We start from the raw sequence: 68,344 nt of genomic DNA, 5'->3' as shown, positions 1-68,344 counted from the left end.
AGAGAACTCGGCCATTGGCGAGAAGGCGAGGCAAGGGCTGAGAAAACAGAAAACGACACATAGGAATGAGCTGCTATGAGACGACAGAAGTTTAAATCAGAATTCATAGAAACAGAGATTGTGTGAAATGCAAATTCATCATCGTCTTTCTCCAACTACCTCAGCTCTGCTCTCAATTTGATTCAGACTACAATGCAATAACTAAGTAATTTCAGAAAGGTTGAGGGCAGTCAGTGAGGAGACGGTGATTAAAAACTAATCGTATCTAAAAGCAATTAAGCTCTAAAGCTCAAAGTGATAGAAAGGAGTTGGAATTTATTACACAAGCACTCATGACTCAAATTCAGACACGTCATGACACACACACACACACACGCGCACATGCACACACAGACAAACACACCCTTCCATGCAAGCGAGACGAGTCTCCAGCCATTCTTGTCTGTTTGTATCACTCGCCTCCAGAATGGTGGTGCTACAGATGGAGCTGGTGGATGGAGGGAGATACAGCAGAACGTGCATACTTTAAGCCAGCAGTGACGCCCATAAAGACATTTATACATGCCCTATACATCTCGATTAGCATGAAAACAGAGTAATAACACTGCAGTTTATTTGTGGTCCATGTATAACTGGATATCGTTGGACTGCTCTGGGTAAAATCCCTCTTCAGTGTCTCATGGAGGTCAGGACCAGTGGCTGTAAACTGGCACTGAGGATGGTGATTCCCATAATCAGCCAGGATGGCTCTAGGGGGTTGCAATGTTGGTCTTTCGGTCGGTCGGTCAGTTGGTCCACCACTTTCTCTGAAATATCTAAACATCTGTTGGATGGGTTTGGTAGAGGTTGCCAGAGGTTGAATTGACATTTAAAACTTTTAGTGTAATATCCTGACAATTATTAGTTGGGCTGGTACAAATATTCACGGTTCCTAGAGGATGCTTGGCAATCCCCTGACTTTAACTCTATAGGACGAATTGTCATTTTGGAAGATCGACACAAACTTCATGGTGCATTCATGGTACCCAGAGGACAAACCCTAATGATTTCAGTAATCCTCTGACCCTAGCCTCAACATGAAATATATAAACTACTAAAAGGTTTGTGTACACACTTCAAAACTGTGTTTTATGGCCAAACATCTAAAAAACTAATTAACAAATAAGCTGACTTTGGGATCACGCACCCATCACGCAGCTCACAGTGTGTCATGGTCATACATGACAATGGTTTAATTACTGTGTTTTGTCACTCTCGTGGTAATTTGAATGATGGATTTGTATATGTGGGAGGCTAGGGATGGTGCTATTAGTCATCTCGTAAAAACATTCTCTGCATAGCTCCGCAGAGACCTTTATACTAACCTGCGGGGGCTTGAATCCACTACCTATGCTGAGGAAACATCCCACACCACACCACCATAAGTATACTGAGTTTCTTTACTGCTATGAACCAGCGTTGGACTTTTAACAAACACATTATACAAATGTATCGACTCTCACCGTCCTCTCCTGTCCTTCCATGCTGGGCATTGCTCCACAGGCTCCAGGGACTCTGTGGGCCCTCGTAGCTGTGACGAAGCCTGACAGTGTATGAGGTGTCAGGTCTGAAGAGGCAAACCATGAGGCTTTTGTTTCTCGCTGTCACATTTTCAACCTGAACATTAAACTGTAAAGGAAGGAGAAATAGAACAAAGTCATTAACGTGTGAAGAAACTACATGAAGCAGAGATGGAAGCCTGCTGTTTTACAGTAACACCTCTCCTTCATGTAGGGGAATGTGTTAAGGCATATTTGGGAGTGGCTGACCTGCCCTTCTGCTGTAAACTCAATTTGGGATTTTAGCTTTTCGACTTCACTGTCAGCCACAGGGAACAGAGCCAAGGTGGAGATCCAGGTAACATTCAGACACTGAGGTCTCCCTCTGACTGGCTTCACGCTGTCCAAAGTCACTGGATACAACATCACTGCGAAACACGGGGAGAGAAGAGTGAGACACAAGTAAGAGAGGAACAATGAGGCTGAAAGTAGGAGAAGCAGAACAACCTCACCTTCAATCCGACCAGACTGACACCGGCGCTCTGATGATATGTCCTGGCTGTCCGTGTGGGCTATGACGGTGATGCAGTACGTAATCCTCGCGGTTGATTTGGTAATCGCCGTGCAGCTGTTCTCAGATGTGGTGCAGGTGAACAGGGTGCTCTTTGCGTTACGTCTGTGCATACACAAATTCACATAAACATAGAAGCACACGCGCAATAAACAACAATGTTTATCTGAGTACAGTTGCCGCTGGCAAAATTGATTTGAATGTTTCAGATGGATGTGTGGTCACACACACACACATCACCGATACGGATCATACATGGTGTGCAGAAAGTTCCTCTATTTGAGGTAGACAATATTACCCAACAAACAGAAGTGAAGGCTGTTTAACTCTTATCGCTGCCGTTTATCATACCAGCCATCAACGTCTCACACGAATGTGAAATTCAAAGCTCATTACGAACAAAACCATTTTCACTCAACGGCACAAACGGTTCACTATTGCTGAACAGAGACTCGGTTAATTCAGTTTGAATCTGCCAAAGACACCTATAAGTACACTGCTGAACAAATCCAAAACAAAGGTTAGGTTAGTGAGCAGCACACTGGAATGAAAAGTTGCTCTGCGATAATACTCTGCATTATTCTTCAGATAAAATCTTTTTCATCACGCTACATTTTGAAAGAAGGCATCCTAATGCAAAGAAAGTTTTCTAGGGTGAAGTAAGAATGAACATATTAGATTTTAAAAGGGTACACTACAGACAATATCAGATGGTTTATTTCCTGCTTACCACAAATTCTGTTGATTTTTTTACACAGACGTGTAAAATGAAAGGTATTTATAATTTAATAATAATGTTTATCCTCTTACTGTATCCTTTAGAACATTTAGAACGTGTTACACATAATATAATATAATACAATATAATATAATATATAATAATATAATATAATATAATATAATATAATAAATTGTGAGTGCCTGTTTGCCTCCATGTGCCTTGCAATAAACAGAATGGATAATATAATAGATCTGTAGTGTACCCTGCCTCTTACCCAATGCAAGTTAGGGTAGGAATAGATGGATGGATAAAAAATATAATATAATATAATAGTGTAGATAGTATACAGACAGGTGAAAATAAGGTCAGACTTTTTCTTTATGTACAAAGTATTGTCTTGAAGGTAAAGCCTTTTATATTTTACTTCTCTGTGCTATACAGGTGAGCTCTGTTATTATCCAAAAACTATTAGAAACTCATGAATGAGCCACACAGTTTTACGGGAACTGGAATTTAGTTTGTGTCCATTAACACCAACCATTAAGACTCAAAAGAACACCAAATGTGTGTTCATCTGTCCCCGAGGTGCATGTCTTTACTGCAGCGATCCAGGTTCAATTCAGTCTGCAGTGTCTTCACACAATTTACTGTCTCTCTCAAACGTGACGATCTAATAAAAAACTAAAAGCACTAAAAAGACAATAAAAAGAAAATAGTCCCCATGGTTCCTGGTTGAGTATCGGTTACTTAAACAACAGTGCGACAATGTCAGAGCCTGAAAATTCAACTTTGTGACTCACTATGCAAATCTCTGTACAGGACACTAAGGTTCACTGAATGACATGATGCCTTCACGTCACCAGATCCCAGTTGGAGATTTTTCAAGTATTTGACAGCATCTCCAACACAATGATTAAAACACCTCTATCTTTTTTTAAGATATGAAGATTGGTGTTCATACTTTACCTCAGCTTATGTTATTGTTCCTTTAATGTGTCACTCATCTTAAATCATAAAAAACAACACTAAGCAAATAAAAACTGACATTTTTAATATATTGTGAAAGAAAACACTTGAATCAGACAAACAATATAAAGAAGAAATATAATATATATATAATATATATATATATAGATATAGATGATATACACATAAAGTCCTTTCACATACTCCTATGTGTTTAAACATGACTTCTAACATATTAAAGTAATGTTTGGTCTTACATAAAAGGCATCCGCTCAACTTTGAGAGTGTAGTTCTTTGCCGGGATGTCTCCAGCCTTCCAGTGGCAGGTGACGTTGGCTCGTTCCAGAAACACACAGTAAATTAGACGTGGGGGTCGTGGAGAAGCCTTGGTAGTTGTAATGGAGAAGGCCTGACACAGCACTGTAGACGGGAAAGAGCCTAGAGTTAGTAGCATGCAGGGGGCAGGTACTGCAAGTCCACCACAAGGAAGATTGGAGTGTTTGGTTTGTTGGTTAAAGGTGGACGAGGAACATCACGTCAACACGCTTTTAACTGGTGGCTAAAAGAATTTAGAGGAGAAAGAAAATGGGAACATGAGACAGATTAGCAGTGAGGAAACAAGAATGAGTCGACTGCTGCCGCATGTCAGCACTTTAAATCCTTCTTGACGAACTTATTAAAACAGACCTCAGGAGATTTCTGAATCCAAACTAATGACTTACAATGCCCGCCATTTATCTTGTCAAATATTTATGAACTGCTTCAATTGCTATTTGACCTGAGATTTAAATAGTAGCTGAGGCAAGACAGTACAAGATGTTTGCCTTGAACTGACTTTCACAATTTGTTGTGCTGGCTCAGTTTGTTGCTGCAGGGTATGCGTGGGATAATCAGCATGATCTCTTACATAGCAGCAGTGACTTCTCTTTTTTTTTTTGCTCTTCGCTCTCTTAAAAGTCCAATGTGTAAGATGTAGTGGCTTCTAGGGTGCATTTACTGATTGCAACCCCTCCACCTTCAAATCTACAGTGGCTGCAAATCACATGAAAACATAAATAGGTCCTATCTAGATCCAGTGTTTAGTTTTTCCATTCAGAGTTACACTTATTTTTAGGTGATTATACACGAATGAAAACATAGCTATGCATAATTTATTTTATTTATTTTAGGATGTTACCCAGAGCCAGACAGCAGGTCCACACCACTACCAGGATCCGCTCCATGAACACCAACCGGTTTGTCCTGCGGTCTCTGCAAGTTACTCCTCACTCACAATCCATCACACTACCTGCGAGTAGTCAATTTAAGGATCCTGCAAATGAAACAGGACATGATGACAAAGGATGACTCAGTGTGGTGGTTTCATTTCCTTGGAATAACTTCCCGTGTAGTAAAACGGCTTTCACTTCAACATTTTAAACTTTTTTTTTCTACACATCATTGCGTCATCATATTTTTTTCAAAAACCCTGTTGTGTTGTGTAAGCAACATTGTGTAACTTTTCTACCCTGAAACAACAAGATTTAAAACTCAAATTAAAATCATGTTGCTACAACACTGACTTGTAATCAAGGGAATGGTGTCAGTGGGGTCAGTGTTCACACTATGTAACTTTGACCTCCGAGTACATAACGCACCACAAACTTTTTTTACTGATTCTGGTGAAACTGGATCATATTTCCGTCTGAACCTTACAGAGTTTTCTGATGGACAGTAAAGTAAACCTCTGTGAACCGTAGCTGCTGTTAGCTCAGTTTGTTAGCTGGGCTTCTAGGACTGTAGGATCAGAGCACCAGGAGAGTGTGACCACCATGAAGGGGAAGTTTTTTTTCAGGCCCGGGGCACAGGGAATGCTGACGGAGAGCGGAGCCGGTGGCGTCCCGGAAATGGAGCAATGTAACTGGGCTCAGCAGCCTCTATGGACATAATGACAGGGCTGCTCTGCTAAGTTCAAAACCCAGACTCAGACTCAGATTTGGCAGCAGGTTCTCCACAAACACGCGGTGAAAGATAGGAGAAGTCCTACAGAGCCGCTGTGGTCAATCAGTCCAAACCTTTTTAGCTCGAAAACCCAAAAAAGAAATTAGGTGGCGTCTTCCCGAGACCCAAACTTATGAGGCTTTAACACATTTTGCCACCTTCTGCTGGCAACACCTGGTCTGCTTTGCCTTTCGGGTAAATACTTGTGCAGGTTGCTCTTCTTCAACTTCCAGAATTCATATAGTTATCATAAGATTTTAATGTGACAACAGGGCCCTGCGATGAGCTGGCTAAATGTCCAGGGTGTACCCCGCCTCTCGCCCCAAAGTCAGCTGGGATTGGCTCCAGCCCCACCGATTACCGATTACAGATAATGGATGGATGGATCTGATGCAAACTGGTCCACGACCCATTAAGGGTCCCGACCCTGAGTTTGGGAAACACTAGTCTATCAGGAATGTAGATTTCTTTTTTCTTTTTCTTTTTTTAATAATTATACATCAATAAATCAATGTGTCAATGAGTCTTGCACACACAAAATGTCCCGTTCCAAGCTCCTTGTACACAAGGTGATCTCTTAAAATGTCCAAAACACAAAGTTATTCAATTTGCAAGGATATAAAACAGAGAAAAGCCACATGAGAAGAAGCTTTAGAAGCTCCGAGCAGCAAATCTCTGGTGTATGTGCTTGAATCATTGTTGCATATGAGTTTTCTGTCAATCAACTAACCGATTAATCATTCCAATTATGTAAAGGTGTGAGATCAAATGTAAAGATGACGCATTTTGGACAAAAAAAAAAGCATAAATAAGATAAAATGTTATTAATTCCCTACACAGCCTGAAATAATAAAAAAAAAAAACTCAACATAGTGTTTGGCATTTATGGTTGAATGGGTTAAAGAGAAAACATCACAGATACTATTAGAAATAATAAAGTAACATTAAAGCACCTGTGGCTGACTGAGGTATTAATCAGGTAAATGAAACTGCTGGAGCGCGCGGTGTCCTGTACCTGTTTCAACAAGTTTCCTCCGCAGCAGTCCCAGCTGAAGCCGCCCGGTAAAGTTCAGAAACATGAGCGCGAAATGAAACACATGATCGAAGAAGGTCTGAGTCAAAACCCAGTCCACTTACCGGACTGACTGACTGACTGACTGAGTGAGCGAGCTCGGTCCGCCCACAGCTGACGGGGAGCAGCCGCCTCTCTCTCTGTTCCGCCCCGCTGCGTGTCAGTGGCTTCCGTGCGCTCATACCTGTGGTCGGGGTCCCCTGGAGGGCCATGGGAAGCTTTACGCGCAGATCTTTACGCGCAGATATGATGAATTGATCCCTCCTTCAATTTCACCAAACAATAAATATATAATAAAAAAAATCCATAAATTACACTTCTTCTTAAATGGATGCTGGATTATTCTGGATTTTATGTTACTAAACTGTTGATTTGTGATTTAGCACCCCAGTTCCAGAGTGCTTATACCACTGTCATAAATATATGGACAGCTGTACATGTGCAAAAACTATTAAGTTAAAGACTTTGCCAGCAGCCGAACATCAAGAAAACAAGACAGCCAGCTATTCTTACCAACAGCTCAGCCTTTTATTCCATGAAGCTCTCACCAAGGACTAAAAGCCAGTCCGTCGAGTCCGGTTACATTGTCATCCAGCTCCAGTTCTATCACGACACTTGGCTCCAGTCCTGAAAAAAAAACAAAAACAAAACTCCTCTTCTTTTCTTTTCGACACGCCCGTGGCATACAAACATTAACACTCCCAACACAAGTGCTCTGAGCTCACAGCTCCCGGCTAACAAACTGAACTAACAGCAGCTACAGTTTAACTTCACTGTCCATCAGGAATGTCTGTAAATCAGAGAGAGTTGAGGTGCAGCAAAGCCAGAGGACATCAGAGGGAAAGTCAGAAAACATATTTTTTCTGTCAAATATGATCCAGTTTCAACAAAATCTCTTCTCACTTGTGATCATACCTGGAGCACAAAGGTATGTAGGTCAACATGGCAGAGACACCATTCGCCTGATCGCATAACAACAACAACAACGTTGCTTTAACAGTCAAACTTTGATTTGACCTTCTGAAATGTGTTATTCATATTTCAGCATTTCACAGCTGTCTCACAGGCTGTGAGCTGCTGTAACAATAGCTACAACAAAAAAAAACTATTAAGAAGGATGTGTGCTGCAGGATGTCTCAAAGCAATTTCAGCTGCAGCTAAAAGTATCGCCCTGACTTATCTACGATGTTCCTGCAATTACGCAAGTCGTCTTGTTCATAATGTACTAATAACACACATGAGCACAAACACAGCCAATAAAAATGCATTACACACAAAATCAATACTACTACTTTAACTTTATTCTGAAAAAAGTTGTTTGAAAAGAACACTGAAGAACGGAAGAGCTGCTCTTGTGAATCCACGATGCCGAGTAAACAAGGATTGTGCCGTGCTGATATACCCATGAGTATTTACATGTAACAAAGCAAAGAACAGGCTTTTTATTAACATTTTTCCAGGGAAATTACTTCATCACAATGAGGAAAAGAAGAACAATCAACACTTCTCGAGGGACCGGACCACAGCCCTCCTTAGCTTGAGCTACATTTGCGCGGCAAAGGCAGGCAGAGCTTTTGTATCCGAGGCGAGGCGCTGGCAGAGCGGGCCGCCCTGCTAACTATGTATGGGTCGTACCCCTCAAACAGAGCCTTCCTCTCTTTAGGACTGGACAGCTCAAGAAGTCTCTGGCTGGGCACATGGTTTCTCGCCGCTCTGGAGACAAGCCAGGACACTAAGCGCTCTCCTTCGAACATGGGGTGGTCATGCTTAGGGGCTGTTAATACAAAAATAATCATGTCAAATAATGAGTGAAATCATGCATAATTCTATCCAAAAAAAGGTCACATAATCGCAAGACAGACTTACTAGCAAGTAGCTCTATGTGTGCCGATGCCTTGCAGGGTAAGTGAGTCATGGGTACAGGTTTAAATTTGTGGCCAGAGCCTTCCAGAACCTGTTTTCTCTTTGGTTGGGCAAGTTGGCAAAGTCGCGATGTGGCGACCGCCGTCTGCGTTGCTCGGTTCAACTACGTCCACATTTCAGGTGACCGATGAGATTATATTGAACGCACACACAGAGAAAAGAACAATATTAGACACAAGCTCTTCAAAATCAAACAAATAAATACATTTCGCCCATTTCTAGCCATGCTTTCTCTTTCTCTTGTTTATGAACCCCAGATGACAACACTTACACACTTTGATGTTTTTATGACTTTGTGCTAGAGCCACCATGAGGTTGTTTTACCTTAAATTATTATCTAACTCTTACAACTATTGGATAGATCAACATGACCTCTGAAATGCAAACATCCCCGGCGTTTCATTGATCACCATCATTAGGGGAAAGTTTAATAACATTCTCATCAGAAAATGAAAACAAACAAAACAAGCTGACTCATATTTAAGATGGAAAACATGGTAAACACTATACCTGCTAAATATCCACCAACTTGGCTGCAGTTTTGCTGAATTGTGGGTATAAAAAATGAAACAAAGGTTCTGTATGTGTGTCTTAAATTCCCTCTGTTCTCACTAACCTTATTCAACAACACAGATAACAACACCAACACCTTTTTCAGCATTATAAATGAGCTATTCATGCTCAATCACAGATCATATCTTGTTGTCAGAGTTCATCTTGTAAGGTACAACAAGTTTGCTGCCACTTATTTTACAGTTTTATTTTAGGTATTCAGACAGATAAATATCTGAACGTTTAAAAATGTATTTGCTGCTAACATAATATGTGCAAAACAAACCTAAAGACTTAAAAACAAAAACAGGTGTTATCTTGTTGTCTTATCGGGGAAATACAAAACCTGTGAAACCACAGAGGCCGAACAATAAAAAACAACTAAGACAGACTCAAAGACAGCCTTCAAGTCCTTTATGGTCAGCCTTCAAGACTTTCTAAGTACCAAACGCCTGGCCTTAGTATGACTGTGGAGTTGGCCGTTTGCCATGTCCCATGATCGATCACATACACAGCAGTTTTACAGGAAGTGTACGTTACTCACAGGGGCCAGCAAGGGGCGTTCTGGCTGCCAGCCAGCTGCAGGGGCCCGAGGTTGAGCCAGACTACAGACCCTATTGGAGGCAACGGCCCTGAGAGCCCGTTCACTCACTTCCCATACGGGAGAACGCCTGAAGAAAGAGCAAAATGCACAGGTAGAGGAGGTAAGAGGAAGCAGAGGAGAAGATGAGGAAACGAGGGCACGGAAAGAGATAAAGATGACAGTTGGGGCGTGATAGGTAGAGGTTTAAAAGGCCAACAACAGGAAGATGAAGAAAGAGGAAATAGGAAGGAAGGAACTTAGGCTGGCAGATAAGAGCAACACAAACAAGTGTACGGAAAAAGATCTTGACAGTGCCCCGTGGTGTTTTATTCTAAAGAACATGAGGGCAAACAGTTATCTTGTTATTCAGGGCACAACTATATTGAGAGATATTTAATATTTTGTTGTTGTGTCCTGTTATTTTTTAACTCACTGATGTAAAGATTTGTTTTCATACTTTCATGAGATGTGCAATTTTTTTCATATGTGATAAAATGTTTGGTCCAAAAAGCGCTTGTGACTTTTTTTTTTTCAAATAAAAAAAAAAAGCTCAAATATAAATGTAAGTAGTAATAATTTTATTGTCATCCACATGTTAATGGAGTTTTAATAAAAAAAGAGTGAATTTAATAAACAAACTCAGGACAAACTATGATAATTGTTGTTTGTTTTGACTCTGTTGTGAAGGAATAGTGTAATACTGCTGGTGCATGGGCGTCCACAGCATTGCGTCAGATTACTTCGAAATGTAGTCAGTTACAGAAATCACATGCAAATTATTGTATTAAGTAACAGAATCTACAGAAATCACATGCAAATTATTGTATTAAGTAACAGAATCTATTTAATTTGAATACTTTTGGATTATTTCAGAATCAAACACTGAAAATACACCTTATACTAAAAACGCCCTGTCTTCAATGAAAAGGCTGCAAGAAGTAAAGTGGAAAAGGGATACGGCCTGATAGGGCGTAATAATACTGAATTCATCAAAACAAAAGGTAAACATAAAGGAAGATTTGAGTTTTCAACAACAGTAATATAACAGAAATAAAATAAATAAAGGCATGGATCTTTCTACCACACAGGTAAAAAGAAACCACACATGCTTACAGTGGTTCCCAACCTTTTCTTTCTATTATTTAATAAACTGACGACATATTTTATTTCATATTATATTTAATGCATAACAATAGCAGATCATTTCCTGTAAATATCGCATCAGAAAGAAAAAACTCTCTTTCTGTGTCCTGGCTAGATTTATATTTCCTCAGATTCTTCTCCCTGAAACTTGGCTATTGTTCTATGGGGTCTTTCTATGTTTAATTTCAAGGACAAAGCTGCATCACAGAGTAAAGGTTCTGTGAATAAAGCTTGTGTTCAGGCTTTACTGCACCATTATCCTGTAAGTTTATATCGTGAACAATCTAAACAATTTAGTTTTTGTCAGATAAATCAATAAAATGCTGAGATATTTATTAGGTCAACTATTTTTCTTAAACCCTGAAAAATAAAGAAGGCCTCAGTGAGGATTTGGTGAAGGGGTCGGGGGCGCCGCAGGTTGGGAACCAGTGCATTAGACAGTAATGCATTAGTGATAGTAGAACTTATATTTACGTGATCTGAGAGTAGAACTTTTTACTTCTACATAGCTCCGTCCAGCGAGGGGTTAACTCTACAAAGAATAACATAGAAATGCAAATCATCACACAAAAAAAGCAGAGCAGCACAGGGCAGGTTTGTAAACAGAAGAAAAGAGAGTGGCAGAGTGGGAGATGTACCAGCTTTGGTGGTGGTGGTGGATCCGGTCCTCGGCGGTGGCAGCTCATCCAGCCAGTAAACAGAACGACTGCAGAATTCAAAAACACGAGGGCTCATCAGAGAAAAGAGGGAGACATGGAGAAAGAGGAAAAACAAGAGGGGTTCAAGCCAAACCTACCGGTCTGGATGTCTGAGTCTGCTGGGTTTGGGTTGAGCGAGTTTCTGAGTTCGGGTTGTCATGGAAACAGTTGAATCTGATGGAGGAAACGGAGCATGTCGCTGCTGAAATTATCCCATTATCCAACCAGTGTTACGGCACAGACAGAATGTTTTTCACACATCCAGGGACAAATTTACATGAACAGAAATGTACCACAACTCCTTACTTTGACATGATTTCAAAACAACGAATGGGTTCATTTATAATGAAAATCATCATTAGTTGCATTAGTTGATTTTATCTACTCCTTCCTGTGAACAGCAGAAACCTACCACACAATTACATTTTCAGTTGATAGCATTAATAAGCAGATATTTATCAGACAGATGTTTATCTGCAGCTTAGAACGGTACTTTTTTTAAAGCCTAAAGCTACATTAAAGTTACCTGTCCTGGAGCTCTACCTGCAGTCCCTCCTTCACTCCCGGTGACAAAAACACCTGCTGGTTGCTAGGGGATCAGGTGACACCGGCTGGGTACGGTATACCGCAGATCGTCTGTGTGAAGGACGAGCCAAGAGGGCCAACTCTGCCTTCCTGATGAGTCACAGCTACAAGGAGATGAATCACACATATTCTTGCTGACAGGTCTATGCCCACGTGTATAGAGATTGTGGCTCTAGGAACAGTATTTGGTACTAGTACAATATTGCAAAAATACTCCTTTTAACTTAAGTAAAAGCAGAAAAACAGTGAGTAAGTCAAATTCTAAAGTAACTGGTAACTACAGTATTTGAGTAAAAAGTACAAATAGAAGTAGAAAATAGCAAAGTGCCTTAAAACTGTACTTAGTTGCATTACTTGATTATCGCCACCGTCTCGAGAAATGTCAGGTGTAATGTTTATGGAAGCCCCGTGTGTACAGGACAATAAAATAGATGTATTTATTTATATTAAATTAAACTTACAGCTCTACAACTAAACAAACAAAGGCCTCATTAACCTTGAAGATATACACCAATATTATAACTTTTTATATTTATTATTCTTACTGTAAAGCACTCTGTAGCTTTATTTTGTCATCATCATTCTTCAGCTATTTGTAATATCTAACTTTTCTAGGCCATACATACTTGCTACACACCCACAATTATTTTTATGTTTATTTCCATACCTTTATTAACCTTTACTCACCTCACCTTTTTGTCAGTACAGCAAAACACAATTAAAAAATGACGTGTATTATGAAGTCTTATATGCTGTGAAATGTCTGTCGTTCATAAATCTGCACAATTAAACACAACTTAAAAACAGACGACACTTTATTTCCAACAAACATTTAAAATCTTATAAAACAGCAAATGACAGTAAATAATCTACCAAAGCTTCTTTAATAGTGAAGATCACAAAGCCACAAGCTTTTCATTATAATACTGTAATTATTATTATTATTATTGTTCTCTAAACTAGTATTGCAGGAGTCTGTTGCTGTGTGGAGTTAACATGTCTGACACAACTTGCTGTTGTTCACACACAAACATGAAAGTGAGGAGGACACTGCAGGGCACGCAGCTACAGCATCACAGAACATTCACAGGCCTCTGAAGCGTAGAGGTTAAATATGTAGTGTTTGGTTGTATTTTGAACTGCAACTTCTACAACTAGTTTCATCCACACGCGTCATATCTCATTTTATTTGTTTTTTTTTCTCTTTTTTTATTTAAAATTCACATGAAAAGTACTGCCTCGGTTGAAAAGTCAACGTCGATGATTGGCACAAACCAAAAGAAAACGCCGTTATTATCCTACTAGTGATCTGGCAGTACAGTCTATCACTGCAATACAGCAAGAGAGACAAATCTCCATGCAATGTTCTGTAGATCTTTTTTTATCTTTTACCTAAAAAGTACTCAGCTACAGATCTTTATATCAACGATTGCTGGTTCTCAGGAGTTCGTGGTATTAAAATACAGAGATTTCAGTGATAAAACCAGTTCACAGGCGTATATATATATATATATATATATGTATATATATTCATGAGGCACCGAGCTCTCTTCTTAAGCTGCCAGTGTAGTTACTGGGGTAAAAAAAAAAACATGGCACCAAACAGTCCAATCTCTTGTGAGCAGTGCAGGTAGAATGGAAGTGAAAAGGCATGTGGGAAACAATAAGGGCAGAAACAAGTAAATACCGAGTATATATTGTATTCAGTAGCACCGGGTGAAAAGAGTGTGTCAGTGTCAGAGGGTCTGCACTATGACAGGATACAGTAGGGACATGTGCTCGGCTCCTCTGATCGGCAGCTTGTGTGTGGTGTAGTAGTGGATGACCTCGGGGATGGTGGAGAAGGGAGGGCTGTTCTCTCCGAGCACGTAACGCCCGTCTGCAGACTGAGCGAACTTCATGTGCATGAAGCCTTTGCAACTCCTTACAGAAAGAGGGAGAAAGAAGAAGGAAAGATTGAAGCCACACGAGCCTGTCGTGACATTTACATGTCAAGACTGGAAGTGAACGTATCAGAAAAAACATTCACAACAAGTCACAAATGCCCCGGTGTCCTGAGTGTCCCATCTGGAATAAACATGTCACACACATACAATGTGAACAGATGTGAGGAAATTATGAAAGCTGGCACATCCTGCAGTCTTTATTAGTCTCACTATGAATGTGTTTGCACATATTTTGTGACGCTGTCAAGGAAACATGTCAAATATTTTTATATCAAAAACAAAAGACGTACTGTAACAGGATGAAGCAAGAGGAGAGTGACAAAGAGAGGGTGTGCCAGTTTCATGCCGTCTCACTGTGAGTCTTTGAAATCTTCTACTTTTGGCAAATCTACTTTTGCAGGGCATTCAGTTGGTTCAAGGGCCACAACGTCAAACATGAACCACAACATCTCTGTTCATCTTTGGCTCTCCCTCCCTTCCTTCCTGTTGCTATCTTTTTTTTCTCCGATGTACCAATTCTGCCAGCAGCAGAGTGTCCTCACTGCTGCAGAGTTTGTTTTCGTTTCAGCTAAATTTGGTAATAAAAAACGTTTATTAAATCGCTACTGGATATATTAAAGATTCAAGTAGTTATTTGGTTTTATTCCACATATTATTAATCCTACGTTTTTGCAGGATTAAGAATTTCTTGGGGCAGTCGGTAGCGTAGTGGGTTAAGCAGCCGCCCCGTGTGTGGAGGCTATAGTCCTCGCTGCAGCTAGCCCTGGTTCGAATCCCGCATCGGACGGCTAATTTACTGCGTGTCACTCCCCCTCTCTCTGCCCCCTGCTTCCTGTCTATCTTCAGCTGTCCTATCAATAAAAGCATAAAAGGCCCAAAAAAATAATCTTTAAAAAAGAATAATTTCTTAATAAGAATGTGTGTGTGTGTAGATGTTTGATAAGTGTGAACTGAATCCACAGATCTACAATGACATGAAACATTAGACAGATGCATTCACTGACACTCCCTTTTTTTTTTTAACTACTGACTCATTACTTGGTTTTGGGTGGCTACACAAGAGGACTTTCAGTTGGGTACAATCCAATCAGTTCACTGTGTTCCAGCGCTCGCTGCTTGAAGAGATCACAGATGTGAGGTTCACACAATTCCCAGCATACAGATGATCACTCACAAAACAGCTGCTTTCATGCTGATTATTCATAGGGGCTAGAAAACACACTTGCCAAAGGGAACCAAGGGTGAGGGGTAAAAAAAAAAGGGAATGAAAGGACTGAGTGGGAAGAGAGATAATGGAAAAATTGTGAAAAATTAAAAGTTGCCTCGAGGCTCAAATCTGAGAACATTCTCTCGCCGCCCACAGACCATAACAATACCCAAGAGAGGCAAAAACTGGATCAGATCATTTTGGAGACAGCGCAGTGCAGGGCGGCACACTGGGAGACAATTCCCCTTTAAGAGAGTGCAATGATGTTTCAAATTAAGACTGTAAGAGGAGGATTTTTGGATCCAGCACAGCTCACAGTAGAGTATAACGAGAAGTGGTTAAAAGGCTGATACAACTGGCAAGTACATAACTCCCTCAGTAAATAACTCGTACTGGAGAAAATGTGGGATGCTAATGAGTTTAATGTGAAATGCAGCCGGAGGTCGTTGTGTGAGCGGTAGTGTTTACCTCAGTGAGAGCGAGTAGTCGTTCCCGCAGGTCTGGCTGTTCCTCACCAGGTAGGAGCTCTCTTTGCACAGAGTCAGGAGGCTCTCTGCCTCGGAGCGGCTCAACGTTCCATGGTACCACCTGCAGGTGACCAGGAGGAAGCATGCCAACAAAACAGATTTTTTAGTCAAATACATGTGCTGTAACTCCTCCGTCTTCACCCTGTCTCCAACCATTTTGTGTATTCCAGCCACACATGTCAGCACTAAGAACTGCAGGTCAAAGTGATTAATCATTTACTATATTTTACTGTTTTAGGGCCATGCTTGGCAACCGACGAGGAGAGAAATGATTCTATTTTTAAGCAAAACAAGTCAGGTCAAGTCGACTTTGCAGGCTGAAGCTGCATGTAACCTCCAGATCTCTGAATCACCTCACTCATTCGTTCAGAGATACAAACAGAGCTGATGTGGTAACATCCTGTGCTATGAGTAGTCGTTGTAATAAAAACTGGAGCCAGGAGACAGACAATTAGACACAACTAGAGGAATCCCAAAAGAAATTAAACCTCATATTTTGTTTTGATCAACGTCAGACTGTAAAGTCATTTCTTCTCTATCTAATAACTAACTTTCCCCAGTTTAAAAAAATGGCAACGGTTCAAAACTATTTAAATTCTCTCTTTTTCTTTTGATTGGTTGATTTCTCTACAGTACGACTGAGTATTAAGAAACATCAAGAAAAAATACATAAATTACGAGAATAAAATCGTGAATATTTAATTAAATACAAGAATAAAGTTGTAATATTAAGTTCGGTAAAGTTGGAAAGATATTGGCAGATTCAAACTTCCGAGATCAATAACTCTCAAGTGAAACACGCGTATTTTCAACCGTAGTAAGACAAGACAAGAAATTAGTGTTTACATGCAGTCGGCTATGAGGGCAGTGCGCATGGACTGTCTACAAAGTGCAACACTGAAAAGAGATATTACAAAAATATTCAATAACTTGACTATAATACAGTGTAGTGTCACCAAACATTGATCCCCTACACATTACACTACAACACTTGGTTTGAAAGAAAGGCATTTTTCAGATTAAATGTTGTAGTGTACTGAAGTTATTGAAGCCTTGGATGTTCAGTGATTTTAACCCAGGACCATGTCACTGTCTTTGCACATGCACACTTACACTTGTCTCTCCAGTGGCATGGATGGATCCACTCTCTCCCCCAGGAGCGGAGGAGTGTCACCAACCAGACGGAGTGTAGTTGAGTCGGCTGTGGTAGATGTCGTGCCCGTCTTGGTGAGCCTGGTATGCTCTGTATGAGCTCGTGAACGCTCCCTTTCCGCCCCTTCGAACTGAACTGTGACCAGACAGAAAGAAGAAATAGGTTAGTTAAAAAACAAAACAATCAAGACAAGGAAGAAATGTACACACTGAGAGTTACGGTTTACCTGCAAGAGCTTTAGAAATGTTGTCCTTCTTCCACTCCCAGGGCTGGTCGTATTCATCGGCCGGCCTCTCGTCGTCCTGAGGCAGCCTGCTCTCTCTGCTGTCTATCAGGCCAAGACCTCCCTCGACCCTCTGGATCTGTTGTTGTGCTGGTGGAGCAGCTCTGTGGTGGTGACGAGACCTCTCCTCGTACGGGTTATCATATAACTGTCCGCCATCCCCACTCCCAGACCTGTTAGCCATCACGCTGTGCTGCAGTTCTACACAAAAAAACACAGAGTAAATGACTTTCTGCAGAGTTTAAAGTCACAAACAAACAAAGCAGATGCCTTGTGTCTTTTTGTGGATAGCCAGTCCATTCCACACCCTGAATTCCCATCAACGGAAACAGTGTTTTGCAAAATTTCTGGCTGCAGGCCAGATGCTACTGACTCGTATTGTTCTAGCCTCCGGTCAAGATGAATTGAACGTCAGTGTTTACTGGGATACTGCCATCTGCATACATAATGACAGTATGTGCAAGATGGCACTTAACTTATTGAAAATATGTAAAATAGTCTGTTCAAGTGTACAGTGAACACTGATGCACTGCAAGATTACGGTTTGTTATAGTTTGCTTTTACGTCACGGGGTAAAGCGACAGAACATGATGGTTGCTGTTAAGTGTACAGTGTGCTACTGCTTAGTCATGACTAACCTGAGATTATCCGCTGGGCTTCAAACGGCTCCATATAACTGCAGCAGTCTGTTGGTGTGGATTTGGGCTCCCAGTTTGGTCTTCCTCTTGGGTCTGGACGGACATCAAATGGATCAGAGTAGTCGGTGTCAGCGTCGGACGCTGCTGGGGCAGAGGGGACCACCTAGGCAGGCAGAAAGAAGCAAAGATCATATCACAAATGAGGAATTTAACTGTGGACGAGACAAAAGAAATAAGAAAATGAGATAAAGAGCTCCTACAGGTTCTTCTTGAACGGTCACAGGACTCAGGGGGACTTTACAGCGGCCAAACTCCTGAGAGTCCACTTTGATCAGTCTGTGTTTGGGAGACACCACTTTCACCTAGAAGAAAACACATGGAGGATACATTACATGAATCTACCGAGACAATAAAAACATCTTTTATATGACTGCATAGACATGCACGTCTTACTTCCACGCCATTAGGCAGCACTGAACCGAATGCAGGGAACGAGGGAAGGCTCACTGTGGCACTGCAGGGGCTGAAACCGCCATTCTGGTGCTCTTTATCTGAGTGCTGGTACGGGTCTTCGAAATCGAGCTCCTTCTGAGCTCTATAGGCCCTCAAAATCTCGCTCTCGCTGTAATCTGGCCTCGGGGGCTGTGGAGGGTCACGCCTGGTGCCAAAGTTTAGGTAGTCCTTCAGCCACTTTGCCATGGATCTGGGGACGAAATGGCAGACAGATTGCTTAGGATAATTTGGGAGGGTTATTAGTCAATAAACACATCAACAACATCACCCGGTCCGCCTAGTTCCACCTACGCAACATCAACCTCCTCCGTCCCTCCCTTACACCTCATACCACTGCCATCCTGGTTCATAGCCTTGTCACCTCCTGCCTGGACTACTGTAACTCCCTCCTCCTTGGCCTCACCCACAAATCTCTCCATAAGCTCCACCTGGTCCATGCATCATTACCAGAACCTCCTTCCATCGACCACATCACTCCTGTCCTTCAGCAGCGCCACTGGCTCCCGGTTAAAATCCCGCATAAACTACAAAATCCTTCTGCTCACATTCAAAGCCATCCATAACCTCGCACCACCGTATCTATCGGATCCTCTTCACGTTGCTGATCCCCCCTCGCTCCCTCAGATCTTCCTCCTCCATTCACCTGACTGTCCCCTCCACCCGTCTCATCACCATCACCAGCTCTGGATCTCTTTACCCCCCGTCATAAGGAACATGCACTTAAAACCCACCGTTTTTAATGTCGTATTCTTGTAATTTGATACTTTTATGGTTCTTTTTGTTTATTTCTGTCTGCTCTCTATTTATTGCACGGTGTCCTTGGGTGACAGAAAGGCGCCTATGAAATAAAATGTATTATTATTATTATGAGTTTACTATAAAACTGAGTACATTTCCACTTCTCACTGAGCTGTCACGTTACTAAATGTGATGGCAATTGATGTAGATAATGCAACTCAACTGTGCCAGTTCAGGTAAATAAAGTAATGAATGAAGTATTTTAATAGCAATTGAAGTATCTGATTCAATTGCATTGTGTTATTTTAACCCGTTTTTAATGTTGTATTCTTGTAATTTGATACTTTTATGGTTCTTTTTGTTTGTTTCTGTTATTTGCTGTCTGCTCTTATTTATTGTACGGTGTCCTTGGGTGACAGAAAGGCGTCTATGATATAAAATGTATTATTATTATTAATAAAAACATGATTTCATTTTGTTATTTACTTTTCCATTAAGGTTAAAAAGAAGGGGCTATAAAAGACATTTAGAAGTGAGTTATAATTAAAGTATGGCCTTTAAAAAATATAGTAATTAGATGTGTATCACTGGGAGAAATAGCTACAACTGTAACCTGGACTTGGGCCTGTAAAGTTACTTCATTACCATGAAGTTTATGTTTATATCAGCCTAAATTAACTTGGATGGAGTTGTTAAATCGCCCAGTTTCCACCGATATAAAAAAGTGTTGTTATAAATCAACAAGTCCGGTAAAAAACAAGATGTTCAGCTTCATGAGGTTCACATTAATAACACAAAACAGGTTTTTTTAAATCGCATAACACAGTTCAACGTTAGCCTGACAATAGCTAGTTAGCATTAGTAAATTAGAAATGGGGTTACAATCTGTCAGTTGTTCGCATAAGTAGCGTTAAACAAAGGGCAGTGTTTGTTTTAAACTAAGAGCACGAAGCTGAATATCTGCCCAACCTCGCTGTTGTGTTATTTATATCCTAAAGTAAAGGGTTAAAGTGACGTGAGGGTAAATATCACGGAGCTAAGTCAGCTAACGGCTCAGCCGTTACAAACTAACTGTCGCGCTCACCCTCTGGCTTCCCGTTCCAGTTATGTCTCCTTGGTAACCATCCAGCGTTTTTTTGTTGTTTTTGTTCGTTTTAACGTTTTTCAGGCCTTGGAAATAAATTAATAAAAAAGTAAATATTCGAGTTTATCCGAGAGGAATATCCAGTCCCAGCTTCCCCCTCCGAGCAGCCAGGTCAGTCAGCTAAACGTTAGCTGGACCGGAGCAGACTGACTCCGACACAACACAGACTGGCGGCGGGGCTGCCTTAAAGGAGAGGAGGGAGAATATTTAAGTCGGTCGACATTAAAGCTTCAGCTATGCAATAGATAGACAGACAGACAGACAGACAGATAGATAGATAGACAGACAGACAGATAGACAGACAGATAGACAGACAGACAGACAGACAGACAGACAGACAGACAGACACATACATACATAGATAGATAGATAGATAGATAGATAGATAGATAGATAGATAGATAGATAGATAGATAGACAGATAGAGATAGATAGACAGACAGACAGACAGACAGACAGACAGACAGACAGACAGATAGACAGACAGATAGATAGACAGACAGACACATACATACATAGACAGACAGACAGATAGATAGATAGATAGATAGATAGATAGATAGACAGACAGACAGACAGACAGACAGACAGTTAGATAGATAGATAGATAGATAGACAGACAGACAGACAGACAGACAGGTAGGTAGACAGGTAGGTAGGTAGACAGACAGACAGACAGATAGACAGACAGACAGACAGACAGACACATAGATAGATAGATAGATAGATAGATAGATAGATAGATAGATAGATAGATAGATAGATAGATAGATAGATAGACAGACAGATAGATCCTCCTGACAGAACTGGTGTAACTGAGCTCAGTTTGTAGGCCGCCTTGCTCGCCCATACATTTTCAATAGGATTGAGATCAGGGCTTTGTGATGGCTACTGCAAAACATGTCTCCAGAAATGTAGGTCTTTGTCCCTGTGTGCAAATTGCAAATTGTAATCTGGCTTTTTTATGTTTCTCTTGGACTAATGGCTTCTTCCTGGCAGACTGGCCTTTCAGCCCATGTCGGTACAGTACTCGTTTCACTGTGGATAATGTCACACTTTTAATAGCTTCAGCCAGCATCTTCACAAGGTCTTTTGCTTTTGTTCTTGGGTTGATATGCACATTTCGGACCAAAGCACATTCAACGTTTCAACTGTAGATGTTGGGTTTGGGCAAACAAATTGGCTTTATTAATACTACTACACTACTGTGTAGTGTAAACACATGGAAACACTTTGAATTTCTTAGTACTATTACATAAATCATATTACTTGCTTCACATTAAGTTTATTAGTTAATTTATATTCAAACTATGTAATTCAAATGGTTGGTTTTCTATGCAATTGAAATGCGTAAATCCTGCATTTTGGCCTCAAGATTTTTGTGTGAAGAGGGGAGGCATGGGAGAGTATTCATTTGAACTGCTAGGTGCCACTGAATCCTACACACTGGACCTTTAAGCGATAACATTTAGCATGTGAATATTGGTGCTTTCATACTATTTTTACACTAAATCAAGGGTGGATAAGGAATGTGGAGGGGAAAAAAACAGTGCATATGAATAAAAACAGGTATTTCTTTTTGTTTTAAAGGTCTTCGAAGACTAAAACAGTAGACCTAGTTCAGAATATCACTGAGATCCTATGAAAAAATATGGATAATGTAAATATTAATATTATGAGATTAAAATGAATGATTTGAACATCAACGGCGACATACCAACAAAGCAAACTCTGTTTGCTGATAAAGACGGATCAAAAAAGTAAGTAAGGCTTGAGTTGAGATTGTTTCCAAAGTCATGACTAACCATTAAGATCCTCATTAAAACCATCATGTGTTTACCACAGTCCCAGATATCTATATGAATATGAAATCACATATTTACTGAATCATATAAAATCAATATTTGCTTATGTTCTTGCTTCATAAATTCATATCTTTAGAGGACAGCTAGATATTTGGCAGCACAGACATGAGAACTAAATATTCTGATTCAACATTTAGATCATTGTAACATGTCAAAACATATAAAGGACAAGGATATAAAGTTAAACAGATTTTAATAAACATTAAAATATACAGCTGATATTTTCTCCGGGCAAATTTGCCTCACAAAAAATCAATTTCTGAGGTTAAATTGTCAGGAAGAACACGTCCATGAACCAGTGGATCAGCTAAGGAGGATTATTATTGTTTCACTGGGTTTCAACAGACAATATAATTCCTGCTAATGACTGTCCACCAACACATTGAGACCCACAAACTGCTTTACACGTGTTTTCTGTGCAGCATTATACACATAATTGTGTGTCAGTCACTCAAATGAAAATCTAGGCCAAGCATCTTCTTTTCATTCGCTGTCATTGCTGTCACTGTCTGAATACGCCCCCAGCAGGCTGAGAGATGATGAACCATTTTGCGTGGTGACAGGCTTCGAGGCAGTCTCAGAGTCGGCTGTAGATGCCTTTGGATCTGAAAAACAAAGACACACAATGACTGTCTTTCAAAAATCATAGAAAAACTTTAGATTTAAGGATGAGAACAAGTGGTAGAAAGATTGTTGCATGTCCAAGTGTGATGATAAACGAATTAACCATTATCTATGATTTCAGAGGAGTTGGGCTGTACACGTGTTTCATACAAGCTGTTAGAGATATTAAGATATTAAAGGTGTTACCTGTTTGTGATGTTGCAGTAGCAGCAGCAGCAGCAGCAGCAGTCACAGGACTGGGTTTGTTGATAGTTGCTGCTGGTTTCTTTCGTACGACCAGGGACCCCAGTGCCCCTCGACCACCCAGTGTCCCCACACTCCTCTCCCAGCTCTCCACCTTGGCCCTCTTCACTCCTCCAGATGAGGTTCCCTATGGAAAGGCACATCATGAGACTATTCACTATTTCTTGCTCACAGAATTTTTTGTATGTTAATTAGAGTCCAGGGAATCTGTATATTTCAACAGTTTAGGTCATAAGACTTCTTAAAACCTTTTATACTGCATTGAACTGCATCTGGACAATGTCTTGAGAATCATTTTCCAGACATTGTCCAGAGTTGGGATTGAGACATAGCGTTTGATGGCGGACAGCGAGGCAGGGCAGCAGCTGCTTCAACACTCTCTACTGAGACGATGGTACAACCTCTTTTACTGTTGTTCACTGTGACTAAGTCTTCGTCTGACAGCCCCGTGTCAGTGTCACTGTCACATGCTGAGTAACATAAAGGAGTGCTTCACCCCCAAAATGACTTGTTATCAATAAATCCATGTCAGAATCTATGTTTAAAAACTCAATTTCAGCAGAGTCCAAGTCTTATTTATCTAGTCGTATGCTCAATACTTCCTAAAACCTTGCTGATGGAATCATTGTGAAGGCACAGGTTTGAACCCAGAACAGGGAAAACTCTTTAATGCTTAATGTGAGTGGTTGTATGTACCTGCGCCTCTGTGGATCTGTCAGTGGTGAGTATGTCTGTGGGTTTGTCTGTGCTGGATTTATTTGGCTGCAAGCTCTCCTCTTCCTTCTCCGAGCCAGAGTCAGAGTCTCTGAGTCTTTTCACAAGGGCACGATCCAACATCTCTCTGAAAAACAAATGACGCATTCAGATTTTAGTGACTATAAGAACAATACACAACACATAAAACATTCAGACATGAGCAGAGATAAAAGGTTTTAACCCTTTGTCTTTATAAACCTTCCTCACTCACTTTGTCTCTCGCTCATCCTCTTCTTTCTCCCTTTCCTTCTCTTGCCTCTCCAGCTCTCTGTACCGGTCGATCATTCCCTCAAAGTCCACCTGAGCCTGCCTCTGGTTCAGCTCCTTCAGCTCCTGGAGGTTCTCCAGAACCTCCATCTCCATCTTGGAATCCTTTGTGCGGTTCTCCAAAACCTGGTAGAGGATCGAGAACTTATCAACTCTTCATTCTTGTTGCCAATTAAACCAAGATAACAGTACATGCCATTTACAACACCAACCTTCATGGGGTTGTTCAGCTCCTCTTCCTCCCTCTCCTGTGTAATTCTCTTCTCCTCCTCCTCAATCAGTTTCTCTGCCTGGAAGTTTCGTGTTGCGCCATGCTCCATTGCGTAGTCTGTGTTCTCTGGGTCAGTCTATGAGATATGAGATATGGAAGAGTGAGAAATTAGAGTACTTGTTTTGTCTCATAGCAGCAATTATCACTGAGATAATCAGAGCATTATATACACTCACCTTAAACGTAATCTCAGCAAGACACCGAGTACATTTGATGTAGAAACGAAAGATGGGCAGTCCCATGTACAGCTCATTCTGAACCGTCTCTTTGCGTGCATTGAACTTCTTCCCCTTGTAGATGTACTCGCCACACGTTTTACACCTGCAAACCACAAGAGACCACGATGATGACGCCACAGTCACAGAGCTCATTCAACAATGTGGAAGCACAACCAACTGAAAGAAATGCCTGAATAAACATTAAAAAATGACCAGTTGCAACCTCAGTTTAGTAAACAAGGTGCTTAGAACTAGATCCAGAGTTACAGCCAGACTAATGGCCGAGTTTTTCACAGATGTATCAGAGTGTCTGTGCGTGTTGGCCAATGTAGTAATAAGAAATGTCAAAGGCTTTCTGAGAAAGACAGATGCCTGCGTGGAAGCACAGGCCACCTCAACATAAGCTTATTTTCCTGAGTGATCAAGAATAAAAGATTTAACTCTTTAGGCCTGACCCGCTACTCCTCTCCTCTAAACTACCAATTCAAATGCGCCACCAATGGCACTTTGTCCTGAGATTAGAGCTGCAACGATAGGTTGATTAAATGTTAACTATTCTCAAATGTGAATCTAGTTACTTTTCTCCGTTATGACAATAAAATGAATATCTTTGGCAAAACATTTGAGGACATCACCTTAGGCCTTGGGAAACTACTCACTATTTTTCCACCATTCTCTAATCAAGAGAAGATTGACAGATGAGTTGACTTTGAAAATAAGTCAGTTGCAGCCATACCCGAGCTCCTAAATGTACATATGTGACAACGTCACTATGTTTTGTTGTTTGTGCATTGAAAACACCATCCTCTGCAACATCAGCTGTGTGGCAATGAAAGTGAAGCTAAGTGGAACTTTTTAGATTTAGGGCCTTGAAACATAACATGAAATACAATATTCATAACTAAGATTTCATGCATGTATAATCACCTGAAAATAACAATCTTTTAATTTGATTACTTAAAATGATCTGTGTTTCTACAGTAGCCTAGAACAGACAAACTAAATACTGTCTGTCTGTCAGCAGGTTCTCGTGGATCGTGGCTGCTGCTGTGATCCTGCATGACGTCCACTACACATATTACTACCGTCATTATTGTTACCATATCTCCATTACAGTTTATAGTTAGTTGATGATTTGCGGCCGCTGTGCATCTGTGTCTCTCTATCTCTATCACAGGTTCCACTGCTACTGTAATCATTTTATCATTCATTGTAATTCATTGTCATTTTATCATTCATTGTAATTCATTGTCATTTTATCATTCATTGTAATTCATTGTCATTTTATCAGTCATTGTAATTGTACAATATGTTTGTGTTGATTTGTCCTGTACACGTGACATCCATTGCACGTCTGTCCGTCCTGGGAGAGGGATCCCTCCTCTGTGGCTCTTCCTGAGGTTTCTTCCACCTTTTTTCCCTGTTAAAGGTTTTTTGTGGGCAAGTTTTTCCTCACTTGAACCGAGGGTCTAAGGACAGAGGGTGTCACTCCCTGTACAGATTGTAAAGCCCTCTGAGGCAAAATGTACTTTGTGACTTTGGGCTATACAAATAAAATCTGATTTGTCTCTAGACCAGTGGTTCTTAACCTGGGTTTGATCCAACCCTAGGGGTTCGGTGAGTCGGTCTCAGGGGTTTGGTAAGTCGGTCTCAGGGGTTCGGTGGAGCCTCCGCCCTGGAATTTTTTATACCATTTGTTACAACATATCTTTGTGAGCAATCGTTTTCGAGGATGCTGGACATAAAAAAACTAAGAAAAGGAACAGACTTTGCTGTGAAAATGACATGAGACTGGCACTTGCCAAGGTGAAGCCACGCATATCTGAACTGGTCTCTCAAAGGCAACAGCAGAAGTCACACTGAGGTAAGCTGTTGTGAGTTCATGCACTGTGTTGGTTTTGTTATTTGAACAAGGTGATGTTAATGCACGGTTCATTTTGTGCACCAGTAAAAAAAAAATCATATTTTAAATAAAGAAGGGTTCGGTGAATGAGCATATGAAACTGGTGGGGTTCGGTACCTCCAACAAGGTTAAGAACCACTGGTCTAGACAGAGCCTTTCAAGCGTTGTTCACCGTTTACACTAGGAAGGTGAGGGTGACGTGAGGAGGTTGCAATGCAGCTAAACTCTACACACTGGAACCTTTAAAGCATGACGAGGTACCTCATGTTGAACGGAGCCATCAGTCTGACCACGTACTGACGATCTTTGGGGAGTTTCAGTTTGGGGATTTTGGACGGATCAAAGTCCGGAGGGTAGTATTTCTGTGGGAGACAAAACACAGAAGTGAGTCACTGAAAGTAACAGCTACACGCGTAGAAGCAGCAGTACTAGAAGTACTAGTAGTACTTACTCATACAAACAGTATTATCATGTACTTTGAAGCTAACATTAGCCTGTTTGGTTTAACGGGGTTCAGGCGTTGCTATGGTTACCGCTAGCGTTCACATACTTACGTTCAACACTTTTCTTTCGGACATTGTTGCGCTTTTCTTCCTAGAAACTCGACGTGGAGAATTAAATGTTTTTTAATCAGATTATTAATCCCGACGCTAACTGCTGCTAAAGCTAACTGCTTTGAGCGTAAGCTGCTACTACTACTCTACACTTCCGGTTGTGTCGTTCATAGTTTGAACCTTCTTCAAAGTGTGGTGCTGCCACTCAGCGGCAGACGGTGGTACTGCACAATGGGCCTGTTTAAAAAAGGTTAGATTAGATTAGATTAGATATACTTTATTCATCCCACCACGGGGACATTTAACTTGTTACAGCAGCAGAGGAAAGTGTAGGTACACTACAGAATTTGAAAAAAGTAGAAAAGGCAAAAAAAAAACACAATAAACAGACAGAAATATCTATAACCTACAATAAACACGAAAAACAGTCAACCTTCAAAAACAGACAAGTACTGAGGATAAAAGTGGCATGATATATTAAAAGAGTATTGTAATGTAAAGTGACCATAGTGTAAGAAATATTGCAAAGAAAGGGACCATGATACAAATAATAATATTAATATAATATTAAACATAAACGATTACATTTGATGTGCTGCACCAGAGTTAGTTTACAGCTACTTTTCATCTGCAGTCCTTTCGGCAGACACAATCAAAACATATTACAGCACAATAACAAACAGTACAAAGCAAAAAAACACACAGGACACATAATACAAAATACAAAGTTACACACAATAGCACATAATATACAAATAATAATAATAATAACTTTATTTATATAGCCCCTTTAAAAAACAGAGTTTTACAAGGTGCGTTACAGAGGCTGTAGACCCAACAGAAGGCAACACAGTGTATGTGACACCGCATGTTGACAGAATCAAAGATAAAAGAAATGATAAAAGGGAAATTCAAAAACATAGATGAAAAGATAAATAAATTAAGTGAAGAGAAGTGAATAAAAAAGAAAAACATAGACGACATCAGAAAAAAAGCAAGTGGTTAAAAAGAATTAAGTCAATATTGATTTAATATTGAGTTTCCTTTTGGTTTTATCTTGGATGGTCAGTGCATATACTGATCAGATATTGATCAACGCCTCTATGAGCTATGCAATAATATAAATGGACTCTTCTGGTTATACATTAAAATCCTAAAGGTGGGATAGACTCACACTGGTGCTAGTATTTTTGTTTATTGTTTATTTATTTGTATTCCTTTCAGCTGACTACGAAATTTAGTGAGGATATTTCAAGTTATTATATACCTCAAGCAAAGGTGTTAATAATAACATATACATATAGACACACAGAAAACAGATAATGAAATAAAACAAGGCACACAACTAGTTTATAGTTTGCACCTTATACAAAATCTAATGGACAGCTCGATATGCTTCATGAATAATTTAATACACTTTTATACACAAATGATCTTCTCTTTTCTCACTCACTCACTCTGTTACACCCACAGTGTGACATAAGCTGCTAAAAATCACTAAAACATCTGTAACATTTCTCTGCATACACAAACACCCCAGAACCAGACCTTAAAATGTATCTTTCCATTGCAAGTATCCGACCTGAATGAGTCATAGGCTTTACATATTGACCACTGCCATCATTTTGCCATCAGCTGTAGTCGTGTCTTTTTGTTTGAGCAGGAGATCATGATCAATATGATGGAAGAGCGACGTCTCAGGGACAACGTGAATTGTCAGTGACATGGGGTCTTTGACAGGGCTGGTGTGTAACCACAAGTCTGCTAGCCACTCAGACATACACACACACACATACACATTGCTTAGGGGGTGGTTAAGGTTCTTCCTACGAGAGGAAATTGGATCCTGATTACAGATTGGTGTCAATGTGGGTTAACCCGAGGTCTGATTTCAGCTTTATTGAACAGAGGTGACAGAAGGAGACAGGCAGAAGAGATTAGCAGCAAACCACTGAAGGGAAAAGGTTTGTGTTTGCAAAAGTCATCCTCCATAACAGATAGTTTAGACTATGATACTGTGTTTTAGATCAAACCTAAACATGCAGTGCCCTTTCTCATTTGGATTTGGTACTTCCAAATTCAGATTCTCAGTTTTGTTCAGTATTATGTGCATGGTGAGTTCTCAGCCTGATTCTGACACATCAAAATGACTCATTAATGACTCAGATGTACAGTATGTTTAACTGAAAAGGGTTAATCTGTCGTCAATAGGCCATGCTATAAGATTTAAAAACAGACCCGTGTGTGACAGTAAAAGGAGTTTGATCCCCACTCGGCCATCAAATTACTTTATCAAATATGTTTCATGAAACGTAAACCCATTAACCTTTAACCATCCTTGAGATCATCCTATCAGTTCCCTTCCTGTCATCATCCAAAGATACAAAGGTGCTGAGCAGAGTCACCCGTGTCAAAAATGTCCATGAATATTTCAGAAGCTGGCTGATGTCAACAGGAGCCGTTTAGCGCCTATAAAGAGGGGAGTTCTCTATGAGACCTCCAAACCGTCCACACGTCCAGGGAGCCTCCGCAGACTTCACACTTTTCTCCAGAGAAAAACTCCTCCCGTTTGTGTCTCTGCACCATGGTCAGTGCTCGGGCTCTCCTCCTCACTGCCACCTGCTGCTGCGCCTACCTGTGGCTCGCTCGTGCAGAGGACTCCTCACTGGAGACGCGCTCGTTGGATTTCCCCCTGAAGACCCAACAGGAGAAAGACCTGGTGAGAGTTTTTATGAGAGTCATAGGTGTGAAATGCGTCAGCTGGATGGATGACAGGTGTTGGTGCTTTGTGCAACTGTTGATATAGTCTCCAAATTGTTCTGGAAAGTGACTCTCACAAGCTGATTATGATGGGAAGTTACAGCCTGAGTTGTTGAGCTCTAAATTTGAAGTGAATGAATGGACAAATCTAATTTAATTTGTTGGCATTTTTCTCTGCAGATTGACGCGTTGCAAGAAGTTTTGGAGAAGCTGAGGAGCAAAGAGATGCCATTAGAGAAAAAGCTTGGCTGGCTGCCTTCGGTATGTAGCCTGCACCAAATTAGAAATGATCAAACCGGTTGATTAGATTGCATTTCCCACTTATGTTTTTCTCTGATCCAGTAAGTAACCCTGCAAAATTTACCCGCAATTTTATGAATCTGTATTGTTTTTATGATTGCAGTGTGACGCAGGGGAGCCCTGCGCCGTGCGTAAAGGCGCGCGTATCGGCACGCTGTGCAGCTGTCCCCGTGGGACTTCCTGTAACTTTTATGTTCTCAAATGTTTGTGAACATAACAACGATGACACAAAGAAAACACAAGAGAGCTATTCGGGATGTTTGGAGTGACAAAAGTTGCTGTTGTCATTCTGTTTGTGGCAGATGTAACGTGTGATTAATAAAGGACGCTTTTCTTTTATAAACTTGGAACATGTCAGAGGGTCTGTGTCCTGTGTCTCTGTCAGTATTTATGGTCGTGACAAAGGGGAAGTTATATCTCGATTTTGAATGTAGTTTCTGTTGTCATCTGTTTGTTATTGTTACTGTTATGGGGGAAGTTATCCCAGCATCAGTTTTTAAGCACATTTGTAAGATCTTGAGGTCAATAAATCAACTAAATTATATTCAAGCGTTTGTGTGTCTGGTGTACTTTTATAATAATATAATATAATACTAATAATGAGGGGTTTTTGCAGTATTGTAATATAAAAATGCAGCTATAGAAGCTGAATTACTGTAATATTCCCACAAACATCACTTGTTGGTAGACTGCTTTTGATTAAAATCACACTCAAGGAAAAATATATTGATTCCTCTCGCCGGTTGTCATCAATAATTCAGCCCCTTCCTACAAATCCACTAATGCACGGCTGCATTCCAGCGCACCAAGCTGTCATAAAAGGCGCTGTCAGGCTTTTTCAATGACATCACATCCAACTGCAAGTTTTCCAACATGGCGTCCAGCCGGGTACCGGAGAGGGAGGTCCAGGCGGAGCCGAGGCGCGCTGCGACCGCAAACCTCGACTTCTGCCTCCACAAATACTCCCTGCTCATCATTATCGGACGGACCGCTCACCTCAGACAGACGGGACACATCAGCGGGGAGATCGAGCGAGGTACGTTTATTATAAGGCGCCTTTCTCACAGCTACTGTACGCCGCTTTGTTGTTTTTTTCCCTTTATATTCGCATGAAAACACGCAGACGCTTGCAAGTCATCACCGAGGATGCTACACTGACCCCCATTGCAGGGTTTATGTAATTTTATCTACCCTACTGACCGAGGATGCGTCATCTGGCGGTACCATCACCATCAGCATCAGCATCATCTCACCCCTCTGGGTGCGTTATAATTAAAAGCAGTCTGGAGCGGCCTCTGTTTATCGTGATGTAATGAGAAATGATGCATTTTGGGCATGTTGATATTTAATCAACACATTGCCACTTGTGACCGACCGTGTGTTTATGTAAAGCGGTGACTGTGGAGACGTGATGACCTAATACAGTGTGTGTTTTACTGTCTGAGAAGGGAGCTATAATTTGCGTGCATGTAAAAAAAAAAAAATATCTGCATAGAGGGTTATTAACATTTAATCACTGTGTGGTGAAAACCAAATATCTCCAGCATGTCAGAGATAAAACAGGCCTGTCTACAGCTGTGTGACATGCACTCTTGTGCTTTAAAATGGTTTATTTCTTTGTCTCTTGTTATGTATGTTGTGTCGTACCCTCACTGGCCACTTTATTACAGCTGTACAATCTAATGCAATCCAATACAACAGCTCTGCCTTGAATACTACTATTATGAAGATTATATACTATATTCATTCTTTGTTGACACTGTCACAAAAGCGAGAATTCTGTTTTGTGTGTGTTATTATTTTTTATTTAGTATTTAAGGTTTTACTAAAAGATTCATCCAACTCCACCCTTCACATTTTGTACACCTGTTTAAAAAAACAAACTATAATTTTTTTTTAATCTTTGGTTTATAAAGCTCTTGGTCCCACCTATTTATTTATTAGATTTGCTTTGAACCTATGAACCCTCTAAAGCTCTCAGCTCTTCTGGTAGAAGCCTTTTATTCGCTCCTAAAGTCAGAATGAAAACCGACAGTGAGGTGTCGTTTTATTACGATGAGCAGCATCCCAGAGAACCTGAGGGCAGCAGACAGTGTTCATATTTTTAAAAGCAAACTCAAAACCGATCTTTTCTAGCCTGGCTTTCACTTGAACTATATTTATATATTTGTCTGTTCCTACATTTTAATCTGGGGCAGTTATTCTGGTCCATCTAAAAGTTTCTACACCTGATTTGCTGGAATGAGTAATGCATACATCTACACATTACAACTTAACCATTCACATATGTATGTGTTATTTATGACATAGTAAAACTAAGTACTGTCTTTTATGTCTCCAGGTATTCGCTCATGGGACGTCGACTTAAAATCCTGTAACCTGAACCTTTATCTCCAAGAATTTCTCTCCCATCACACAGCATCTTTCAAGGGTGCAGGTAAGTAACTGTGTTGATTTGACTCCTTGCTCGAACTCTTTCACCTTTGAATCGCACGGAAGAGTCTCGTCCCCATGGCAACCCATCAGTTTGTCCAGTCAGGGGTCAACGAGGAAGGAAGGAAGGAAGGAAAGTGCTGGAGCAGTCGGGTGATTGTTAAACATGGGTGGGCCCTTTGGCCAGAAAACAATAGAGATCTGCAACCAAGCTGTGCCACCTCTCTTTTTGTACGTGTTACAGCCTTTTTAGTATGCAGAGCCAAGGACAAGCAGGGGAAATGGTGAAAGGCAGACAAACATCAGAGTCAGACAGTTACAGCTGTGCTGAGGAGTGAGGCGATGAACACAGACAAGCACAGACACATCTCTATTTTAGGGAAGGACAAGATGGCAGCCAGAAAGGTTTCCTGTAGTAAGAAGCTATAAATGTTTTTTTGGATACCATTTATAAAACATAAGGCTCGATGGAAGGTCAGAGAACGAGAGGCGACTTGAAGAAGTAGTTTGACAATTTGGGAAATACACTTGTTGGCTTTCGTGCTAAGAGTTAGATGAGAAGATCGTTACCGTTATGGTAAATACTTGTTATCTTAGCTTAGCATCATGACTGGAAACGGGGGGAAAGCTAGCCTGGCTCCCAAAGGTGGGTTCAAATGACAAGTTTAACTATTTCTTAACTGGATCAGTGAATTTCTCAGGGTTAACAAAACATAAACTACTAATAAAACCACACCATGTCACTTTTATATGTTGTTTTCTACAAGAATTAAACGAATAAAATGTAATTAGTCATATTTAGCAGCTGGTAGGCAGATTTTGTGACAATTATAAGCTTGATATTTAGCGTACAGCCATGAGAGAAGTACATCTGTTTCTCGGATTGCCTTTAGGGACTGAATCACAAAGATGTTTCACATTTGAACTGTTCCAAAATTGGAAAGCATGAAAATGTGAAATATGTAATTCAGTGCCATAGGCAGTGAGGAGTGGGCTTTTCTTGTTTCTAACTTGAATTAAAGACAAAGAAACTTTTGTACTTATTTGGGTCATTATTTTCCAGTTGGCTGTGTCCGCCCGCCTCTGTATCCTCAAACGTTGATCCAGTTCTCCTCGGACTGGATATTAGCTGCAGATTGAGTTAACTTGGCATCTCATCCTCGGACAGTACCTCTGACTCAGCGGTTCCACTCTTCTTCCTTCCTCTTTTTTTCTCGCTCAGAGAGTCAATCATGCGCCCGGTTATCCCAGTTTACTTTCTCGTCGACTTCGTCTGAGTTCCCGTCCTGTTTGCTCAGATTTGTTGGCTTGTCTCCGAACTCCTCCTCAACTCTGACTTTCCCCATTTCTTGTTTGCTTTCCCTTGGCTGTCTGTCTTTCTCTATCTGTCTGTCCGTCTCTTTGTATTCTTTGTTTTTCTTTCTGCCTCTTCAGGGCAAAAGTGTCTGCGCCACAGTACCAGAGTGTTGGACACTCAGGTGCTGATCAGTCCATTACAGGAACAGGTTCATTCAGAGGTGAGGGGATAAATCCTGGTTCTTGAAGATAGTTGACCAAACCAGGTGTTGTAGTGATGCAGGGTTGCAATAATTCTGATGTTGATTTATTTTTGTTGCAATTTCTTAGCCCCTTCAGCTTATCAAGCCCCTACAGCAGTTTAGCCTGTGGGGTAACGCCAGAAATCTTGTTTTGTCTAACCAATAGTCTTCACCCTAAAGATATTCAATTTACAATGATATAAAGCTGAGAAATTAGAAAATAGTTCCATTTTTGAAGCTGTTGCCACTCAGTGCTTGGTATTTTTGCTATAATGAATGAAAACTGGGGGGTTGGGATAGTAAGAAAGATAGGAAGTAACGATGCAAAAGAAATAATCTTCCTGTCTCTCTGGTTCGGCCAGGTGTTGGCTCTGCTGTCCAGGGAATCGGCCCATAAGCTGTTGATCTTGGCCGGCCAGAGTGTGGAGGAAAGCGGAGACCTGCTGTTTCACAAAGGACTGTTCTCACCACACCAACTGAAACAAATACTTACAGAGAAGGTACGTCAGAGAGTGTCTCGCTGACTTTTGTTTCTTTGATAATAAATGTTCAGTTGTTCATTCAGGTGCTTATTATGTGCATGTAATCTTGAACTTCTATTGATTTAGGCTGCTATTAAATCACAGAAAGCAGTCATGATTTCCCAGAGTCTGGTGTGACATCTTCAGACCAACACTCCAAAACTCAAAGAGATTAAATTTACAGAAATACACAAAGAGGAAAAGCAGCAAATCTTCACAATTAAGGAGCTAGAACTGGATTTTTCAGGCAGAGACTGACAAACTGTGCAATGTAGACACTCTGCAGATAATAAATCTATTGGATACATGCTGAGATATGCTCTGTCTTCAGTTCATAGATCAACAGAGCTCTGGCCTCTTCTCCAAGCTGAGTCTGACCCTCAGCTGTCCCAACATCGGCCATTGGAGGAAGACTCTCTTGGGAAACGAGCCTGTGCAGGGTCCTTTCACTCTGCACATCAATCCCCCAGAGGTGCTGCCTGCCATGGAGGCCCTGGGGGAATTCACCTCCCTCATCTCTAGTACCCTTTCCCCTCCATCTCCCTTTGAACTCCTGCCTCCTCCCATCACCGTGGGCTTTCTCAAGCTGTCCCGACCATGCTGCTATGTGTTCCCTGCCGGCCACGGTGATTGTGCTTTTTTTGCTGTTAATGGATTCACCATGCTGGTTGATGGCGGGTCCGACTCTCAGGCCTGTTTTTGGAAGCTGGTCCGTCACCTTGACCGAATTGATGCAGTTTTGTTGACCCACATTGGGACAGAGAACCTCCCTGGAGTCAACACCTTCCTGGAGAGAAAGGTGGCTGAGTTGGAGCTGAGCTCTGATATCAAAGGTATGAAGTCAAGTCAATATTTTTGAACAAGAAAAAGGGTAGAAACCTTTAAGAAGTGCAACAAAGGAGCGACCCCTCTGTCAAGAAACAAGGATGGTGGTGTTGTTGCTGATCTTCCTGCAGGAAAATGATATTATGAAGAAATGTTAGGTGATTTCTCTGTAGTCTTCTTTACCTGTTTCATCTTGTTCAAGTGTTTCTCTGTGTCTTTATATACTTTTATCTGAACAGATGACTCGTCTAAGAGGCTCATCTCTCCAGAGCTCGGAGTTGTGTTCTTTAACGCCCCCAGCAGGTTGCATTTGGAAGAACAGCCTTGTGAGTGATACATTAAAACTATTCTACAGTACTTAAGAAGATTTGACTGAGCGGGGAATATGAGCTCCTATTAATCAAATGCATGTCTATAAGCATATTGACATATTAAACTGCAATATTAAAGATACACAAGGCACTTAACTTTGTTGGCCTTTTGACACTGTAGTTATGTTGTACATCTTTGTGAAAAGTTCATTCATGACCTTTGAAACAGTAATTTTACAAGATGCTCCCTAATTAAAAAAAAAATCCAAAGCTTTTAAACATGCTGCAGAGTCTTCTTCAGATGAATTTGTCATGGAGATGATTTGCAAATCAAACTTTGCAAATTTTTTGAAACCTGCAAAGTTTGCATCCATAAGCAGGCTTGTATCCTATCTCTGTATCCTGCTTGTATTTTTCTGCAGTCAGCACTACGGTAGCAGTTTGTTTGGAGCCATTAACTTTTAATAATTTTTCATAATAATCAAGTTGTTACTTGGAGTTATTCACTGTAAGTAGATTTTCAGCAGCCTGCGTTGTCCACACTTTCCATCAGTTTGGGCCATTTTTCTTACTCTGTTTCCATGCATGTAGCTAGTTAGCAATGTGGGAAGATAACTGCTACATTATTAGTGCTGATGATATGTAATGGGAAAGGAGGCTATCAAGTAAATGTATCATTTTTCTCATGTCAGGTGTGGACAATGTACTGAAGAGCACAGATCAGGCGGCCCTAACCCTACGCTTGTTAAAGAAGTTAGACATCAGACCACAGCCATTGTTTCGACCACAAGGGATCCCAATTGAGCCACTTACCCTGTTCCAGAAGATGGGAGTGGGACAGTTGGATTTGTACATCCTCAACCCAGGCAAAAGCAGTCAGGAGTACCAGACATTTATGCAAAACTGGCCTGATGCAATGTCATCAGCATCCAAATCCCAAACTCTTCCCCTCACCGCCCTGGCCTCGGTGTCTGCCCTACTTGTGTGGCACCCAGCGTGTCCCCAGGAAAAGGTGGTCAGGGTGTTGTTCCCTGGTGTTACCCCACAGGCAAAACTGCTGCAGGGGCTGGAGAAGCTGAAGGGACTGGCCTTTCTCCAGAAACCTACAGTGACCACTGAGGACCTGGAGAGGCTGGGGGAGGACAGAAAGGCCAAGAGGACAGAGAGCCAGGACAGTGTGAAGTCTCAAGGGAAGGAGGCAACACTGAAACATGGAAAAGATCGGGGAGTTAAAGAGGAGGGAAAGGAGGTACTTGTAAAGGAAAAAGGAAAATTAATAAACGGACTCTCTACAAGAGATGCTGAAAAAACCAGAATCAAAGAGACAGGCATGAAGCAAAAATCAGCATTGTCAGAGAAGAATACTTCAAAGAAAGGAGGAGGGAAGGACGGGAAAAAGGAGGAGAAGTCTATCAATAAAGAGGAGAACGGTGTTGTGAGGAACGATCAGGGGAAAAAGGATGTTCCCAAAGCAAAGAATGAAAATAAAACTAAGCTCAAAAAGGACGCAAAAAATGACTCTAAAACGGGGGCAAAGAAAACAAGAAAACCATCAGGAAATGAGGCAAATAATGGCAAGAAGGTAAATGTAAACGCTGAATTGCCAAATAATAATTCAACAAAACCAGATGCTGGGGCGCCAGAGGGTCTCAGTACAGAACAGAAGAGTCAAAAACCAGAGAAAGAGTCTGAACAGAACCTTTGTGGCTCTAAGATGTCTACCCCTGAGGATATGACAGCTGATTTTCTCAGGCTCCGGGAGGAAACTGCAGCGCAGGTGGAAACAGCAGATAAAGGAAAGCAGAATAGCAGTGAGTCAGGAAATGCAAAGTGCACTGGAGGCCTGTGCAAAGAGACAAATGATAAAGCTGCTGATACTCTAGGGGAAGAAATAGCAGGCAACACAGGGATAATGGAAGGAGAGAGTGGTGATAATGGAGTGCGAAATAAGGCTTGGACTGAAGAGAAAGCTAATGCAGACCTGCAGAAGGCACCTATAGACCAGCCTGGAAATCCTACTAAACCAGCAAAAGTTGTAGGATTTCCTTCTCCCTTGAACAAGGCACCAAAGAACGAGCGCACAGTCCAGCTTGACTTAACCCCAACTGAATACACTCTCCTGGACGGGGCTTTGAGAAACAGCCCTCCATCACGATCCTCTCCAGAGAACCAGGCTCCAATCAGCCCCGACGAGGAGACCGTAGAGCCTGCCTCCCCTGATTCGCGGCCCAACAGTGCAGGCCACACTCCTTACTGTCTGTCCCCAGATGATGTGTGGTGCAACAGGGCAACACTCAGTAGGTTACAGGCCCAGATGGGTAACGTAGACTCAGCCGACGTTAACCAGTCAAATGGATCATCCAAGCAAAGTGGGGGGGAGCTATGCCAGACCAAAACTACTCCAGAGAGCCACACAAATCCCAGAGAGAAGCACCTAAGTTTCCTGTCTTTGGGTACATTTAAAGATGGATCTTCAGACCCCTCTCCGTCTGTTACCACCACCACAACACACTCGATGCCAGCAGAGGTGAGTTCACCTCAGTCCACAGAAGTAGATGAATCGCTGTCCATGTCCTTAGAGCAGGGACCAACCACACTGAGCCAAAGAGAGGGGGATGACAGTGTTCATCACTCCAACTCCAATGGAAGCCATTTTGTGGGGATGTCTTTACCAATGAAGAAGCCTCCGAGATCTTTAGGGCAGGGTTCAGAGATGGGTCGGCCTCCAGCGCCTAACACGCTTCATTTTGATGCATCAGTCCATGATGTGGATCTTTGTCTGGTTTCCCCCTGCGAGTTCAAGCATTTCAAACCAGCTGACTCCAGCTCAGGTGCGAGCGAGTCTTCCAGAGGAGCCTTTGCTCCACATCATCACAGCAACAACAACAACCCCAAAGACACGTCGCCCAGCGAGTCAAATGCCCCCGTCTGCACGGAGGACTGCCCATCCACCACAGCGGACGGAGCTCTGGACTCAGATGAGGATGAGTCATGTAGTGAGCCGTCCAACTCCACCCATGACCTCCGCACTAGTCAGGTTCTGCCCCAGGACCCCCTTCCAGCCCCTCTCAGGGACAGTCCGCCCCTGCCACCACATCCTGATGCCTCAATGCCCGTCCCTCAATCTGACTCAGATGCTCTAGGGAAGAGAGCAAAATCCACCAGCATGCGAGGGAAAAAAACAGCAACGGTGAGTTTGTCATACTCTATAATGCAGTTTGTTTTGATTTTGAGGATGAAAAATGGAATCCAACAATGGTAATCTAACTTTTTAATGTCACCAGCTTACTGAGGCCTCCCAAAGATCAGGGAAAAGCCGGACAGGAAGCCAAAGTGGAGTCACAAAGGGGAATGTCTCTTCTACCCGTACACCTTCCTCCACCACCCGTTCAGCACCAACAAAATCCTCACCCAATCCAGGTACGAGGTGTAAAATGTAAATGATATAAAATACTGTAAACGAGCAGTTTCATGCAACAGTTTCTCCTGTCGCAGTCCCAAAGTCTAACTCCGCTGGGGAAGTCAGTGTGTACGTGGACCTGGCCTATATTCCCTCTGGAGCTTCATCTCCAACGGTCAATGCGGACTTCTTCAGATGCATTCGCTCCTCCTGTTACATCATCAGCGGCGGCAGTCCAGAGAGAGAAGAGGTGTTGAGGCATACGCTGGACGCACTTCTGGATAGCAAGCTATCCTGGCCTGACACTATGCAGGTAAACACACACACACACACACACATACACACAGTTTGCTCCATTGCACATTGAAACATATATAACATGATGCTGGTGGTTGTCATATATAGCGATGAGCCTTCCGGAAGATATAACCATTGCGATATATGATTTATAGTCCTACAGCGTGTAAATTGAGTTTATTGTTGAATCAAAGGTATAAAGAAAACTGATTTCAAATAATTAAACTGGATTCGGTGCTTGCTCTGACTGACATTACGTTGATCAGGCAGGTTTATATAAACATGATCAACCTGTTTTTACAGTACAGTGTCCTTTATCGGCTGCTTATGATGTCTTTTCCACAAGTGAATGACATCACCATCACTAACATGGTTTACTAACAGGGGAATTTCCTTTTTGTATGCAGGGAAAAAGTTCTTTTTTGACAGGGCAAAATAGGAATTTCCTATATCTTGCTAAAAAACACAACTTAAGCTGTATTCGTATTCGTGATTCTCTGCAGTTACCGAAAACATAGTTAGCAACTTTGAAAGTTCTAGAGGTCAAATGTGAGCAACGCTGCAGACATGTCCCTTCCTTTTTTGATCGGCCTATCCTTTTCTTTGTACCTCCAGGTGACAGTGATCCCCACATTTGAGTCGGTGCCGATGCAGGAGTGGTACCAGCAGACGCTGGACAGACAGAAGGAGCTGGGCATTACCGTACTGGGATCCAACAGCACCGTCGCCATGCAAGACGAGACCTTTCCGGCCTGCAAGATAGAGTTTTGAGGCTGCATGGTGAATATGAGCTGAAGGATGGAAATGTGTGTGTGTGGGACAAGAAAAAAAGAGTGAACGCTAAAGGCGTGACAGAAATATAAAGTTACAGTTTATTGGGAAAAATTATATGGCCTCTTTCTACACAGCTGAGTGTACCTCCCTGGTTAATCACTTCTTTGTGGGCTAAAAGCCTTTATTTCTCTTCATCCAAGGAGAGGACACATTGATGTGGGGAGTATTGCATGAATTTTTTGACCCATGACCCTGTGCAAAGCAGGAGAGGAGATCACACTGGCTGCAAGAGAAGCATGTCGGGCTGCAAACACGTGGATACATATGGAAGCCAGTGTCGTAGATTAGTCAATATAGTTAGCATACGTGGGGTTACAGGCGCTATGAGTAGGCTTGTTTTTTTTTATGCATTCAGCACTGAGGTGTGATAGTGGTCTGCGCTATGTTTAAAGGCCATTTTGCTGCTTTAATATTTAATTAAAGGTTTTCAATTTGTCTTATCAAACTGCTCCAGATACTCACAGATGACAAGAGTATGCAAACTTTCGTAAATTTGTCTGATTAGCACAGGAGATGTATGTATATCGTAAAAAGAGTCTAACCTTTGGCAGTGTGTGTTTGTTGTGAGCACTGTAAGCAGACATGAGGTGAGCTGTGTTATGTGTCGTGACTGCTTTTTCAAAAAAAAAAAGCCACCGTGGCTTCGCTGTTGATCTCAGAAATATTCTGACCAAATGCGACGCGTCTGATCTGAGATTACTGAATCTGAGTGTGCAAAGTCAAATCTGTCAGCAGGGATTCGAGTACCCGATTAGATTTAACAACATTACAGCAATCATCTTATTAAGTATAGTAATTAATTGTAATTCATTAGAAGTGCTTAAATCGTACTAATCAGGAATTGGACAGCAAATGCTTTTTGTAGAAATAGATGTTCACTTGTTATCTTACTCAAAAAAAAAAAACATGACATGTATTTTGAATGTGGATATGATCATGAGTTTATTGTTGACAAATATTTTGCACAGCATAAAATCATAGTGTTGTCACAGTGGGTGGTCATGACAGCTTTCCAAGTTGTACTTTGTAAATACAGATAAATGAAAATTCTGATTCTATTTATACTTGGAGCAAAGTAATCCTGAAACACAGTGTGCACCTTGGCGTTCAAATTAATTCTTAGCAAATCTTGCAATAATAAATGACGATGAATGAATATGTGCTTTGGTTTATAAAAGGAGCAGTTCCTTTAGTGGAGATTCTTCTGGAGGTATACAGCCCTGATTCCAAACAAGTCGGGATGCTGTGTAAAATGTAAATGATGTCTATGATCTCCGAACCAATTTTAAAATGGGGACACTTCATGTCAGTCCATCTCAGATGAGCTCGGGCCCAAAGAAATCCGCGGCATTACCGGATGTTGCTGATTTATAGCTTTCTCTTTGCATGGTTAGAGTCTCAACTCGCATGTGAATGCAGCGACGGACTGTGTTTACCGACAGCTCAAGCCCATGTAGTGATGTCTTTTATGCAATCATAGCCTGAGGGGTCAAAGGTCAGCCTTGCTCCTTACATGTAGAGATTTCTCTGGTTTTCTGAATCTTTTATTGATTGTAACTGGTGAAATGAATTCTCTGCTAAACAAAGTGGTGAACCTCGCCCCATCCTCGCTTGTGAACTGAATCACCTGTTAAAATTTACAAGTGTTGAATGTTCAAACAGATGTTTTGATGAACATTGAAATTGTCAATTTTTTTTTGATCTTGTCCTAACTTCTTTGAATATGTTGCAGGCATCAAAGTCAGAATAAGTGCATTTTAACAAAAACAATAAAGTTGATCAGCTTTAACACTAAATATCTTTTTTTATTTATTCAATTGAATATATAGGTTGTAAACGATATGCGAATCATTGCATTTTCTGTTACAAAGTGTCCCAACTCTTTTGGAATCAGGATTGTACAATTACATACACTCTCAACTCAACTAACTAAAGACCTAACTAGCTATGAGGACGTTACGGATCTGTAAAATAAAGCACTTTGTAATAAAACAAAGCAATTAGTAATGTAATTACACTGTAATCTGCCCATTGTTTTCATTTTTATTTCCTCTTATCCCAAACTGGACATCCAAGAACAGCTGTCATAATCAGATCAGGTGTAACTAAATTACATCTGATTACACAAATGTGACATGCCAAAGCGTGAGATCACAAAAACGTCGCTGACCATTTTCCCAATCTGTCTGGATGCTGCCACTAAATGCAGAAAAAATATGTCATTGTGATTTAGTATCTCTAAAATATCTGAAAGATATTTTGTAATTACACAAACGCACAGTTGCTATTTTGTGCAATCATCTTCAATTTCTTTCTTCACTTTTTCAAACCGCGTTCAAGTCACACATGTTGTCCAAAATTCATTACAACCCTAATGATCCCTTCTGAAACTTTTACCCACTTTTGGCTGCCAGATTAAATCATTTATTGGGGTTGAACTAAATCTGTAATCATGGATAAAAATGACTTGAACCCCACAGTAGCCAAGTGAATTGTAACTATGTGTATGTGTCCCGCATGTATAAAATACTGTATGTACCGTATGTTGTTTCATTCATGATATTCATGAAGACAGAGAGCACTGTGGGAGAGCGTGTGGGCGGGTGGGATGAAAAACTTGACTGCTGAGATGAACATTGAGAACCTTTCACTTTGTAATTGTCTGTAAGTACATACAGTAACAAAATGTGTGGGTTGTGGAGCAGAGAGTAATGTTTAAATAAAGAATGTGCATCACCGTGTAAAAGTGTTTTTTGTTTTTTTGAGAGAGAGAGTCGTGCAGGTTCTTCAGTAATGCTGCTCGTGGACTGAAGTCAACAGAAACATTTTCTGTTTCAGGATTTAAAGTTTTGTACTAACAAAAGATTTTAAATATGTCAAAAGAACAGAAAGAAAAAGTTAGGTTAAAGATACATTATCAGTGAACAAAAGATCGCAAAGTGTCTCTGTATTTATTTAGTTATGAGTTTGGTCTCCTTTTATTTTCAGTGATTTAGTGTTTGCAGTACACCTACAGCTTTCTTCATGCTGATGCCATAGGGAAACTTTTTTTTCTTTTTTACCTATTATTATCAAGTTATTCACAGAATTTAGTGTAAATAGTATTTGTCCTTGAGTTTATTTAAGGTGGAATGTTGAATATTCTGAATGAAAATGTTTTATTTTAAATGAAACATTGGGTAAATTACAGTAAAGTTACGTATTACTTTATTATTATCACATGACTAATTGTACTCTCTATAAAGTAGTATTTAGTTAGTTAGTGGTCAATATGTTAAGCATAGAAACTCCAGATAAGTCAGACTGCTTCAGAGCACTTATCACTTATCTGGTTAAGAACCAATTTTTCACAGTGTAAGTAATTAACTTAACTAATGCATGAGTCATTGTTTAATGCATTAATTAATGCAGGATGTATCATGATTTCCACTATGACTCTGCATCTGATATCTTACTTCTGTACAGATATCTCAGCAGCTTACTGTGATTCTTACTTTTTGTTTTGTTTTGGGGTTTTTTTTTTTAAAGGAAGGAAACTCCTAAAAGTGGCATCATCATCACCAGCTTTGCACAATCACTTTCACTTGTGTCTAACCCTCAACGGAGAAACACATTGAACCACACCAGCCCTTTTTTTTTATTTACTGCAGGTGAGTTTGACACTATTTACCCGCATTACATGCACCTGATGAAACATGTTAGTGCCTTTTTAATTGTCCACTGACTGTTTGATGGTTTTACATTTTTGTCTGGTCATTAAGGATTTGCTTTCACTTTCTGTTTGAAGATTTTTCCACCTGAAAACATGCAAACATATTAAATATCTTACTTTTACCTAAGCAGGTTTTTAAAATGCAGGACTTTTACATGTACTGAAGTATTTTCTCCACTGTGGTATTTGTAAATAACATATATATTTAAGTCTAATTATGGTCTCATCCTTAGTTCATTTTCAGAATTTTATATTGGAAACTTAAAAAATTTAACAGCTTAACAAAACAAAACAAATAAAATAAAACAATCTCGCTTCAGTACTGATAACTCAGTTATTCTTACTGTTTTTTTTTTTTTTGTTTTTTTTCAAAAAGGGTGGATACACTGAAAAAGGTTTGGCATCAACTGTCTTGCACCGTCACTTTCACTTGTGTTTAACCCTCAACGTAGAAACACACTGAACCACAGCAGCCAGCTGCATCCGTACAAGATTACAAGACAGTATTAATCTGCAGTGCATGCATCAGATAAAACACCACAGACATTTTTTTCTGGTCATTAAGGGCTTCCTTTCACTTTCTGTTCATGTGACATGTTTTATTTAGTATTTCACATTTCACATGACAACATATTTTAGATTTTTTTTTAATGAGAATGCATTCATTATTAGAAAGCTCGTTAAACTGAGAAGATTCCACAAATTTTCTCCAGGACACTATAGGGAGTTTGCACAGTGCTCATTCGGCTTCTTTAGGTTGGCCCCCAAGGCTGTTTCCACTTTTGTTTATACAGCATATTGATCTGTATAAAATTTTGTTATCCTTTTCACTCAGAAATAGTATTTACAATATCTCATTGTCCTTAGTTTATGCAAAAAGTATTAGAAAACTTTTCACATAGTTGCCTCACAAAAACATTTTTTCATCAACCACCAATGAAAATATAAACTTTTCAATACAAGTAAACCAAATTATTCAGATTACTTTTTCATATGACCTCCATCACTTAAAGTCCATATGAAGGCAATTCTGAGATTTATTTCAAAATACATTGAATATGTTGGAAAATAGTTGCTGAAAACACATGAAAAGACTTAAAACAATATATCACTGAAATGTGGAGTTAGAGGTTAAAACAGTTTTTCACCACTTTTGTGGGCGGTCCTTAGAGGGTGGCTCGATGACACGCTGAGGCCACCCCTGCCAGAGCGATAGAGATGAATTCATCTCAGCTCAGAGTGTTTCAAAGTTCGTCATGTTCATTTTCTGAACTCATCTGACACGTTTCAGTTGCTTCAAAATGGCTGCTGGACGGCTGCCACGAGTGGTCGTGGCTTCAGCACATTCAGCGGACACGCCCCCACTCTGCCATAATATCTAATTCATATTTCTGCATCCTCAGGAGTGTTTGGACCATCCATCATGTCTGTTGTCACATCCAGTCTGTCTAAGGGACAGCAGAAGAAGATGCTCTCTCTCTTCAGCCATCCCAGACTCCACCTGCTCTACAAAGCTACCGTCCACGGCTTCACTGCTGCTGCTTTCCACAGCCGCTGTGACCAACAAGGCCCCACTGTCATTGTCGCTTACAACGCTGCTGGGTTTGTCTTCGGGGGATATACCTCTAAAGACTACACCCAGAATGGACAGGCCATCATGGACAAGGAGGCCTTCCTCTATAGCATCCCTGCTGAGGGAGACAAACCATTGAGGGTGGCAGGTATCAGTGGGCAGTGTGCCTTTACGGATGGAGCCACCGGTCCAAATTATGGTGCTTTGGTGTTTCTGCATGATGACAAGGCTGAGTTTCAGTCCAACCCAGGGACAAGCTTCAACTTTCAGGCTGCAGAGATGCATGGAAATGACTTGAAACTGACTGAGTTTGAAGTCTATCGAGTTGAAGGTGTGTGATGATAGGCACTTTTAAGATTTGTATTGTGTTATTACTATACTGTAGTGAATTAATTTTAGAATATATTAGAATAATATAAGCCACCACGTTACAATAAATTTATTTTCCACATGCAGATTTGGGAGATCTCCTACCCAAACCCTGGAGGAACATCCAGTGGACTGCTGAGTATGTAAAATCAACTTTTGCCACAATGAATCAACTCCTTTAAAGCTTGTGACTAGTACAAGTATTTCAGTATCCAACCCTATGTTAACACATATTAGACCTGTAAATGTATTGTTTCTGTTCACACCAGGAGAAAGCAACAGTTGATGAAAACAATTCAGAGCTACAAGTCTGAGATTAAAACAGTCCATCAAGCCCGGGTGTTGTTGGTGGGACCCGTCGGGGCCGGCAAATCCAGCTTCTTTAACTCCATCAACTCAGCGTTTCGGGGCAACATGACATGCCAGGCCATCGCTGGTACAGGAGACAAGAGTGTGACCACTCAGGTAACGACACAAGATTTAGTCTTTTTAATGCAGGTGAACAATATGAATGTGATTCCACATGTTACATTTCTCATGTCTCGTCTGTAGTTCCGTACCTACAACATCAAGGCAGGGAAAGGTGGTGTACCCCTTCCTCTGATCCTGTGTGACACAATGGGGCTGGAGGAAAAGGCTGATGCTGGTTTGGACATGGAGGACTTGGTCAGCATCTACAAGGGTCACGTAAAGGATCGCTACCAGGTCTCCTATCTAAATACCTACCTTATAATCTACATTATTATTATTAATTAGTGGTAAGAATGTAGTTTATTTCTTGATTATTAACAAAAGGATCATGCTTCATTTGTTTCTTAGTTCAGCCCCTCCAATCCTCTCTTGGCGGACGCTCCTGGCTATAAGCAGAGAGTGACTCTGAACGACATGATTCACTGTGTGGTTTACGTGATCGACGCCTGCAAGGTCTCTCTCCTCACAGCAAATATGTTGGACAAGTTTGCTGCCATCCGGAAAAAGACCAACCAGCTTGGTTAGCAGTACAACAATGTTATTTTCAGAATAGTTCATAGATGTTTCTGATTTGTGAAACCATCTGACAATGGTACACATTAGTTTTCTTTTCTTTCATTATATTTCCTTGCTGCAGTAAGCTTTCACTTCACCTTATCCTATATTTCGGTTGGATCTTTTCTCCTTCATAGGACTTCCTCAGATTCTGCTGCTGACTAAAGTTGAAGAGGCCTGTCCGCTGGTGGCAGAAGACCTAAAGAATGTTTATCGCAGTGTTTACATCGAGAAGAAGGTACCTCAACAAGATCATTATTTTAGGATGCTCTAGAATTTATATTGGGAATCATTTAATCACTTGTTATGTGGTGGTATTGATAACTACATCCATGTTGTTTTCTTTCTTTCAGGCCCGGGAGCTGAGTGATTCTCTGGGAATCCCCCTGTCCTGTGTGCTGCCAGTGAAGAACTACAGTGGGGAGCTGGACCTGGACCTGGAAACTGACATACTGCTGTTTTCAGCTGTGCAGCAGATGCTGAACTACACTGACAGCTTCTTTGAGAACCAAGTTATTGAGGACCAAGATTACCAAAGTTAGCTGATCAGATATTTTCATCAAATGCATCCTGTTCTTTGTAGCTGACAAGCAAGACAATGAATTTCCCGGTGGCTTATGATAATCCGTAACTCTGGACTTTTTCACTATATTTCGAAATAAAGTTCATGTGATACGATCAAATGCTCCAGACATGCTACTGAATGAACTTTGAAACATCAATATCATGGTCAAGAGTGAACTCTGAAACTCAATAAAGTCAGTGTGAGTGAGAAGTACTTAAAGTCTTCAGAAAACGATTCAACATCTACATTTCCATGACATCTGTTCAAGATTGTGTGAAGTTTCAGATTGCCTTGAAACATTAGCAAACTGAACATGTTTATACTTTTTGCTATAAATTTGGATGCATTGACTCTGAATGGGTCCATCTTGCACAATAAGTTACTTTTGATAATTTAAGTATTAAGTATTTTTGTTTATTTTAGTCTTAAGCAGGATTTTAAATGCAGGACTTTTACATATTTTTTTCTCCACTGTGGTATTGTATACTTGTCTCATTGAACTTTTAGAATTTTGTATCGGAAACTTCAAAAACTTAATAAAATTTAAAAAGAATATTGCTCCCATTGCATATAACTTCGCACACTATTTTTACGGGTGGAAATTCCCTGATGGGCTTGGCATCAGTTGCCTTGCACAATCAGTTTCACTTGTCTCAAACCATCGACGGAGAAACACATTGAACCACAGCAGCGTGCTGCGCATATCATCACCTTTTCTCCTGCAGGTAAGTTTATTTATCTGCATAACATCCATCAGTAAAACACGTCTGTGCTCTTTCAATTATCCACCGACTGTTTGAGAGTTTTAAATATTTTGTGTGTCATTAACAGTTTGCTTTCACTTTCCGTTTCTGGCTGAAAACAAGTATCTTGTCTATATGTTATTTAGTATTTCACATGTCAGATGACAAAATATTTTTGTTTTGTTTTTTCATGCATTATTAGAAAACTATTTAAAATCGAAAACATCCCACAAATCTTCTCCAGAACTCAACAGGGATGTCAAAACTATTTTATCGATACCACGCATTTAAAAACACCACACGATCTCAGTTAAGTTTAGTGATAGTATCTGAAGTGCTAATTTAATAACATAGAATAAAACAGAACAAAAACAAACAGAAATCAGTACAATCAGAATGAAACCATCCGTGATCGATTAATTGTGTCTCCACCTCGCTTTCATCCGAGACTGACAACCACACCCTCATGCTGCAAAGAGAGAGAGAGAGAGAGAGAGACATCAATTGTTATGACGAGATGTAAAGACAGTACTTGTTTGTTTTTTAACATAATATTAAAACCTAAAGTTTGTTTATCTATATAGCCCCTTTCATACAGACATGCATCCCAAAGTGCTTCACAGAGCACAAAATAAAAACAATGAGTAGAGTTTTGCAAGAATAGACAATACATCAATAAAATTTGGCCATACAGAGATAAAATGTTACAATCAATATAAGAAGAAAGTTCAAGACCCAGTGCAGAGAAACCAAGGACCAATTTGGCAAAACCTGAAAACTGCAACAATAAAATCAATAAAATGTAAAAAGTTACTTAAAATCTATTAACTGAACCGGTCTTGGTATTTAAAAAAGATACACAGAAACATTTTTATCTACACCATCAATCAATGGGAAAAAAGGTTGTCAAAAATATAAATTTTCAATACAAGTGAACCAAATTATTTAGATTACTTTTTTTCATAAGACCACCATCACTTAATATTTATGAATGACTCAAGTTTGTCCATGTTCAAACTTACTAAATCCATCCAAGATCCACAGAAATCCTCTTAATTGAAAACAACAGACATACATACGTACAGAAGTATGAATCTCTGCCATAATATCTCATTCATATTTCTGCATCCTCAGGAGTGTTTGGACCATCCATCATGTCTGTTGTCACATCCAGTCTGTCTAAGGAACAGCAGAAGAAGCTGCTCTCTCTCTTCAGCCATCCCAGACTCCACCTGCTCTACAAAGCTACCGTCCACGGCTTCACTGCTGCTGCTTTCCACAGCCGCTGTGACCAACAGGGCCCCACTGTCATTGTCGCTTACAGCGCTGCTGGGTTTGTCTTCGGGGCATATACCTCTAAAGACTACACCCAGAATGGACAGGCCATCATGGACAAGGAGGCCTTCCTCTATAGCATCCCTGCTGAGGGAGACAAACCATTGAGGGTGGCAGGTATCAGTGGACAGTGTGCCTTTACGGATGGAGCCACCGGTCCAAATTATGGTGCTTTGGTGTTCCTGCATGGAGACAAGGCTGAGTTTCAGTCCAACCCAGGGACAAGCTTCAACTTTCAGGCTGCAGAGATGCATGGAAATGACTTGAATCTGACTGAGTTTGAAGTCTATCGAGTTGAAAGTGTGTGACAAAACGTGCTTTTTCTTATTGAATATACAAAATATATTTTAACCATATATTTTCATACATTTCAGATTTCAGACTAGTACAATGATATTTTTTAAAGGGAATTATTTTGGATGTTAGAATAATATAAGCCACCATGTTACAATAAATTTATTTTCCACATGCAGATTTGGGAGATCTCCTACCCAAACCCTGGAGGAACATCCAGTGGACTGCTGAGTATGTAAAATCATTGACAACTTTTCCCGGACAACAGTAATATTGTCGCTTACTCTAACAGCAGCAGCTGATATTCTTGTTTAACTTGTTTAACTCACCTTGCTGCAGCGATGAAGGTGTGTACTGCAGGATGTGTAGGTACACTGTGACATCACTGCTGGGTGTGGTCAAGGGTGCAACAGACTTTAGACTCTCTACAATAAATATATTGATTAAACTATCCAACCCTATGCAACACATTTACATATTAGACATGTAAATGTTGTGTTTATCGTTTCTGTTCACACCAGGAGAAAGCAGCAGTTGATGAAAACCATTCAGAGCTACAAGTCCGAGATTAAAACAGTCCATCAAGCCCGGGTGTTGTTGGTGGGACCCGTCGGGGCCGGCAAATCCAGCTTCTTTAACTCCATCAACTCAGCGTTTCGAGGAAACATGACATGCCAGGCCATCGCTGGTACAGGAGACAAGAGTGTGACCACTCAGGTAACGACATAAGATTTAGTCTTTTTAATGCAGGTGAACACTATGAATGTGATTCCACATGTTACATTTCTCATGTCTCGTCTGTAGTTCCGTACCTACAACATCAAGGCAGGGAAAGGTGGTGTACCCCTTCCTCTGATCCTGTGTGACACAATGGGGCTGGAGGAAAAGGCTGATGCTGGTTTGGACATGGAGGACTTGGTCAGCATCTACAAGGGTCACGTAAAGGATCGCTACCAGGTCTCCTATCTAAATACCTACCTTATAATCTACATTATTATTATTATTAAGTAGTAAGAATGTAGTTTATTTCTTGATTATTAACAAAAGACTCAAGCTTCATTTGTTTCTTAGTTCAGTCCCTCCAATCCTCTCTTGGCGGACGCTCCTGGCTATAAGCAGAGAGTGACTCTGAACGACATGATTCATTGTGTGGTTTACGTGATCGACGCCTGCAAGGTCTCTCTCCTCACAACAAATATGTTGGACAAGTTTGCTGCCATCCGGAAAAAGACCAACCAGCTTGGTTAGCAGTATAATAATGTTATATTCAAAATAGTTCGTATAGTACACATTAGTTTTCTTTTCTTTCATTATATTTCCTTGCTGCATTAAGCTTTCACTTCACCTTATCCTATATTTCAGTTGGATCTTTTCTCCCTCATAGGACTTCCTCAGATTCTGCTGATGACTAAAATAGATGAGGCCTGTCCGCTGGTGGCAGAAGACCTAAAGAATGTTTATCGCAGTGTTTACATCGAGAAGAAGGTACCTCAACAAGATTATCACGTTAAGATTAAGCTCAAGAAATCATATTGGGAACAATGCTGCTTTAATCACTTGTTATGTGGTGGTATTGATTACTTCATCCATGTTGTTTTCTTTCTTTCAGGCCCGGGAGCTGAGCGATTCTCTGGGCATCCCCCTGTCCTGTGTGCTGCCAGTGAAGAACTACAGTGGGGAACTGGACCTGAACCTGGAGACTGACATACTGCTGTTTTCAGCTGTGCAGCAGATGCTGAACTACGCTGACAGCTTCTTTGAGAACCAAGTTATTGAGGACCAAGATCAGCTGGATCTCTACAGGTCCAATGAACATCTCCGTCCAGTTGGATCAGAAGAAACAAAGCATCGAATTGTCTGAAAGAGGGAACATCAGCATCTCCCAAACTTTACTCACAATAACTAGCTAGTTGATCAGATATATTAATGTAATGCATGGTACTCTAAACTTTGTAGCTGTTAGTAGCCGAACAACAAACTTCCTGGTGGTAATCTATAACCTGTCGGGACACCTTCACTACATTTTGAGTAAAGTTCGTGTGATATGTTCAGACATGCTGTTTAATGGACTTTGAAGCATCATTTTCATGGCCAAGAACAAACTTTGCAACTCAACCCTTAGGCCAGCATGGATGGGAAGTGCTTAAAGTATTCCACATTTCCATGAAAACTGTGCAAGATCATGTGACTTGATTGAAAGGAGATTATTTTGCCAACTTTGAGTTTCAGATGTCTTGAAACATTAGCAAACTTAATATGCTCCTATATTTTGCTATAAATCAGATGGATTGACTTAAAAATGGATTTCTTTTAATCGAACTTTTAAGAGACTTGCATGGGATTTCTGATTTTAAATGCATGTGTAGTTATATCCATAACATTCTCAGGTCACAAAATGATAATAAAAGTATAAAGGTCTTGCTTGAACATGTATGGCTGCTTTGTTTGACTACAAACTTTACGAGTTTCGGTTTTACAACCGTGAGAAGGTTGTTCAGGCTTGTCCTTCCCTCAGTCAGCCACTAGATGTCATCATGTCATCATTTCATAATCACTGCTGGTGTTTCAGTTGCACGAACTCGGGCTGTTTTGAAAAGATGAGAAGCTCATGTTGCACAATCGCAATCTGATCCAACATTTTGGAGAAGTTTATTTTTTTTAAACAGCTGGGTTTTATTGGTGAATTTCCATGCACGTGTTTGTGCATAGTAATGTCGCAAGTAAGAATGACAAAGCAAACGTGGTTTCGTGTCGTGCGGAATCATCAGTCAGTGTATACCACACAATAAACCCACTAGTCCACATGACAAAGAGAGACGTTGGATTTTCCTCGAGCCAATTGCAAAACCCGGGTAGTTTCGGTGCCGCCCTCCTCTCTGCTCCGGTATAAAGAGTGTGTCACAACGTTTCCAACAACAAACGCTCCTGCAGGCACAAGCAGACACGCTGAGGGAAATACTCAAACCATCACCATCGGATTATTCTCACTTTTCTCACTGGGATTAATTTTGGATTTGCAAACATGATTCCAGAGGAAAACTTCAGCTCCATCGAGAACAGGTGAGATTTCTTGCACAGTTTTCTGCACTTGAAAGTCAGATTTTATGGCTGTCTGAGCCATGTGCATGGGAATCGTGAGTTGTGCATTGCTGAGGCTAATGAAGTAAAATCACACTTATGATTGGAGTGGAAATGTTTTCATCACCGTGTCGTTTTTAACTAACTAAAGTTGGACAACATTTCATAATGCAACCTTAGAAGTTGATGCATAAATCATTTTTGGGGGGTTTGGACGTCATGCTCCAATTTTAGAACTAGGTTGTGCAATAATTTGCATGCATGCTTCACAGTCTGCATACCATGCATTATTTACATTAGGCCTTTCTGTGTCACAACCATCCAAATGCAACGAAACTGTGGCTGCAGGATATATGAATAACTACTTGTTACCTGACTTTTTCTTGGACTTTCTAATTACTTAGAAGTATTGGATTAATACAATAATGGACCCATTTAGAGAACCTCTGCAGGTGTTTGACAAGACCAGTATTTATTTATTTGCTTGCAGAATACAAAAGGTTGATTGTTCTGTCTTTCCCCCTTTAGGATGCAGTCTGTAGGTCTGGCTCTGGAAGAGTTGCTGGTGACTGCACAGAAACAAGACTGCCTGACTGTTGGCATCTATGAATCAGCTAAACTTCTTAATACGTGAGTTGAAACTTTGCCTTCACAATGCCTGTAATGTTTACAACGCACAAGTGAGCTTCTCTTAAATTTAAGAAAATAACTTCTCTTCCCCACTCTTGCGAGCACAGGTGTTTATCTATGACTCATCATTTTTTTTCTGTCTCTTTGGTCCTTAGAGATCCAGATAGTGTGGTCTTGTGCATTCTTGCAGCTGACGACGTGGACGACATAGCGCTGCAGATCCACTTTACCCTGTTGCAGTCGTTCTGCTGCGATAGCGGCCTCACCATCCTTCGAGTCTCAGGAGTTGAGCGGCTCCAGCAGCTGCTGGGTGCTGTGGATGCTAACAGAAACCAGGAAGAGCACGGAGACCTCCACTGCATACTGGTTACGGTGAGTTGACTCAGCTCTCTCTTACATAACTCCAAGGCCAAAGTGGAAATTGATTCTTTTAATGTCATAGCTAAAATGTGGCCTCACACTTTCTGGAACTTTGTGAACAATTTGTACGATTTTTTTTTACACTTTCCTTGAGATTTAGTTTGTGAATTATAGGTTTCTGCAGATCAAATGTACCTTAAGGCCGCCTGAACATGAAGTTCATGTTGTGTTTTGATTCCTGTGCAGAACCCCGAGGCTGATCACTGCAGGCTACAAGAGGTGGGAACCTACTGCCAGGAGAGTCGACGCCTTGACCAGTGGGTGCCTGAACTAGTCCTGCAGGAACGCTGAAGGCTCTGGCACCCACATACATGAACAAAAACAGGAGCTTTCTGGGTTCAGATACTCATGAACCATTAATGCTCATGCAGGGATGGACTGAAGCAGACCCGGCCGGACTATCGTGACTGACCAGCAGGAGCTAAGGACCCCCATTGAGTGACTCGTGAAACAGTCGATGAAGGCTGGTTTACAGTGCAAAAGATACAAACAAAAGTCAGATTCCATTCAGGCCACATTGTTTTTACATTGGCAGTAAAACTAGATCCAAGCTGCTGTTTTGTGTTTCTGTTTTGGCTACTACAATGTTTATGGGGTGTGACAATCAGGAAGAGTAGCAGCATTGACTATAAACTTGTCCACACCTAAACTTGTATCTGGAGGACTGGACTGGACAGGAATGTTGTAATGAAACTATGCCCAACATTCCTGTGTACTCTGACATGGGAGAGTCCTTGGAGAGAAGGTGTGCGTGTGTGAATGTGTGGTATGCGTGAACAATACTTGGGTCTTTCTTTAGAAAAAGACTGGGCGTGCAGCGTTCCTGAAATGAGCAGCTGAACCTGCGGGGGAATCGTCTCCATGGAAACTGGAATGGAAATGATGTGCAAGTTGAAGTCACACAGGATTCATTGGCCTGAAAAATTGCAAAAGGAGTGCAGAACATGATGTTTTTTTTTGGTCAGAGGAAGATACAGAACGAGCAATCTAATGAACTGTGTCTGATCTGATGGGAGGAGAGTCTGTAAATTCTCATTGTGCTGCAAAAGAAACAAGTCAACATCTGTGTGCCTTCAGGAGTGCTGCTTTTTTTTGTTTTGATAAAATGCTGTTTAAACTAATATGAACAATGCTGCACCGGTAATTTATTGATTGTATTAGATGTTTGTGTAGCTATTTATGGTCTAAATTTCTGCTCTGTTAACTTAGTCAATAAATTATTGTATTCATAACTTGATTGACTGCTTTTATCAATACATTTGCATTTCATAACAGAAGCCATGTGTGCGTAATGATACTGGAATTCCAGCTGAGTCACACAACTTCGGTTTACGTTTGGGTTGCATGCTCTGGGCAAGGTCTTTGTCAGTGACAGGGCTTCTCAGCTTCCTTTTATAGTAAACAAAAGTCAGCCGGAGAGGGGAAACTGGGGTGGAGACAGAAACTCATTGTGTTGGAGCAAACTGGCAAAACAAGCTGTTCCTACAAGTCAAGAAGCTGGAGGATAAAAAAAAAAACACTGGGAAGGTACACGATGTCTGCACAAATTTATTTATTTAGTTCTTTCGCCAAGCACTGTGCATTTTAGTTTTGTACATATTTGACGTCACAGTGTGACACCAAACCTGCAGATGCATGTTCCCAAGGGTTGAGAGCCAAAGCATGTGCAAATTAGTTTGGTGTAACCCCACCCGTATTGCCACATGATCAGGTAGCAAGATGTTCCCGCAGCACAGTACAAGAGGTTTCTATCCTCCCCTCTGCCCTCCTTTCCTTGTTTTGCTCCCCCGACTCCACCCTCTGCTCTCACATGTCTGGTCACAGCTCAGACCGCAGAGCGGAGCAAGGAGAACATTCAGGCACATGGACCTCCCATTTGTTTACCATCAGCTGGACAGGGGCGTAACAGAAGAGGGGGGACTAGCCTATGATTGGCTGTGGTTCACCCACCCTAACAATGATTGGCTGTGACTTGTAGAGGGGTAAGAGGGGAGAATATGGTTTGAACTTGGAGTGGACTCGTGACTGTTGAAGCAGTGATTCAAAGGGCACTGAGACAGCAGAGGACTTTCAACAATGGCATTCCTGTCAATTGGCCCAAATGGGAGGTTTTACCTAGCCCTTCTCTTTGTCAACTCTGCACACGCAGAAAGTTTTCATCTTTGTACTGCACACTGTGTACCTATTAGGCCAGAGGGCACGTGTGTCCATGTGCACGGTGAGCATAAGCCAAACCCTCATACTCACGATGGCAAAGAGAAAGAAAACAAATAACAAGATCAAGATCCAACCGCTTTGAGACTGCACTTCATGTCATATGAGAGTCACTGAATTATGAGTTTCTGACTTTTAAATAGCATGCATGTTCTCTTTCAAGTATGGATGCCTTCAGGGTAATGAAACACAGATATAATGTTTTTTTTTTCAATGCACGGTATTTTAAAGGCGCAGTGTGTGGGATTTAATGCTGTCTAGTGATGACGTTGCAGATTTGCATTCCAAATGAATACCGCTCGCCTCACCTTCCCATTCCGAGCATGGTGATCATGAAACTGGTGAAAACAGAGAGGGACCTATCAAAACCAATGTTTGGTTTGTAGAAACACAGCAGTTTAACATGTCATCTTAGTTTAGCATGCAAATGGGTACAGTTATGTTTTGCAGGTATAAACCAAACCTTAAAGTACTTGAAACTGTACTGAAATTCTGAGCAGATAAAGGAAAAACTTAAGGGATCATCAAAGTTTTTCTTCCTGGGGAGGACACGAATGTGGGTACCAAATTTGTGAAGTGAATTGTTGGATTACAGTACAATTCATTTAGACCTCATGGTAAATAGATGTCAAAAAAGTTCTTCAGATGTTTCAGTTTGGGTCGATTGACAGACGGACTGCTGCTGCCAGCAAAAATGTACACAGGAAGCACTTGTTATTATATCATCTTTTTATTAATGTTATCTACTTCTCAATATCATCTTTTTAACAGCAATATCCACAAAATATTAACAGTGTGCAAGAAAACATGAGTTATGGCACATCAGAGAACAGTTACAAAAAATAGATATATTTTCTTCATAATCAATCAAGGCAAAAAGATACATATACTGTATGCATACACAGGAGATCAGAACACAAAAAGATGAGTCTCGGGAAGGGCTCAGAGTTGATTCAGCGATGTTAGATTTCAAAGTCCACCAATGAGGAGCTTCGATTCTCCTTCACCCGACCAGAAATAATTATATCACCGCGCTCGCTTTGCGTCACAACACCAGTGGATTTCCATCTCGAGCCACGTGTTCTACTTCAACACCGTTCGTTCTGTTGATCTGATAACTCCAAGACCAGCATTAACACAACATACGCCACTATAAGGCAAAATAACAACCAACCAATCAGACAAACTGTCAGCCAAACCAGGCCGGCTGTCTCTGATTGTAAGCCCAACCAGCTATGGAATGATTGAAAAAATAATAATGATTAAAAAAAAAAAAACTGTCAGGCAACTCCATGACAACATCAGTGTGTATGTGTGTGTTTCTTTTAAGTGGCGTGACTCTTGAAGTTGTTACTGTCTTTGAGGTTAGCCGCACCTTGCAAAGAAATCACAGGGCCTTTCCACGCGTAAACACAATTTCAGTCATTTCCTCATTCTTCAGATTCTTGGAATAGTTTTAAGGCTTATCCCGTATCCGTAATTCAGAGTTAATTCTCATCTGTCACTGCACTTTGTACTCTGATTTCTGTTTGTATAGTTATTATATTTCTTCAGCCGATCCCTTTTATATACATTTTAGCAAAGGATTCATTGCAAACAGTGTGATGCAGACATCCTTTTCGCGTCTTTTTTGCGAAATAGAAAACTACAGCCAGCAGCTGGTTGTCTTAGCTTAGCATAAAGAGCACAGAACAGCTGGCCAAGCTCTGCAAAGAGAGCTGAAGTGAAACTGGAACTTCTTTGCCGTGTTCCAGTAATGCTAATAGAGCCTTTCTCGACATTATGTTGGGTGTGATCGAATCAAGTCTGGTAGGTTTTAGTGGCCAAACATAGTTTCCCCATAAGCCCTAGATGTTCTGCTAAACATCATTGCTCAGGCGTGTGTGATGAAACCAGCTACACTTGTAGTTTCTGTAAAGGATGCAAACTTCAGGAACATGCTTCATGTTTTCAGAAAGAACGGTGAAAAAGATTGCAATAAACTACAGAAGCATTACAGGGCTTTCTAGGACTTCCTATTGAATGGACAGATATGAGAGTGGCGTCACTCCATTCAACTAACTCTCTGCAAAAAAGCAAACAAGTGTATTTTCTCAAAATATCAAACTATTCTTTTGGGTCTCTGAGGCTTAAATGCAGCCAATAAAATGTAGCTGAGTCAGGCACAAAAAGAGCAAAGCAGAAAAATAAGTTGTGCATTGTGACTATTACTGGGGTTACTATTGGTCATCACATCAAAAATAGCTTCCCACACATCATCCGAACAAGTTTAGCTTGTGACTGAATCCTTCCCTGCTCTTCTCCACGATGTGCACACTAACCTCCGACTGACACAAAGAGCGAGCGGAGGCCAAACATGCCGCTCTGACTCACGCGGCGTCACATGAACTCTCCTCCGGTCAGACTCACCATGACCTGGACAACATTACATTACAATGTGACACTCTGCACAGCACTGTGTGTTCTTACACACTGTCTCTCGCAAATGCATCCCACAGACATACAGGAACATGTGTGCACCCCTGTTTTCTCTTCACCGCCTACTGTTCTGCCAAGTCAACTACCTACACACACACACACACCCTCAGCCCCCTCCATGGCCTTTCTCCAGCTCCTGCTCTCTCTGTACTTTGGGAACTGTCTGCTCTCTCTGTTTGGCAAATGGTAAATGGGTGATGAAGCCGAGCTTTGTATCAGGAACCGTCGCCCACGGTGAACAAACAGTTTAAACCTGATTTGGATTCATAGTTTTTAAATCAAAATAATTTGCAGTAGAGTTAGATGAGATGATTGATTTCACTCTCATGTCTATTCACTTATAATATGAAGCGGGGAAATGTGAAAAAAGTATGAAAAACTTGTTTATTATTGCACCTTAGAGGTGCTGCTAGTGGTATTTTGTTAGCTGTTTCCCGACATTATGTTAAGCTGACTGGCTGTGACTTCATATTCATGGAACAGACACAAAGGATTCAGAAAATGTGTGCAAGTTTTCCCCACAGGACTGTCTGAAAAAAAAAAAATCCACCTCTCACCGCCTCCAGAAAGTCAGTGTGGCAGGTGGCTCGTATTGACCTAGTGATTAGAGCACAGAAAAGCAGTGGGTTCAACTCCCCTAACAGTCCATCAGCAGCCATAAATCCTGTCCAATGGCTCCACCCTGCTCTGTCACTGTATGTGCCTCCTGACAAAAGCCTCTGCTAAATGCTCAAATGTAAATATGATGGCACAAAGCCCCTTTCCTTTCAGCAACTAACCGTCTAAAGCAGCACTCAATGCTGAACCTTACCACTCCTTTAACCTTTGACAGTCAAACTAAAAAACAACTGCAAGAGAGAGTGTGTGTTGTGTGTTGTGTGTGTTTGTGTGTGTGTTGTCATAGTTGCCTGTAGCCCACCGAAACCAAAAACTTGGGCTGCTCTGGTGTTAAAGGATAGATCGGGAGGCTGGTTTTTGCCACTGGAATGAGGTCCGATGTTGATTAATCCGCTAAACAGGATATGATCCTTAACCTAACAGGGCGTTTTGTTTCTATCTTACATTATTTTAATATATCCTCATCAGGCGTTTGTGTTTGTATCTGTGGTTAAAACCATCCTCCGCTATCACAGGCCTCTAAAACCTGAATGACAAAAAAAATAATACTAATAATAATAATAATAATAATAATAATAATAATAATAATAATAATAATAAAAGACAGACATGATTCTGACTGACGGAACGGAATAAGTAGTACTAAAAAAATCCAACATCCACAGAGGAGGATTCTGTGTTTAGATTTTGTATCTTACAAACACTGTACAGGGTAATACTCAACTGACCAGGTTCCATGGACTCCATAGAAAGAAGAAACTCAAAAATAAACCCAAAACAGCTACTCTTCAACTTATCACTTCTGCACATGTCTGAAAGAAAGTTTATACACTTAGTTTGTTTCTCTTGACTTCGTTTTTTTTTGTTGTTGTTTTTTCACCTCGTCTTCAGTTTTTACAATCAAGTTTGGTTTGTCAGAGAGGAGGAGCATTGTGGAGGAGAGGAGGAAACCGAGAGGGGACCGCTTGGCTCCGTGACCAGTCTGAGCTCACATTAAAGAAAGCTTCTTCTTCTACTGGGGTGACTTTAAAGAGTGGTAAAGCCAAGTCATATTTTTTTTCATAATCTGATTTAAAGCCAGAATTATTATGCATTTATTAAAACAAGACGTATCCCCCCCTTCTCTGCTGCAGAGGCAAACGAAACAAACACCTCCTCGCACTATCTGATCTGATATAGCTCTTCTTCTCCTTCCACTGAACTGTCAATTGAAAGAACCAAACATAAGCGGAGAAGGTGGGGAAGGGAAAGTTTCACTTTTACTGTGTGAGTTCGGGTTTTCTCCTCCAGCTTTGGGGCTCTTACAGGCTGATTCTCAGGTGTGCGACCTCGCCCTCTCTCGGGGTAAAGCACAGGGAGGCTTGGTGTACAGTATAAACCATTGATTAAGATCCTAGCGGGTATCTGGTTAGGTAAAACCCCTGGCTTACAACCAGATCTCCTGTCATTTCATTAGCATTTAACGATGGAGAAACCTGATCGGCCAGGGGCAACACCTATGTCAAAGCAAAACAATAATAAAAAAAAAAAGTAGAGTATTATTTTATCTGTTAAGTAATGCTTCAACAAAATATCAAAACATACATTGAGTTCACAAACAATTATTTCTTCAGAAAAAATGCAGTAAACGTCCGGGGGTTATAGCTTGAGTTCTGTGTAGAGCAGTTCACTATGTTCCCCTCATAGGTGCAGATCTGAGGTCAGCTTAGACATCGATTTTTCAACCAACAGCAGCCGTAATGAACTGCAGAGGAATCAGTGACGGCAGATCAGCATCTATAGAGACGACTTTCTGTACTGTACATGTTGGCACAGCTGGAGGTTTGGCCAAAAGGCTGCGGACGGCCATGGTGAGGCCACAGGCAGAGAAGGTCTGTCGATACAGGTTTTTTTTTTTGGGGTGGGAACATGCTAGGCCCGATAAAAGGCAAAGGCTTTCAGCCACTCGCTCCGAAATGACCTGCCATTATTTAGCACAGGCAGGTTTTGAGGGGGCGGGGTGGGGGGGCAAAGCTCCCACAGCTTTTTAACTACCTCAAGAAAAAAAGCTTGTAATCAGGACATCAGGTCGTGTTTGGCACGGTCGGCAGGAGCGCCTACCGTCCTTTGCTGTTGCCCACATGCATCCTCCCACTCCCTGCCTACAGTATGGCATTGCTGTCCATCCTACCCAACCCCTTACTTCATGACAAAAGAAGGAGAAAAAGAAATCCTGGTTTCCTACTTATTGTTAATGTCCAAATCCCTTTTTTTTTCAAGTTAAGCTGACACTTGTAGTTAATTTACCAGCATATATGAATATTACCAAAGCACCTTGGATCATACTCAGTGATATACTGATCTCAGAGCCACTGTGAGCACAAGATACCTGCCCCCTAGCTGTGGCTTCGGGGTATGGCGCTTTTCCAGAGTGTGGTATTTTGGGACTGTGAGTGTGTGTGTGTGTGTGTGTGTGTGTGTGTGTGTGCTATATGCTGCTTGAAGTGTGTGTTTGGGGATCAATTTAAGTACTGAGTGTGTATGAGTGTATGTGTGTGTGAGGGTAGGAGGAGTGTAGTGCAGCTATAGGATGATGCAGGGTTTCTTGTCCTTGAAAGGGTTTTCGGAGGTGGGAACCCCAACCAGCAGAGGGTCGCTACGAGCGTGCTGCTCACAGTAACTCATCAGGTCTGCAGCTGCTTTAGACACCTAGTGAGGAGGAGAGGTGGAAGATGGAGGACAGGAGAAAAAAGAGCAGGAAAAGGAAGAAGAGGAGTGTACAAGGAGAGAGTGGATGAATAAATCAGACTCACACGCGCACAAACATGGCAGTAAAGCGTCGTCCTACCTTAATGCGTTCAATCCCTGCCTCAATCCTCAGCTGTTCCACCAGTTTCCTGGCCTGGGCGATATTATTAGTGGTAGACATGCTGATCCATCAGACTTGCACCGACACAGGAGAAAACTGAAAGAGATGCAAAAAGAGAGTAAACGTTATACCGTGCAGAAATGATGGACGACTTCATCAAACATGCACGGACAGAGGAAGGACAGGAATATAAATTTGCATGCACAGACTGACAAACTTTCACTATGATCTGATTTATGTGACACAAAATGTGAGTCGGTGTGGAAATTTACATTTAAAGTACACCAGTGTGTACATATATATATACGCGTAAGTACGTACAGTATTTTCATTTTATACTTCTCCTCACTACATTTAGAAGGAAATACTTTTTACTCGACTTCATTCATTTAAAACAGTTACAGTTATTGGTTACCTTGCATGATAACTTCTCATATGATCAGATAATATATCATAGATTGTTATAGATTAAACTAAAGGTATAGTACTTCACCAGCTACTATGCAACATTAAGCTGCGTACACATTAATGCATCAGTATGAATAATTCAGTAATAATAAGGCTGTTTTTAATACTCTAAATACAGTTTATTTTAATGCTGGGCTTTTATTTGTAATGGACTATTTTTACATTGCAGTATTGACGATTTTAAAAAGTAAAGGGCTGCTGTTTGTTGCCTATAAAATGAAAAAAAGCAAAGAATAAACTGTTAACAACACTTCACTGAGGATGAGGATCACTGAGCAAGTTCAACAATATATTATCTATATATTGTTTTTATTTATTTGTTTATGTATTAGTATTTGTATCTATCTTCTGTATGTTGAGCTGCTGTAACGAGTGAATTTTCCCAGTGTCTTCTTATCTGTTAACTCTTTCAATGACTATAGTTATACAAATATCTTCCTTGGCATTTCTGCAGTAGTTTGCATGTACTGAGTATTCTGCATGATGGTTCTTGTTTTTACTGCACTGATTTATGAGCTGAATCACACTTTAAGTCATGAGTTGTTTCATTCAGAGGACTGCACAGTCGTGGAGTTATAGCACCGCTGTGAGGTGACTACATAGCGGTGCAACGCTGTCAGTGAATGAAATCTGACAGCTTCTTATTCAAAGTACAGTTTTTGGTCGGTGATGCGCACAGTATGAGTAAGGATGAGGCTGTTTTTTTTTTTTGTATTATGTAACTCGTGCTAAATGCACAAAGATAATAAAGTGTTACCTGACTGATGGTGGGCAGACAGGACTCTCTCTGAACACAGACGTGAGTGGATGGAGAGGACGGTCTGACGAGCCGTGGACAGTTTGCAACCAAAAAAACGACCGAGCTGGACGGCGGCTGAGCTCACATTGGCTTGTCTCTGCAAGAAAAGAGAGCAGGTTAGACGGCTGCTTGCAAAGATATAGATTGTACAGAAGCAAACATTTCACACTTCTCAAAATGTTTCTATTTGTAGTTTTCCTTCATGTCAAAGATCATAAACGCCGGACTTCCTATATAGTTTCATGGATTATGAGGAGATTTTTTATTTTTTTAGTAAAGAAATAAAGAATAAAACAGTCTTTTAATACAATTTTGCTGTTGCTGACATCTGTTCTAAAAACATCCTACATTTTTGTGCAGTTTTTTCAAACTACAAACATTTTAAGATCATGAGGGAAGAATTTGCTTCAGTGCCAAACTGTCATCACCAGTCTCACTGATTCATATTATAATATCTGTCATCACGACTTCATTTCTCTTAACGAAGCACCTGTAATACCACTTAACTGCTCAGAAACTAAAAGAATTTTCAAGGTCTTTCATACCTTTGGTGTCCAAAACTCATTTTTTTTAAAACCCTCTAGTTTCTATGTTTTACACTTCTGTTAGCACATCATCGAAGTTTTCCCCACCGGTACGTAAGATCAAAACACACCTTGCTCCTTACATCACCATGAGTGTGTTACGACTGTGTCTCTCACTCTGTCTCTCTGTCTGTCACCCTCTCTCTCTCTCTCTCTCTCTCTCTCTCTCTCAGGAGGAGAGTCCTGCTTTAATTACTCCTACTGTGAAGTAGCTCAGAGATTCATGTCTGTAATTAGGGCTTTTGTGTGTGTCGCGTGTGTGAATAGACTTATATTATAACACCTGATGAAATGCTCTCTCTCTCTTTCTTTCTGCCTCTGCACACACATTTGAACTATAACACTTGAATGTTGAAGGACATTTATTGACTGCACCGCTCCCCCAAACCTAACCCTAATTCTGAATCCTAATCCTAATCTCGATGCAAATCCTAATCCGTCCCAGATCCTTAGGAGGCAAAATGCCACGACTTTGGAGGGTTTTTGTCTGTTCGTTTGTTCTCTCTCACACACTTGCACACCTGTTTTTGACAGCATTGCATTGCAGTTACATTGATTCCTAAGAGACTAGAGGTTTGTGTATCGATACGTCTGATCAAGTCTTAGTTTAATTGATACCAAAAAGAATACGTCTCGTTAGATCACGTTCTGGAAACATGAACAGTTGTTTGTTGCTTTTTAGTTCAAAGAGGTCACAGAATATACTTTTTTTTGATACACATTAAATTCTGTCTGGTGATTAAACAGACGTGTACAGCAAAGCACAGTAAAATACTTAATGTTTAGTTTAGTGAAAATGTGAAGTAGCCGATTAATGATGCATTTCTTTTATAAACTTTGACACACAAACAAGCTGTTTTTAAAAAGTATTGGTGATGTTATCGTACACCAATACTACTTCATACCTAAGCCCAAATCTAACCTAACTTTAACACTAGAATGTAACATGTTACCTTGTTTTTTCATTGCCAAACAGGATGCAAGTGTCAGTTATGTGACTTAAGTGCACACACACACACACCTATACATACAGACTACAGACACACACCTTTCCTCCACAACATATGTTCTCATTATGAGTCAGGGTTTGAAGCTTGTCCCTAAATCACCCCACATGCAGCATCACTGACAGCAAACAGACTAAACGCCACAAACTATAGCCTGAAAAACTAACACAACAACAAAAGAGTGAGAAGCAGTTTTAATGTGTGCTCTTATTTTGTTGTCATAGCCCTTTCTGCTTCCTCTAAAATGATAACACCCATTAAAATAAAGGACAAATATAGATATGCAAATACTGACAGCAGATGTCTCCTGTTTGTTTACTACATGTGGCAAACTCAATCTGAATATTTCAATGTAAAATGTATGTTTACATATTTTCTATGAATAAGAAGCTCACGGGGTCAGTACACTTACTAAACATATTGCTTAAATCCACACTCCACAGTGATATCATGAGCCTATAGTGCTTTGATTTATTCAGCCTGTTGATTTTTCAAACTTTTCTTGCTATGGCGCATTCCGAGCTGACAGAAGGAAGCTGTACCACCTCAGAAACCAGCACAAATACGAATTTCTAACCCCTCCACGGTCAAATCTCTCCTCCTCTACGCCCCCAAACTGAAAATATTTTACATACACAGAAGCTAAAACCTGTACAGTAAGCTCAGTTTGCCTTGATCTGGACCATAATAATAATAATCATAATAAAAAAACATCACCAGAGCTGGACAGGCCCCGGCCAGCGAGCCAGCCTGCGAGCCCACAGCCGCTCTCAAGACGCGCAAAAATGCATCAATCCTTATTGATCCTAGCTGCTCCTGAGCTCTGATCGGGCCTGCAGTTCGAAGCCATGTCCTCCGCTATAGGCCCTGCTTGCTGCTCTACCGTGTGAAAACACAATGCGGGCATTTTGATGGATAGAACAGCATGTCCTCTCTCTCCCATGGCTATCCACAATCCACACACACACACACGCGCGTACATACATACACACGCATACGCACAGGCGCGCAAGCACAGGCAGACCTTGTGCACATATCAAAGCCAGAGATATTTTCCCATGAAGACCAGACTAGACCGCTTCAGGTCTGCAAATAGGCCCTGATTGTTAGCCGTGGGAGCAGGGTGGTGACATGTTTTGAGGGAGGCAGGCTCCAGGCAGCCAATATGAACCCATCCAGCGACAATGGGCACAAGACTGGAGCGCATGCCTTTATGTTCCGCTATTATGCAAATTGATCGGCCTACTTCAGCATATAAAATCCAGAGGGTTTTTTTTTTTTTTGATACAGTGGCTTGTGCGTCCCCAAGAGTCCAGCCGAGCTGTAGGAAATCTTCCACTGACCCTGTCCCCGGTCCTCCCCACCCTCTCTGCCGGCAAAGGGCTGGGGAAAACCGGATTCGTGACACTGATGAAGTCGCTCTCCGCTGCAGCCGCCCTCGGTGACGAGAAGCCGGGGTTTGCAAAGGCGCACAGACGCGTTACAATTATTATACACAGAGAGAAAAAATACCCGAATATCTCCAAACTCACCTCCGAATGCGCTGTATTGGTGATTTAAAGGGCCAGATCCGCTGGTTTCTCACCCTCTCTGCTCGTTCACTCCCCGTCTTCACCGAGCCAAACGCCTCCCCCTCCGTTACCAGTGTCTGTCCACTCCTCTACCCCCCCCTCCTCTCTTCTCCCTTCCCTTCCCTTCCCTCCCCTTCCTCCCTCTCTCCTTCTCCCTCCCTCCATCCGCACCTTTAAGCCAGAGACTCCCAAACAAACATTTTCAGACATTCAGTCAGTTTGACTGGATGTATCATTAAAGATGTTATAATGTGAGATCTCTGGTGCAGCACCAGGACGCACAGACTTTTATAACGCACATTTGGACATGTTGGTATAGATTTAGAAGAACTTACATGAATGAAATCTCATTCAAAATTAATTGCCTGCAAATGGGATCCGGCAAAAACCCGGGACCTTAATCTGTAGGACACTCAGGCTTAGTGGTTGAATGGCTTTATCTCCCTAACAACAGATTTAATCTCCTTTTTTTTTTTTTTTTTTAATCTCTTGTAGCTTAAATAACATCTGCTGGCTCAGATTTCAGGCAAATAATCAAATAGGTAACTGCAGAATTTGCTTGAATTAAATATATTTTGTGCATTAGATGTTGGGTTTGTTGTCTATTTTAAATGTCTCCAATATATTGCTTTGTTATTTGTTATTCTTTTGATTATATTATGTAATCATCATGCATCTAACATGTTGCTTATCTTTTAAAGTCCTCTTCTTTGTCTACATGTGACACAAACCCTTTTTTTTAATGATGCAAACTTAAAAATAAAATAAATCATGCGAGCTGTGTATTTGCCCCCCTCCATCACGCACATCTGGATCTGCTGCACCTCTGCACAGTTAAAAGAAATAATTCTCCCTCTGCACGAGTCCACTGTTCTGTGCTGCTGCCACACGGTGGCGCCATCTACCTGGAGGTAATCCCCCACCCACCATCCCACCCATCCCATGTCTTCTCCAGGGAGCTCTGGGCCGCTCCTTCCTTCTATTCCTGGCCAGTTCCAGGCGCAAACACGCATACAGTACGTACGCTCCGTTTTTCCACCGAGCTGTGTGCTGTAGCGCTCTCCTCCTCCTCCTCCTCCTCCTCCTCCACACGGTGTCTAAAAGTGCTGCATGTGCTGCACGGTGATTGGCTGAACGTGGACGGTTTTTACATTCAAGGGGACATAAAGGTCTGATGTGTAGGATAACGTCGTATTTCTTTGCACACTAGAAATTTGTTTTGGAGGAGGAGGGTGGTGGTGATGTAGGTGTTGATGCGCACACACACCTCTTGGATCGTGTATTCTTCTTCTTCATGGCTGTATGGAAACCTTTTCTAGCTGCTTATTATATCCTCACACAGCTATTTATAACCCCCACAGAGTACCGCATTGGCCTCATTTCCACTGATGTGTGAAATTATGCTGATGCTTATACGTTTCTCCTTCATTTCCTCACCTTTTTTCTTTATTCTCCTTCCTCCATTTGTCTCACTTTCCTTCTTCCATTTCACCTCCCTCCCTCCCTCTTGTGTTGTGTCTTGTGTTGAGCAGCTCTTCATTTTCTAAGAAATCAGTGGTGGAAGCCCATGAGTCACGACTAAAAAGATGCTCTCAGTTCTGACAGAGGTGG

At 41.1% G+C, this 68,344-nt stretch overlaps 9 protein-coding genes across 16 annotated transcripts in view; 4 read left to right on the top strand and 5 right to left on the bottom strand.

The window, feature by feature from the left end:
* Positions 1-1,657, bottom strand: part of LOC104933784 (interleukin-6 receptor subunit beta) — a 9,609-nt gene extending 7,952 nt beyond the window's left edge. For both annotated transcript variants that reach the window (XM_027275272.1, XM_027275273.1), the window contains exons 1-2: positions 1,503-1,657; positions 1-37 (exon numbers count right to left, since the gene is read on the bottom strand). The exon at positions 1-37 is cut by the window's left edge and continues 195 nt beyond it. In XM_027275272.1, coding sequence (XP_027131073.1) covers positions 1-37; positions 1,503-1,532 — 67 coding nt within the window. In that variant the 5' untranslated portion in view covers positions 1,533-1,657. The remainder of the gene's footprint in view (positions 38-1,502) is intronic.
* A 6,602-nt stretch (positions 1,658-8,259) lies between these two features.
* Positions 8,260-12,605, bottom strand: spmap2 (sperm microtubule associated protein 2). The gene is made up of 7 exons (XM_027274650.1): positions 12,274-12,605; positions 11,846-11,921; positions 11,688-11,755; positions 11,524-11,581; positions 9,868-9,994; positions 8,715-8,874; positions 8,260-8,622 (listed from the first exon to the last, which is right to left on the bottom strand). Exons 2-7 carry the CDS (start codon positions 11,905-11,907, stop codon positions 8,381-8,383), a joined length of 717 nt encoding a protein of 238 aa, XP_027130451.1. The 5' UTR covers positions 11,908-11,921; positions 12,274-12,605; the 3' UTR covers positions 8,260-8,380.
* Positions 12,606-13,129: 524 nt separating this feature from the next.
* Positions 13,130-20,672, bottom strand: shda (Src homology 2 domain containing transforming protein D, a). Its single transcript, XM_010749298.3, has 8 exons — positions 20,422-20,672; positions 18,540-18,789; positions 18,347-18,448; positions 18,087-18,249; positions 17,392-17,649; positions 17,126-17,300; positions 15,954-16,073; positions 13,130-14,255 (listed from the first exon to the last, which is right to left on the bottom strand). Exons 2-8 carry the CDS (start codon positions 18,783-18,785, stop codon positions 14,069-14,071), a joined length of 1,251 nt encoding a protein of 416 aa, XP_010747600.1. The 5' UTR covers positions 18,786-18,789; positions 20,422-20,672; the 3' UTR covers positions 13,130-14,068.
* A 1,906-nt stretch (positions 20,673-22,578) lies between these two features.
* On the bottom strand, positions 22,579-27,361 carry yju2 (YJU2 splicing factor homolog). Its single transcript, XM_027274858.1, has 8 exons — positions 27,183-27,361; positions 26,890-26,990; positions 24,684-24,828; positions 24,449-24,583; positions 24,181-24,362; positions 23,910-24,054; positions 23,157-23,340; positions 22,579-22,951 (listed from the first exon to the last, which is right to left on the bottom strand). The coding sequence occupies exons 1-8, from the start codon at positions 27,204-27,206 to the stop codon at positions 22,830-22,832; spliced, it is 1,038 nt and encodes a 345-aa protein (XP_027130659.1). The 5' UTR covers positions 27,207-27,361; the 3' UTR covers positions 22,579-22,829.
* Positions 26,542-30,764, top strand: LOC104933778 (cocaine- and amphetamine-regulated transcript protein). Of its 3 annotated transcripts, none has more exons than XM_027274860.1 (4): positions 26,542-26,589; positions 29,618-29,901; positions 30,123-30,203; positions 30,346-30,764. In XM_027274860.1, the coding sequence occupies exons 2-4, from the start codon at positions 29,767-29,769 to the stop codon at positions 30,451-30,453; spliced, it is 324 nt and encodes a 107-aa protein (XP_027130661.1). In that variant the 5' UTR covers positions 26,542-26,589; positions 29,618-29,766; the 3' UTR covers positions 30,454-30,764. The 3 variants fall into 3 exon arrangements, with proteins under 3 accessions (XP_027130661.1, XP_027130662.1, XP_027130660.1); XM_027274861.1 differs by lacking the exon at positions 26,542-26,589 and adding an exon at positions 26,789-26,885; XM_027274859.1 differs by lacking the exon at positions 26,542-26,589 and adding an exon at positions 26,927-27,012.
* Positions 30,765-31,037: 273 nt separating this feature from the next.
* LOC104933782 (microtubule-associated protein 1S) lies at positions 31,038-43,142 on the top strand. The gene is made up of 10 exons (XM_027274857.1): positions 31,038-31,278; positions 32,584-32,679; positions 34,110-34,192; positions 34,576-34,713; positions 35,066-35,567; positions 35,799-35,885; positions 36,563-39,060; positions 39,155-39,290; positions 39,366-39,583; positions 40,183-43,142. The coding sequence occupies exons 1-10, from the start codon at positions 31,116-31,118 to the stop codon at positions 40,336-40,338; spliced, it is 4,077 nt and encodes a 1,358-aa protein (XP_027130658.1). The 5' UTR covers positions 31,038-31,115; the 3' UTR covers positions 40,339-43,142.
* An 811-nt stretch (positions 43,143-43,953) lies between these two features.
* Positions 43,954-52,367, top strand: LOC104933775 (interferon-induced protein 44). 3 transcript variants are annotated; one of them, XM_027275061.1, is made up of 9 exons: positions 43,954-44,051; positions 45,517-46,017; positions 46,143-46,194; positions 46,325-46,520; positions 46,608-46,760; positions 46,875-47,046; positions 47,219-47,319; positions 47,435-47,609; positions 51,803-52,367. In XM_027275061.1, the coding sequence occupies exons 2-9, from the start codon at positions 45,537-45,539 to the stop codon at positions 51,877-51,879; spliced, it is 1,407 nt and encodes a 468-aa protein (XP_027130862.1). In that variant the 5' UTR covers positions 43,954-44,051; positions 45,517-45,536; the 3' UTR covers positions 51,880-52,367. The 3 variants fall into 3 exon arrangements, with proteins under 3 accessions (XP_027130862.1, XP_027130863.1, XP_027130861.1); XM_027275062.1 differs by lacking the exons at positions 43,954-44,051; positions 45,517-46,017; positions 46,143-46,194; ... (3 more) ...; positions 47,219-47,319; positions 47,435-47,609 and adding exons at positions 48,255-48,371; positions 49,528-50,024; positions 50,198-50,249; ... (2 more) ...; positions 51,090-51,261; positions 51,403-51,503 and having other exon boundaries at positions 51,628-52,367; XM_027275060.1 differs by lacking the exons at positions 43,954-44,051; positions 45,517-46,017; positions 46,143-46,194; ... (3 more) ...; positions 47,219-47,319; positions 47,435-47,609 and adding exons at positions 48,272-48,371; positions 49,524-50,024; positions 50,198-50,249; ... (2 more) ...; positions 51,090-51,261; positions 51,403-51,503 and having other exon boundaries at positions 51,628-52,367.
* A 491-nt stretch (positions 52,368-52,858) lies between these two features.
* On the top strand, positions 52,859-55,070 carry LOC104933774 (growth arrest and DNA damage-inducible protein GADD45 beta). Its single transcript, XM_010749292.3, has 4 exons — positions 52,859-53,078; positions 53,625-53,726; positions 53,882-54,098; positions 54,333-55,070. The coding sequence occupies exons 1-4, from the start codon at positions 53,041-53,043 to the stop codon at positions 54,435-54,437; spliced, it is 462 nt and encodes a 153-aa protein (XP_010747594.2). The 5' UTR covers positions 52,859-53,040; the 3' UTR covers positions 54,438-55,070.
* Positions 55,071-57,067: 1,997 nt separating this feature from the next.
* Positions 57,068-66,819, bottom strand: gng7 (guanine nucleotide binding protein (G protein), gamma 7). Of its 3 annotated transcripts, none has more exons than XM_010749291.3 (4): positions 66,695-66,819; positions 63,530-63,668; positions 62,284-62,400; positions 57,068-62,144 (listed from the first exon to the last, which is right to left on the bottom strand). In XM_010749291.3, exons 3-4 carry the CDS (start codon positions 62,362-62,364, stop codon positions 62,019-62,021), a joined length of 207 nt encoding a protein of 68 aa, XP_010747593.1. In that variant the 5' UTR covers positions 62,365-62,400; positions 63,530-63,668; positions 66,695-66,819; the 3' UTR covers positions 57,068-62,018. The 3 variants fall into 3 exon arrangements, with proteins under 3 accessions (XP_010747593.1, XP_019112480.1, XP_027130649.1); XM_019256935.2 differs by lacking the exon at positions 66,695-66,819 and adding an exon at positions 66,506-66,688; XM_027274848.1 differs by lacking the exon at positions 66,695-66,819 and adding an exon at positions 66,187-66,483.
* Positions 66,820-68,344: the final 1,525 nt, after the last annotated feature.

Source organism: Larimichthys crocea, chromosome XXIV (assembly GCF_000972845.2).
Source record: "Larimichthys crocea isolate SSNF chromosome XXIV, L_crocea_2.0, whole genome shotgun sequence".
NCBI lineage: Eukaryota > Metazoa > Chordata > Actinopteri > Sciaenidae > Larimichthys > Larimichthys crocea.
This window is presented reverse-complemented; position numbering and strand designations above follow the sequence as displayed.

Coding starts and splice junctions, on each gene's coding strand:
- spmap2 (XM_027274650.1), bottom strand. CDS start 11,907: ATGACAACCCGAACTCAGAAACTCGCTCAACCCAAACCCAGCAGACTC. Junction 11,756..11,845: donor AGACTCAGACATCCAGACCG/GTAGGTTTGGCT, acceptor TGAATTCTGCAG/TCGTTCTGTTTACTGGCTGG. Junction 11,582..11,687: donor CACCACCACCACCAAAGCTG/GTACATCTCCCA, acceptor TATTCTTTGTAG/AGTTAACCCCTCGCTGGACG.
- LOC104933778 (XM_027274860.1), top strand. CDS start 29,767: ATGGTCAGTGCTCGGGCTCTCCTCCTCACTGCCACCTGCTGCTGCGCC. Junction 29,902..30,122: donor CCCAACAGGAGAAAGACCTG/GTGAGAGTTTTT, acceptor TTTTCTCTGCAG/ATTGACGCGTTGCAAGAAGT. Junction 30,204..30,345: donor AGCTTGGCTGGCTGCCTTCG/GTATGTAGCCTG, acceptor TTATGATTGCAG/TGTGACGCAGGGGAGCCCTG.
- gng7 (XM_010749291.3), bottom strand. CDS start 62,364: ATGTCTACCACTAATAATATCGCCCAGGCCAGGAAACTGGTGGAACAG. Junction 62,145..62,283: donor CAGGGATTGAACGCATTAAG/GTAGGACGACGC, acceptor CCTCCTCACTAG/GTGTCTAAAGCAGCTGCAGA.
- LOC104933774 (XM_010749292.3), top strand. CDS start 53,041: ATGATTCCAGAGGAAAACTTCAGCTCCATCGAGAACAG. Junction 53,727..53,881: donor TCAGCTAAACTTCTTAATAC/GTGAGTTGAAAC, acceptor TTTGGTCCTTAG/AGATCCAGATAGTGTGGTCT. Junction 54,099..54,332: donor TCCACTGCATACTGGTTACG/GTGAGTTGACTC, acceptor ATTCCTGTGCAG/AACCCCGAGGCTGATCACTG.
- yju2 (XM_027274858.1), bottom strand. CDS start 27,206: ATGTCCGAAAGAAAAGTGTTGAAC. Junction 26,991..27,182: donor CCGAAAGAAAAGTGTTGAAC/GTAAGTATGTGA, acceptor TGTCTCCCACAG/AAATACTACCCTCCGGACTT. Junction 24,829..26,889: donor ATGGCTCCGTTCAACATGAG/GTACCTCGTCAT, acceptor TGTGGTTTGCAG/GTGTAAAACGTGTGGCGAGT.
- LOC104933782 (XM_027274857.1), top strand. CDS start 31,116: ATGGCGTCCAGCCGGGTACCGGAGAGGGAGGTCCAGGCGGAGCCGAGG. Junction 34,714..35,065: donor AACAAATACTTACAGAGAAG/GTACGTCAGAGA, acceptor CTCTGTCTTCAG/TTCATAGATCAACAGAGCTC. Junction 39,291..39,365: donor AAAATCCTCACCCAATCCAG/GTACGAGGTGTA, acceptor CTCCTGTCGCAG/TCCCAAAGTCTAACTCCGCT.
- shda (XM_010749298.3), bottom strand. CDS start 18,785: ATGGCAAAGTGGCTGAAGGACTACCTAAACTTTGGCACCAGGCGTGAC. Junction 18,250..18,346: donor TGACCGTTCAAGAAGAACCT/GTAGGAGCTCTT, acceptor CTGCCTGCCTAG/GTGGTCCCCTCTGCCCCAGC. Junction 14,256..15,953: donor GACTACTCGCTCTCACTGAG/GTAAACACTACC, acceptor TCTTTCTGTAAG/GAGTTGCAAAGGCTTCATGC.
- LOC104933775 (XM_027275061.1), top strand. CDS start 45,537: ATGTCTGTTGTCACATCCAGTCTGTCTAAGGGACAGCAGAAGAAGATG. Junction 47,047..47,218: donor GAAAAAGACCAACCAGCTTG/GTTAGCAGTACA, acceptor TCTCCTTCATAG/GACTTCCTCAGATTCTGCTG. Junction 47,610..51,802: donor CCAAGTTATTGAGGACCAAG/ATTACCAAAGTT, acceptor TTGAGGACCAAG/ATCAGCTGGATCTCTACAGG.